The sequence below is a fragment of the Vombatus ursinus genome, unplaced genomic scaffold (assembly GCF_900497805.2).
Source record: "Vombatus ursinus unplaced genomic scaffold, bare-nosed wombat genome assembly UNPS02014779.1, whole genome shotgun sequence".
Taxonomy (NCBI): domain Eukaryota; kingdom Metazoa; phylum Chordata; class Mammalia; order Diprotodontia; family Vombatidae; genus Vombatus; species Vombatus ursinus.
The window spans coordinates 11,398,212-11,470,300 of record NW_020954557.1 but is presented as its reverse complement, the minus strand read 5'-3'; the positions used below and the strand labels follow the sequence as shown (position 1 = coordinate 11,470,300).

General features: G+C 33.7%; 1 pseudogene; it reads left to right on the top strand.

Moving 5' to 3' along the window:
* The first annotated feature begins 33,333 nt into the window (after positions 1-33,333).
* LOC114045817 lies at positions 33,334-39,484 on the top strand (annotated as a pseudogene).
* The last annotated feature ends 32,605 nt before the right edge of the window (positions 39,485-72,089 follow it).

Here is a 72,089-nt window from a genome sequence, read left to right as displayed (position 1 = left end):
TGAGAGTAGCTAAATCTTTCACAGTTGATAATCATTACAACATTGCTGTTTCTGTGTATAATAGTCACTTGTTCTGCTCACTTCATTCACATCAGTTCATATAAGTCTTAGGTTTTTCTGAAATTATCTTTCTCATCATTTTATATAACACAATAGTGTTCCATCAAAATCATGGAACCACAACTTGTTTAGCCGTTATCTAATTAACGGACATTCCCTTAATGTTCAATTGTTTGCCTCCACAAAAAAGAGCTGCTATAAATATTTTTGTAGATATAGGTCCTTTTCCTTTGCTCTCTTTGGGATACAGACCTAGCAGTGGTATTATTGCGTCAAACATTATGCACAGTTTTATAGCCCTTTGGGCCTAGTTCCAAATTGTTCTTCAGAATGATTGGATAAATTCACAACTTCACCCAAAGTGCACTTGTGCCCCAATTTTTCCACATGCTGTCCAGTGTTTGTCCTTTTCTGTCATATTAGCCAATCTGATAGGTTTGATGTGATACCTCAGAGTTGTTTTAATTTGTCTTTCTCTGGTCAATAGTGATTTAAAACATTTTTTCATGTGACTATTGATATCTTTGATTTCTTCTTCTGAAAACTGCCTGTTCATATCTTTGACCCTCTATTAGTTGAGGAATGGCTCTTATTTTTATGAATTTGACCCAGTTCCACATATAATTGAAAAATGAGGCCTTTATCAAAGAAATTTGCTGCAGATCTCCCCCCCCTTTCCTGTTTTCCTTCTAATTTTGGTTGCCCTGTTGTATTTTTTTCTACCCTTCCATTTGGTACATATCTACTTAATATTGATATTCTGTTTTGTCTGAGATTATGATTGTTACCCCCACCTTTTTTTTTTTGGCCTAAGCTTAAGAATGATAGATTTTGTTCTAGCCCTTTATTTTAACTCAAAGTGTGCCTTTCTGTTTCAAGTATGTTTCTTACAAACAACATATTGTTGGATTCTGGTTTCTAATCCCTTTTGAAAACCATTTCCATTTTATAGGTGAGTTCATCCCATTGATATTTACAGTTGTGATTTCTACTGTGTATTTCCCTGTATCCTATTTTCTTCTTTTTATCCTCTTCATCTCTCTTTTTACCCCATTTCTTCTCAAATATTTATTTGCTTCTGGCCATTGTCTCCCTTTATCTACCCTCCCTTTTATCACCCCCTTTTTTCTCTCTTATATCCTTCACCTCCTACTTCCCTGTTGGGGTAAGATAAATTTTTATACCCAATTGAAAAAATATATACACATATACATCTACATACACACATACATACATACACATATGTACGTGTATACAATATACATGTATGCACACAAATACATTTATGTGTGTATGTATATATATATGCATATGTATGTGTGCGTGTTTGTGTGTGTGTGTATCATTCTTTAAATGAATTCCAAGGAGAGTGGGGTCCAAATGCTGCCCACAACCACCACCATATTTTCCCTTTTCACTGTAAAAGTTTTTCCTTGTGCACTTCTTTTATATGAAATAAATATATGAAATAGTTTCCCCCATTCTTCTCCCTTCTCACAGTGCTTTCTCATTCCCCACCCCCTTTTGGCTTTTTTTTTTAGAACATCTCAATGTAACTGACTCATATCAGAGTCCTTTGTCAATGTAGACTACTAACTGCCCTAATAATTATAAAGTTCTTAGGAATTATATTTATCATCTTCCTGTGTAGAAAAATAAACAGCTTAACCTTATTAAGGGCTGTATGATTTCTCTTTCATGTTTAACTTTTTATACTTCTCTTGAGTCTTATGTTTGAATTTCAAAATTTTTATTCATTTCTGTTCTTTTCACTGGGAATGCTTGAAAATCCTCCTTGAAAAACCTTTAGGTTTTCATTAAATGTCTGTTTTTTCCCCCAAAGGTTATCTTGGTTATTATCCTAGCTCCTTTGTCTTCTGAAATATTGTATTCTAAGTCCTCTGATCCTTTAATGTAGACGCTGCTAAATCTTGTAGCTCTGTGATATTTGAATTGTTTCTTTCTGGCTGCTTGCAAAATTTTCTCCTTGACCTGGGAGCTCTGGAATTTAACCATAATATTCCTGGGAGTTTTCATTTTGGGATTTCTTTCAGGAGGTGATTGATAGATTCTTTCAATTTCTATTTTATCCTTTGATTCTGAAATATCATTTCCTTGATAAATTCTTGAAATATGATATCTAGGTTCTTTTTTTGATTGTGACATTCAGGTAGTTCAATAATTCTTAAACAGTCTCTCTTTGATGTACTTTCCAGGTCTGTTATTTTTCTAATGAGGTATTTCACATTTTCTCTTAGTTTTTTTTTTCCATTTTTTCCATTGTTCTATTGTTTTTTGATGTCTCATAAAGTTATTAGCATCCACTTACCCTATTCTAGTTTTTAAGGAATAATTTTCTTCAGTGAATTTTTATGCCTCTTCTATATTAGGTCAATGCTGTTTTTTAAGGTCTTATTTTCTTTTTCTCTTTTTTATTTTAGACAAATGTTAAAGCATAAATATATAATAAGAAAAGAAAAAGAAACATTATAAATTTAAATATAAATAATGAAAAAAAAACAAAGTTGTGTGCACAGCAGAATATTGGAGAGGATTCAAATTATATGGTGATAATTTTTCATTTCAAGAAAGTCTATATATTAAATACTGTTCATTATGTTGAAAGCTGTCCATCTTTTTTTGCTTCCTTATAGACTTTCTTTTGTTCTCTACTGTACACTTTTTACTTTGTTCTTCCCCCCCCACCATCCCAAAGCTACAGTTGAGCATTGGATATATTTTATATAGGTAATGATCCATATATACACTTCTACATACATACACATTCATACATACATGTATATATATGTACACACACATATGCTTTCCCTAAGAGATTCTACTCCTAATCTGTTTTTATGCTTATGCATATCTCTTTATTTTTCCTATCTCTCCTAACTCCTCTACTTTACTTCTACCTGCTTCCTTACCCTTCTATTACTTAGTACCCCCACTCCAGCAATTCCTCCCTTATCCTCCCATTCTCCTAAATCTAAACCCCTTTATGTATCCCCCTTTTAACCTATTCTCACACCCTCTCCTCCCTCATTTATTTTCTCCCGCTTCCCTCTCCCCTTAGAGTTTTATTTCTTTCTAAATTTAGAAAACTTTTATACTCTTCTAAATTTATATGTATTTTTCCCTCTTAAACCCATTCCTGGTGAGAGTAGGTTTCCAGAACTAACAGCCCCCCTGCCCCATCCAATTATTGGTTCTTCCTCTTGCACCTCATGTGTAAAAGATAATTACTTTTTTAACTGTACTTGCAGTCATATCATACTCAGATATACCACAATCTTTCTTATAAGTTACCTAATTACTAGTAACAATCTTAGACATAGATTTTTACATTTTTATATATAAAAGGTATACATTCTATACTTATTTAGTCCCTTGTAGTTGGTCATTGGTATGTACCTTATATTTCTCTTGAACATTTGAATAATGATTGCAAATCTATAATCAGATTTTTAAAAAAGTTTTTATTAATGTCTTTTTTAATATTACCAGAATTTTGTCCAGTATTTTTCCTCTTTCCCTCTAAGAGAGATATATATTAAGGTTTTTTTAAAAAAGGAAAAATCAGCATAATTGGTCACATCAAAATTTCTAAATTAATCTTATTATTTTTTAAAGTTCTGTAAATATCCCTTTGCTAATTTGACTGGTATATCATTATAATTAAAAGGTAACTTTGGTGATTATTTTTTTAAACATATTGGCATGGCTCAACCATGAGAATTGAATATTCCCTCAGCTAAGATGTTCTTTATTTCTTTAAGTAGAACTTTGTTATTGGATCTCTTCAAGTACATTGGTAAATCACTCCTCAAATATTTTGTATATTTTGTAGCTATTTTGAAAGTAATTTTCTTTTCTTTGATCATCCCTTCACTTGGTGGTTGTTACTATATGTAACATATTATTGATACTCAATTTAGAGCAGAGATTTTCAGCCTGCTTAGAACCTCTTATCAAACACAAAAAGTAAGATAATAGTACACATATTAGTAAAATGTTTTAGATGATTTGGAAGATCTGCTCTTCCTTGTTCACTTAGTCACCAATGCCTGTGACTTTATAAGTTTGCATGTATTTCTTGTCAATCAGCTTAGCTGACATCACAGAATAGCCATGTAATGTAGTCACTACATTTTGCCACCTGCACTCACACTCACCAAGATGCCATCATTTTTCTAATTATACCTGTGATGATTCATTCCAATAAACATTTATTGAGCATTTAAAATATATCTTGGATTTTGTTATCATTATAATAAAAGTGCTCCATATTTGAAGTTTTATTCTGTAGACTGCAGCTTTATTGAAATTATTGTCACAATTATTTTCTGTGCTGATTCCCCAGGGTTTTCTAAGAAAATCCCCATGACATTAGCCAACAGGAAAAAATTTATCTACTCTTTAGCTGCGTTTACACCTTAATTTTTTTCTCTTGTCTTATTGTTGTTCATGCATGTCCAAAATTATATAACATATTTGTAGTAGGAGAGGGCATCTTTACTTTGCTCCTATATTTATTGTGAAAGGTTCTAATCTGTATCCCCATTATATGTGATGTGTACTTTAGTTTTTGATACTTTAAAGATATTAAAAAAGGTTCCTCCATTTCTATATTTTCTAAGGTTTTTTGTTTGTTTGTTTGTTTGATTAGTACAAATGAGGGTTGTACTTTTTTAAAGGCTTTTTTCTGTATCTATTGAGATAATCATGTAACAATGGATGTTTATTACATTTTTAATATTAATTTATGTTGATTATTTTCTAATGTTGAACCATTTTTGCATCACTGGTATAAATCCAACTTGGTCATGATGAATGATTTCTTGGATTAATCACTAGTATCTGAAAAGATTTTAAGATTTTTAAATAGAAATATATCAATATACCGGTCTGTAGTTCTCCTTCTGTATTTTGTCTTTCTCTGGTTTATGTGATAAAGCTTTATTTGTCTCAAACAAAGAAATGTAGCAGGATAACTTCTTTATAATTTTGAGAATGATTTATATAGTATGGGTACTTTTTTTTCTTTCAAAGTTTGATAGAACTCTTTTTGGAATCCATTAAGAAAAGAACTTTGACCCCTATTCCCATTGGTAGTTCCTTTGCAATGACTTTTACAATTTTCTGGGTAATTTAAGATCTCTATTAGTCTTCTGTTGGGTATTTTGTATATTTTACATAGTTAAATATATTCTTTTGTTTCTCTTATATTCTCAGTTTTGGTAGCATGTAACCACGTATAATAGATAAATGGTAATTATATTTTCTGGCTTTGAAGTGATTTTGCCTCATTTGATTGCTATTTTAATAATATGATTTTTGGCCCTCTTCTTTTTATTCAAATTGGCTAAAGGTTTATCATTATCATTCATTTAAAAGAATCAGCTTTTAGTATTATAATTTCTATTTTTTGGGTTTCCAGTTTATCTAATTCTCCTCATTTTAAATATTTTTTTCATACTTATTTGTTTTTATATTTCAAAAATTCTTATATGATTAATCACTACTCTCTTTTTCTATTTTGTTAGTTTTTTAAATTTTTAGTGATATAATTTTTCTCCTGGGAACTGTTTTAGCTGTACCCTAGAAAGTTGGACATATAGTTTCATCAAAATAATTTTATTTCATGGTATTATTAATTCTTTCTAAGCTTTACTCTTTGACTTATTATTTGGGCTGACGTCTTTTCCTTTTTCTCCCCAAACTATTTATAATTTTATTGCACCAGGCTAGGTAAGGAATGTGTTTAATATTTCTGCTTTTTTGCATTTTTGGCAATAATTTGTGCCCTAATATATGATCACTTTTTAAAAAGTTCCATGTGAAATTCAGAAATGCATATTTTCTTTATAACTCCCATTTAAAAGATTCTATGACAAGTGTTTTAACTCAAATTTCTTTAGCAATTTGGTCAATTCTTATTTTTTATTTGATTTATCCTTCTATTTGGCTTCTCCAAAACTAAGAGAGGAACATTGAAACTTCCACTATTGTATTATTGTTTATATCTACTTATAATTCAGACAATTTTTCCTTTAAGAATTTAGATATTAAGGTACTTGGAGCATATCAATTTAATATCAAAATGTGTTTGTTTCTTTACTTATCTCTTTTTATGTTATGAATTTTCATATTTGCTTTGTCTGATAGGATGCTTTTTTTTTTTGCTTTATCTAATGCACAGCAAATTTTGTTCTAGGCCCTCATTTTATTATATGTATGTCTCTAATTTGCTATATCTTTACCTAGTTTTATAGTTTCTTAACTTATTAGTTCCTTTTACTCTCTTACTATTATCTAGTTATCTAATATTTTCTCTCTTTGATTTCTCATATTTTAAGTAGTCAGGTAAAATCCTCCATCCTCTCTTACCTTTCAATTTGTTTTGTGGTATTGGAGGAGTGAAGGAGAGGCAGAATTGAGTTCTTTTGCAAGCCTGTGCTTTGGCTTGTGTAGTAGAGTGTGGCGGATAGTGGGAAAGGTGGTGCTGAGTGAACGTTGTAGAGGATTGGGATTAACCTTCTCTGCTGATATTTCATTGGGTTTTTATTTTATTAGGGATCTTACTATCCTGGACAGTAGACACAGCTGGACTTGCTTTATCTCTTTTTCATTCCTATTTGGTCATGTGTCCCACTAAGTGCTTTCTTTTTAAACTCTAATTATAACTGTTGTATTGCAGTCTATTTTCTCATTTAAAATTATTTTCAAATTTTTAAACCTGATATTGGTTTTAATTTCCCAGAGTATTTGAGTTTAAAGATAGAGAAATTATGTTGAATTATATATATCCTTCATTTATAGCAATTTTTAAAAATTAAGAAATGAGAGTCCAGGGTAATATCAAATGTGTGTGTGTGTGTGTGTGTATTCAACAGAATAAGAGCTCTCTACAATGCATATTAGCTGACCAAAAATGGAAAAATATCTTTGGTAGTCAAGTTGGTCTAGGTCAGGGTGGGGAACCTATGTCTTCAAGGCCACATGTGGCCCTCTAGGTTCTCAAGTGCAACCTTTTGACTGAATCCAAACTTCACAGAACAAATCCCCTTAATAAAAGGATTTGTTCTCTAAAACTTGGACTCAGTCAAAGGGTTACACTTGAGGACCTAGAGGGCCCACATGTGGCCTCAAGGCTGCAGGCTCCCCACCCCTGGTCTAGGCCCTCATAGATAGTGAACCTCAAATGATTTTAGTGTTTCCTAGCCCATTACAAAAAAATTGTTTAATTAAATTTTTAAAAATCCTAGTTTTACATAAGATGCTAAGCTAGACTTTGGGAATAAAAGACAATAGCTTAATAGTTCCAGCTTTCACAAAACTTATATTCTACCTTGGCATTCATGTGGTGAATACTACAATGTAGACACTCGGTGAAGTAAATAAAAAGCATATGCAGAATAATTTCAAGAAGGAAAGAGCAGTAGCAATTTTGGCATAAACCTTTGACAGGCATGGAGGCTAATATTTGAAGGCTAGCAGCTACATCTTCCCTTTAACATTTGTCAGGTCATGCATGTGTTATTTCATTTGTATTGACACCTGGACTATGATTTGAAGGAAACTAGGGATTCAAAGATCAGTGATGATAAGAGAGAAAGCTCAGGGAACTGAGCAGACTGGAGCATTCACTTGTGTGTCATTCATAGCATAGACAGACATGGCTCTCTATCCTTATTGAACATATTCCTTATGTTCTGCTAATTGATTCTTCATTGCTACCTTTTTGTTGCTAAAAATGGTATAAAGAAGGTTAGAAGGATTGTAACAAGTTCGCTCATGCATACTTCTGGTCTTCTCCTTTATATAATAAAGTAATCACAAATGGGTTAACCACTTTAAAAGCTTGGTTTTATCCTATCCTATTGTAAGCTTGTTTCCCAAAGGCTCCAGGGTTTGTCAGTTGATAATGTCATGGCTTCATTGAGTCAATTTGCAGAAGTTATTGAAAGTAGAGTTTTTATTTTTTTTCATAAAAATATATCTTGAATTCCCTTTATCAAAGCAGTAACAATGTCAAGGATAAAACCACCTTGAATTTAATATAAACAATGAAGATCAGAAACTATACATTCAGAGTTATTTAAATGCAAATACAACTAAACAACAGCAAAAAATAAGTTATCCATGACAAATATCTCTAGTCTCTGAGGAGGGATCTTTTTGTTGCCACCATAATCTATCAAAAACCAAGAATGAAAAGTTTTTTTAATTGGTTTATGATAAACTTCTTATTATTCTAAAAGATCTCCCTGAGAGAAGACCACAGTGATTTTCTTTAAGTACAAATCTGACTATGATGTCTCTCTCCTCAATAAACTTAAGAAACTATGACTTCTAAGTGTAAAATATAAACTCCTTTTGGTGTTGAAAGTCTTTATAATCTGTTCCTAATCTATCTTTTCAACTTCACTGTGCCTTATTTTTCTTCTTATTTTTTTTTTTTTTTGGCTAGGCAACGGGGTTAAGTGACTTGCCCAGGGTCACACATCTAGTAAGTGTTATGTGTCTGAGGTCGGATTTGAACACAGGTCCTCCTGAATGCAGGGCCGGTGCTCTATCCACTGCACCACTTAGCTGCCCCTTATTTTTCTTCCTATACTTTCTGAGTCAACCTACTGGGATCTTTTCCCTGTTCATCACATACAACCATCCATATCCTAATTCCATGCATTACACTGGTCATTTCCTAGCCTGAAATGTAATGCCTCCTTATCTGCTCAGAGATCCTTTGTTTCTTCCAAAAAGCGCCACCTTCCACATTGTCTCCCCTAATTCCTAGAGCTGCTGGTGTCCCTCCTCACACAAATACTTTGATTTTGTATATATTATTTATACATTTTTGGTGATATATAGTGGTTCCTTCAATAAAATGTAAGTTCCTTGAAGGGAGCATTCTCTTTGTCTTTGTAGCCATAGTGCCTATCATAGTATGTGACACTTAACAGATGCTTGAAAAATGTTTGTTAGTTGATTATTAAAAATATCTAGAAAGATCATTGAGTCATCATTCTAGCAAACAATTGCTTAGATGGAAATGTGGTATTGATATGCTCTTAAATTTATTCCCCCCCCCCCGACTCCAGTTGTCTCAGAAATGGAGGTAATAGCTCTTTGGAGAGACACCAAGTTGGTCCCAGGCATTTGTCTTGCCTCAAAATAATGATCTGGGCCATTAAGTTAGCAAACCTTGCTGCTAATCTTTAAGCTATAGAAGTAGTTAATCAGATATGGTAAGGAAACTTTATTTTTTACATAGTATGTTCTTTGAGGAACACTCTAGGATTCCACAGTAAGTAATTCTAATGGAAGGCTGCCAGAATCCTCTAAATATCTGGTCCAAGTGTTTGAAGAATACAAATTAGGAGATTAACTCCTGCCTGGCATTTTCAGCATAGAGGAAAGGTAAAGGGTATAGGAATGAAAACCCTGAGGATTTAGAATTATAGACCAAGTCTGCAAAGAAGGCACAGCTTCTGAAGTTATAACCAAATGGATTATTGGAGTTCTCTTTAGCATTTACTCATAGTGATAGGAAAAAAAAATATGATACCATTTTCCTCTTGGTCATGTTAAGAGAATATGATGATCTTCCAGCATTGTAACTCCTTCCCCCAACACAGATCACAACCTAGATGTGATTTAGTATGATGGTGGATACCAAAGTACTATTTCCTCAGTGAGCTGTGACATGACTCCAATGGGTATTTTTTTTTCCCATTCAGGTCCACAGATTTCCTGAAATCTATCCTCTTGACCTCAGGTTGAGAGTACCTGATTTAGGAGATAAGAATTAAGAGTTCTCCAGGGACCATAAAGATGAAATAACTTGTCCAGACATACATGATTAGCTATGTGGGATTTGAACCCAAATTGTCCTGACACCAAGCCCAGCACTCTAACCACTATGGCTAGATGCCTTTATACTTTCCTGGTATAAGGAATAATTTAGTTTATTATATAGTAATTTGTACAATTCAATATGCATACAAGCTTTACTATTAGCAATATCAGTCCAGACTATGTCCTTTAAAGAAGCATTTCTTATTTTTTTTTCATTTTGTTCATTATTCAATGAGAGAGAGAAAGGCCTTCACATTCTTTAAGTATCTCTCAAGGTAGAAATTATTACAAATTGCAAAAAAAAATTTTAAATGTTAACTTGAATAAATAGTAGTAATGTCAAATAGACTCTTCACCAACAGAAAATTCTAATTGGATATTTGAAGGGTATTCAAAGGTTTAGGTTAACCTAGAAAAAAAAGGAAACTAGAAAAATATGACCACATAAAAGGGACCCATCTTATAGAGAGTCACTATAGAGAGAAGGCACATGTGTCCTTGCTCCATGGCCTACCTAGTCTGACAAAGAATTCACTATATAATTAGAAAAAAATCTCATCTTTTTCTATTATATTCTGAATACTTGTCTTCCAAACTGTTAGGACTTTTCTGGATTTTATAAACTGCTCACTAAAACTGTAGGATCAATTTTTGGCTGAAACAAGGCATTTGCAAAAAGAAAAATAATGAGAATAGACTTACATTAAGTCATCTTTTAAAAATCTGGTTCAAGTTATATGATACATTTCAAATTATGGATGTATTTTGCTCTTCTTCAAAGCAGTCAGCCTCTCAATTAGTAAGGACCATGATCTCTGAGTCTTTATTGCATAAAACCAAAATGCTAAATCAATGGCTTTATTTTTAATGCCAAACTGAGATCTGCATTCATATAATAAGAGAGCAGTGGAGATGAGATATGACAGAATTCATTAATGTGCCAAGGATGTGGCCAACTTGTCTACAACTAGTTAAAAGGCAAATACACAGATTGATCATTTTTCTTTCCAGGACTGTACGTCACAATACACATGGCCTGTTACCTAAAACCTTCTGTCTAATGTATAATAGATTGGTGGAGCTTCAAAAACAGCCCTCCCTTTCTACAGTCCTACCAGACAAGAGGCAACCTAAAGATTCATTGAGTTTAAAATAGGAACTATTTCCACCATGATCTGGGCAACACTAGGTCATTCATTCCAAATTTTTTCTTTCATATCTTCAACTTACTTGGAATCAATGATATTTTAAAAGATTTTTAGAGTGTGTAGAGGCTGGTATATTAAAAACTATAAATGAATTGGAAGAAAATGATTCTTTTTTTTACCTTATAAGAAATATCCCCACCACTCAGGATTCTCCAAAAATATTTTTTAAAAGGATAATAACAATTAGTGTTCCCAAGAAGTATCTTCTTCATTACTTTTTAAATATACCCACATTCATTTGTTTGATAACCAAAGCCTTCCTCAATTTGATCCCAATACACTCTTCTAGAATTATTTCTCATGACTTCTATCCATGTGCAATATCCTTTACACAAAATAGATCAATAACTGTTCACTAAATATTGCCTTCAGCTTTCTTTACCCTTATCAACACCAACAAGTATTTATTAAGCATTTATAATGCACTGGGAATTCTGCTAAGCTCTGGGGATATGAAGAAAGGCAAAAATCAGACCCTGCTCTCCAAGAATCCACATTCTAAAGGGGGAGATTGCAAAAATAGATGTATTATAAATAGGTATTGATGTGATAAGAAAGGGTTACTAGCAGTGGAAGGAAGTGGGGGTATATCCCTTGTAGAACATGGGATTTAAGTTGAGTTTTAAAGGAAGCCAGGGAAGCCAGGAGGCAAAAGTGAGAATGAAGAGGGAAAGCTAGAGATGGAGTGTGCTGTGGGAAGAAGAGAAAGAAGTCCAGTGTCTATGGACTCAAATTGTCCTCTTGGCCTGAAATTCTCAGGGGCAATGAAGGAAGATAAGAATTTTGATCTGCAGAGGAAGGGATAAATTCCAGGCATGGGTGAAACTTGTACAAGTCCACTGTGGAAAGAGTCGAAACATCAAGCTTGGGCAACAGCTGGTTGTCTAATTTGCCTAGAAAGTAGAATCCATAAAAGAGAGAATTATACAATGAAGCTAGAGGTATAATGGAACCAGATTGGGGAGGGGCTTAAATGCCTTTTATTTTTATGGTTTGCTTATTTTGTCACTTAGGGAAGTAATGACTTTTTGAATTGACTCACTTTTTGAAATGCTTACCTCACAACAATGTTGTGAAATAAGTAGCTCAAGTATAATTATCCCCATTATAGAGATAAAGAAACTAAGGTTCAAATCAAAACCAAGATGAAAATTCGGGTCTTCTGACTATATCACAGTTTTTTTTTTTTTCCCCCATCATACCTTATTATCTCTTCAACAGTCATTAAGCATCCCTTCTCTTCAGGCTCTTTACCTACAAAATGGGATCAGTCTTGCCTACTCCAAAGTTTGATTTTTAAAAATGAAATGAAGAAAGGTGTACTCTGTAAGCTAATTTCTATGCGAGGTAAGTTTTTATTTTCTTTTAGAATCCTCTTACAATCTGTAATTTCAAAACTTAATTCAAAAGCCTTTTCCTATTTGAGGCCACTCCTAATCCCCAGCTGATAGTATCACTATAGTTCCCCTCCATTATCTTGCCTTCATTTTATCTTTTTTCCTACATTCTTATATAAGGGCAGGAGTCAATTGAGGCAATCAATCCAATTATCCCATACCACTTAAAGTAAGTATCAAGATGCTGTCCCCTAATAACTTAACTATTGAAAAAGATTTCTTAGATAAATCAAACATAGACTTTGGACTAAATGTGGAAAAAAATCTTTGATCAGTATAGGTGTCCTTGAAAGCCACTGGGTGAATTAGAGAGGTAGTGCACAAAGGAGTATGTTTGGACTGGTTTAGGAAATGCCGCATTAGTGGGCCACAGAACAATATACTTATTCTCAATTCAGAGATTTGAGAGGGCAGAGTGGAAAGATGTGGAAAGGAAGATTCAAGACTCTAGAAGAAAGTCAGCAGTAAAACTCCATGGTATTTATTGGGGATATCTTGAACATTCCAGCAAAAAGATTCCCGGGAGCTGAGTTACACCTTCATTACAAGTGCTCTAAGTGTGAATCTCTTTATCTCTGGAATCTGTATGTACCTATGGAGAACTATGACAGACTTGTAGTGGTGGTGGCATTTTGTATTACATATGTGACTATAATAAATACCCATTTCCAAAAGCTAATTAATCTGACTGGCTAATTGATAGTGACCAATAATGGGAGGAGAAGACCATTGGGGTCCTACTCTTTTATTTTTAAGTAATTTATTTTGATTTATCAACCATCACTTCCATAAGCTTTTGAGTTTTAAATTTTTCTCCCCCTCCCTCCCCACCTCCCACTCCAAGACGACGTGCAATCTGATGTAGACTATACATATACATTCCTATTAAACACATTTTCACATTAGTGATGTTGTAAGGAAGAATTAGAACCAATAGGAGGAACAACCATAAAGAGGAAATAAAACACAACAGAAGAAAAAAATAGAAAATAGTATGCTATGATCTGCATTCAAATTACATAGTTCTTTCTTTGGATGTGGATAGTGTTTTCCATCATGAGGTCTTTGGAGATGTCTTAGATCCTTGTATTGCTGCGAAGGGCTAAGTATATCAATATTAGTCATAGGGTCCTACTCTTAATGGCTAACCCTGTAGCCCTGAGGGGAACATAGAAATTGTGTTCTATAGAAGTAGCATGACAATGATGTTGAAATATTAATTCTAGAGTATGTGATGCACTTATATGTAGAAATGTTGTCTTCCCCAAGAGAATATAATCTCCCTGAAAACAAGCATATTTCATTTGTCTTCATGTCCTCAGGGCCCAGCACATACCACATTACACAGTGGGTAATTGATACAGATAGATTCATTATAAGCCATAGGCTAGCACTTTGAAGGGTTTGTGTAGAACTTTGATAATCTCAGTGTTTTTTTAGACATGTTTTTAGTTTAAATTTTAATATCTTTTATTTTCCATCAAACTCATTTAAAAAACATATCCCTCCCTCCCAAAGAGCCATTAAAACTTATTAATACATCAATCAAGTCCAACATTATATTTATGATCTCCATCCATACATTCCCCACCTCTGCAAAGGAGAGAATAAGAGGTATCATATCTTCTCTTTGAGGTTAAGCTTGGTCATGTTAATTTCATGGTAATTAGTTTCAGTTTTGTTATTGTTCTTTGCATCTATATTGTTGTATTCATTGCATATATTGATTCCCTGGTTCTACTTGATTCACTTGGTATCACATCAAATAAATCTATACTTCCTTACATTTTTCACATTCACCATTTATAATGCAGTAATATTCCACTACATTCATGTCACATAATTTGCTTGGCAATTTCCCAGTTGATGGGTTTCTACTTTGTTTCCAATTCTTTGCTACTTCACATGTTTATGTATTATAAATAAATATTTTGGTATATATTTGGGTGACTAGAAATATTTTATAGAAAATCAAGTGAATGAAGCATTAAACAATTGGTAGGCCTATATTATATGGTTGATTGATGATAATTCCACATTCTTGACCAAATTATTTAACTTCCCTTGCCTACATTTATATGTTACTTCCTTGTTGTCAGAATTTAACAGCCTAATCATGGACATAAAGAAATTAGACAAGTCTGAAGCTTTTTTTGAGTACTAGGATTTGAAATATTAAAATGATTGTTTAGATAAATGCTGCATTCCTTATCCATTACTTCAAGTGCACATAACTTTTAAAAAAGGAAACCATCTCTGCATCCAATGGCCTTATATTCTATAATATGTATACATGGATAGATATGGAGATAGAGGGAAAAATGAGAGAGAGAGAGAGAGAGAGAGAGACAGACAGAGAGAGAGAAAGAGAGAGAGAGAGAGAGAACAGATACAAGGTAACCAATATATTAGTTAATAGGGGGACCAAAAAAGAAAAGTCAACTGCAGAAGGTGGTGTTGGAACCAAGGTTTGAATGTAACCAGGGATTCCAAAAGGCTGAGGTGAGTAGGGAGAGTATTCCAGGCATGGAGGATAGCCAGAGTAAAAGGACAGACATGAAAATAGAGCACTGAGTGTGAAGAATAGTAATAGGCCAATATGAATGGATTGTAGAGTGCATGAAAAGAAGTAATGTTCAAGAAGACTAGAAAGGTAGAAAGAGGGTGGCTTGTGAAGAGCATGAAATATTAAACAGTGGAGTTTATTTGATCCTATATTTAATGGAAAACAAGGGATTTGAGAGTAAACTTGCTTTAAAAAATAGTGGATGCCAAATGGTGACTAAGGACATTCACTTCTAGAGAATTGCAGAGAATACTGATAGGACATTTATCTTCACAAGTTTTCAAGTAACCAGCTTTGTCTTTTCATATATGCGGTATTAGCTCTGGGAGGTTATGATTTATCCATTGCTTGGGCCTACTGTCAGAGGAGTCAAATCCCTAATGCCAAATTTATTTCCTGAGATATTCCCAATCTGTGTGTGCATGTGATGCATATGTTTGTGTGTGTGCGTGTGTGTGTGTGTGTGTGTGTGTGTGAAAGATCCCTTTGGGGTGCAGTGATGCCAATGGACTCCTCTCAAAATCATGTTTTTAAGTAAATGAAGAAAATGTTAAATGTCAGAGGTTTGTGAAAATAAAGACACACACACACATATGTATATATCTCTCTATATATATATTTCCCATTCAAGTTCATGGACCCTCTAAAATTTATGGACCATAGATCAAGATCCCCTGATCTATACTAAGCTATCTCTTGGGAAAGACATTTAACATCTCAATCTTCAGTATCTTAATTCCTAAAATAGCATGATAATTTCCATCCCTTCTACTTTAAAGGGCTACCTTTAGGATCTAATGCTGCTGTTCCATAAAGACTACATTTGAAGGAGGAAAAGTCTGCATGCCATCCATGCCTTAGGAGCTAACTATTTTCAAGTTTGGTGTGGGTAGGGCAAGGGAGGAGTAAGAAGGAGAAAATGGAAGAAAGACAAAAGAAAGACAATTGCCCTTGTCCCCATTAAGCTGAAGCTTGAGGTTGAAACAATATATATTTATACTTTTCTATGTTTCTTATTATTATGACCCAATAAACTTACTCTGTTCCTTTTCAACCATGTGAATTGAATCTTAACAGACTGAATGGAAAAACTTCTCTTTCTCCTGAGGTCACTGATTTATCTGACAGCTTTTGAACTTTTAGTCTTGGACTCAGGTATTGATTGACAAGTCTCTGACCTACCCCCTTCAGGTACTGTACACAACTTCCCTCTTGACCCCTCCTAGTAGAGTTGCCCTTGCCCTGGACCTGACCACACCTCTTTACTAGGTCAGGTGTAATAGGACAAATAAAGGCCTTTATTCCAGGGTTTGGATATTTTGCTGAGACTGAACTATGATCATTTTTGCAACAATGCAAAATACGTTGGTCAAAGAAAAATTATTTCAATGATCATTTTGTCATTATTAATTTTTAAAACTTTATAGAACCAGTTTTATTATTGACTCCAAAGTAAATATTAATGTTAATTAACTTTTTGGAATGCTATTAAAGAAATATATTAAAGAAATGCAAAATTAGAAAGGAAGGATTGAAAAACTAACTACAAATACTTGAAAAAGAAAGGCTTCTAGTATACAATAATTGAGGGGAAAAGACCATTTTATTCTTTCTAAATCAAAATTTAGTATGAATGAAAGAGAAATAGAAAAAATACCCCTAAAGAAATGCAACCTAGGTTTAGTAAAGCATCCTGTCACTTCTGTATTCAAAATGTGATGAGAAATTAATAATGAAAATGATGTTATAAACTTTTCCAGTTCTGTTTTCAGAAATCTGGAGATTATTTTTATGCACAGTTAAAATAAGCACTGGTTTGGGATCTCTGGAAGGAGAAAAATTAGGCATGAGTCCCTAATGAAAATCAGGTAATAGAATTCATCTGAAATTTAATCTATTCTGCTTCTTCTCCCTATTTTATGTTTGGTTTGCATGAAAATCTGTATATTTCTGCACTGGGCCTATGTGGAGAGGCATAAAGCAAAATCAATGACATAGGATCATAGAATTATAGATTTAAAGTTATAGATTTAGAACTCTTTCATTTTACAGATGAGTGAACTGAGGCTGAGAGAAGCTAAATTACCTCCCCTGGCTCACACAGCTGTAATTGAGGCAGGATTCAAACTCAGGTCTTGTCTCCAAGTTCAACATTTTATTCACTCCACCACATGACTATCCCTAATATCTCTTCCATTTTCTTAGTCCTGTGATCCTATGAGTCAGTGGACCTGATCCTCTACAGCCCATCCACCTAGCTCCATAAATGTAAGGGGTCATAAAAGTACTTGCATCTCATACCTACATAATAGTCCAGTGTTGTGCATAAAATGCAGCAGAATGGATAGATCAATAATGGTAGCCATGTTTGGTTCTGTGATACTGTCTATGGGCCAAGAGTATTTTTTGTGAGTGGACATCTGTGATCTCTTACCCTAATAAGTTATAAAAGGAAGTTTTACAAGAAGATAAGAGCACACATAGTAGAATAGGGCAGAGTTCATGCATATTCAAATATATGGCAGCTGAAGATAACTTTTCTGGTTCTAATTATTCTTGAAAATTACAAACCTAAAAAAAAAGGGAAAGAAAATTTCAAAATTTGTCTTTTGAAATCATTTAGGTTTACTGTTAAGCAGTACCATATGTCACTGCGTAGAGTCATCAGAAAAGAAGAGTAGAAAAACCATGTCATGGAAAAGAGCAACTCACCATGTACAGCTAATAGAAGGGTTGAATAGTCCCACTGGCAGAGCCAGTTCCATTTGCAAAAGAAAAATTATGAAGACAGACAAAATTTTTCTCTTTCTGTATTTCTTGTTGCAAAATAAGGCATATTTGGGTCAGTTTAAACACTCTTGGGCATGCACCTACACCCACATCCACCTATCCTCTCTTTCCTCCTTCCCATTTTCCTCACAATTAAAATACCATTCAATTCTGAGTGCCACGCAAAAAAGAGAAAATTGTACCAGTTTTGAGATTGGGCAAACCCAGTACAAAAACCATCCAGTGGGCATCTTCTAAAGGACAAGCAACCCATTTCCCAATATACCAACACCAATAACAATATTTCTTTTTAATTTTATACACTAATACTAATATTATAAAGAGTTTTCAAAACAAAACACTTAATCTCTTTTCCTTTCAAAACATCTGCCACTTTAGGCTTTTATAAATTATTGTGCAGACAAAAAAAATGCCAAAATCATGTTTTAATGCATATTGGTTCAGGGACCTTATTTATTCCTAATACCTGTGGCTCATGATATGTGAAAAAGAGAAGGGTTGTCTGAGGGATTTTGTTATCTTGTTCTTTTTCAAGTCGTATAAAATTTTGAAAAGTTTTAAAGAGAATTTTAAAAGAGGATAGCAGAGACTAAGTGGTCTGATTGTTTTCTGATTGGGACCACTTACCACACAAAAATTCAACAAGTATGTGACTCATTAAATAACAATTGGAAAATAGTAGTTGAGACCTTTCTTATGGAGTATAATGTGCAGTATTATCATTGTTGTTATTATTAGCTTCTCATTCTCATCTTTTTTGATGAGTATTAAATAGAAATTGTCCTGGGACAAGTTGTTATTCTGTATATCTATCTTTCTATATAATCTATCCATCTATCTATATACATATACATTTGTTTGTTGTTGAGTCACTTCAGTCATGTCTGACTCTTTGTGACCCCATCTGGGGTTTTATTGGCAAAGATACTGGAATGGTTTGGCATTTTCTTCTTCAGATCATTTTACAAATGAGAAAACTGAGGCAAACAGGGTTAAGTGACTTGCCAGGGTCACACAGCTAGTAAGTGTCTAAGGCCAGATTTGAACTCAAGTCTTCCAGGCTCCAGGCTCAATGCTCTATCCACTGGGCAACCTCGCTACCTTTTCTGTCTGTCTCTCTCTCTCTCTGTATGTATGTATGTATATTTAACATATATATGCACACATACATACATACACACACATACATATATATACACACAAATATATAAATATATTATGTATTTATATACATAAATATAATATGTATAATTTCTGTCCAGATCTATGATTTCATTAACCTAGGGAACTTTCTGTTGTGGAAACTTCCTTCACTGTTTCAGATCAGTAACATATCCCTCAGATTTTATGAGAGTTGCCGGAGTCACAAAATATTTACCATTCACATAGCTAGTATACTTCAAAGGCAGAATTTGATGAAGGTTTTCCTGATTCCAAGATCAGCCTTTTCTCTGCTGGATCTCTCATCCAGAAAGACTGGATATCTTTCTCCCTCTTAGCTTTTCTTCTCTCCCTTTCCCATCATGAATAATGATGGATATCAAAACAATCATAGGGTCTTATAAGAATATATATTTTTCATTGGCAACTACATCTTCTAATTATCTTTTAATTACTTTGTAACCCTAACAAATAATTTTACTTTGAATAAAAAAAACATTAAAAAGCCCAATACTGGTAAAGATTTTAAGAAAGCAGCAAATTACTTTAAATGAGTTTAAGGTTGCAGACCCAGAGAAAATATAAATGAGAGGAGCAGAAAAAAACAAAAAAAAACCAAAACCAAAAACTTGTGAAGAATATAGTGGAATTACTGTCAGTAAGATTTCAAAATGGTAAACTGGAGAGATGCCAGAAGACTGAAGATGATTTGGAGAAAAAAAAACATAAATACCATCAAATGTAGACTGATTAATCCATGGGAAAATTCTAGAATGAATTATTAAAGAGATGTTTGTGAAACTTGGCTAGATTCTACTTGAAGTATTAAGTTCAAATTTGATCATCTCATTTTAATAAGACCATCTACACGGTAAAAATACATCAAAAGGACGCTAAGGAGGATGACATGAGGGGTATACAAGTTATGTCCTTTGGGGACATAAATAAATAAGGATAGAAACTTAGAAGAAGTTTATGAAGAGATCAATTGTCTTCATCAGATATCTGAAGCATTTGAAATGCAGTCACAGAATTAGAGGTTATGTTTATTATGAATAGCACCAGAGGAGAGAATTAGAACCTATTGCTCAAATTAATAGGAATACAGACATTGATTTCAATATAAGGAAGCATTTCCTAATAATAGGAGTTATTCTAAAATGGAATGGCTTATTTCAAAAGGTAGGTAATCAATAAGTACTTATCAAATGCCCACTCTGTTCCAGGCACTGTGCTAAGCACTTGGGGGATACAAAGAAAGGCAAAAAACAGTCTGTGCTCTCAGGGAACTTAGTCTTTTAGGGGAGACAATGTGAAAACAATCATATTCAAACTAGCTATATTCAGAATAAATTTGAGATAATCAACAGAGGCAGGACACTAGAATTACGGGAGTTTGGAAAACGTTTCTGGTTGGTGGGATTGTTGCAGGGACTATAGGGAAGCCAGGGATGCCAAGACATGGAAATGAGCAGAAAGAGAATTTCAAGGATGGGGAGGCAGCCAGTGAAAATGCCAAAATTTGGAAGATGGAGTGTCCTGTTCGAAGAATAGCAAAGATGTCAGTGTCACTAGATTGCAGAGGATATGAAGGTGAAGAAGGTGTAAGAAGACTGAAAAGATGTATGTGGGGAGATTATGAAAATCTTTGAATATCACAGAATTTTCTATTTGATGTTGGAGATGATAGGGGGTTATTGAGTTTATCAAAGTGAAGGACATGTTAGCTCCTTAATACAAGAACTGTTCCAACAGAGTCTGAAAAAACAAGTTTGAAATAGCAGAAGACATTCATGCACTGGGTCAGATTAAACAGCCTTTCTAGTCTTTTCTAACATTCACATTCTATGATCATAAACAAGGGCCATTGATTGTTATTTTTCTTATTAAATAGAAGTAAATGTATTGATAATGTAAACAGAAAGAGCATTAAAATAAAGTTGAATGCTATGTAAGGAAGAGATATGGACATATATCACCATCCTTTCTTTGAAAGGATATGAGACTATGGGTGAAAAATGTTACACAACCTTTTAGAAATGGTTGCTATGTAAATTGGCTTAGTTCAACTGTGTTTCTTTGCTTTAAGAGAAGGCTCCTGGAGTGGTAGGGTGTGAGGGAAAGAAAGTCTAGAAATGACTTTTATGTAAAACTAAAAGATATCAATAAAATTTTCATTTAAAAAACAAACATTCTGTGAACTAAAAGTCCAAGTGGCTTAAATTCTTAGACTATTCTGTAACTTTGACAAATTTAAAACATATTTCTAGTAAGAAAATGAGAAAATAAATACATTAATCAAGAAACTAGGAATTACCAACATACAGAAATTGTACCTGAGTATATTAATAAGGAGAGTTTATTAGTCAAATCATAACATTTTCTAGTTAGCTTACTTTTTCCTATATAAATCAATGTTCTGGATTACCCAAAAAAACAATGAAGAGATGCATCGTGGGTCTAAGTATATTTTCAATGGTACTTATGTATAAGTTGTGTAAGGGGTATCAACGAGGAAATGTATGACAGGAAAGGAGACAGAGTAGTCATGAGGTGAAAGCAAGGGGTCACAGAAAAAGAACCAGAATGTTCTACATCCAACCTAAAGTGGCCTAAGAAAAGACTTTCAATATGGCAGAATAATCTGCAAATGATTTATAGGCATACATAGAGAGGAATGAAATAGGATAAAAAAGTAGAACTGGGTTCCAAGCTGTACCAATTAGACCCGGAAAAAAATACTTGCTAACTTCACAGATTTCAGCAATATAATAAAGTGGAAAAATGAACTTAGTCTCAGGCCTCCATCTCCCACTAATCAGTTTTGTGACTTGGGGAAAGTTCTCTCCCTTGTCAGCTTCTTCATATAAAATGATCTAGATAATCTCTCTAAGGTCCCTCCCAGCTCTAACATTCTGATTAAGGATGATTTAATTAAGCTTTTCATTGTTCCATGCCTTATGAAAGGCATTCCTGGAAGTCATAGCCATACAGTGCCATTATGGTTTTCCTTCTTCCTTTGTTATTGGAGCTGGGAGCTTGAGAAAAAGAACAAGGCAAGTTGGCAGGGGAAATACCATCTGAGAACACATGTGCCAGTAAATATCTAATGCCATGAAATAACCATTCTTTATTTCACCGAAAGCATCTCTATGCCTCGAGATATAATATCAATATAATGAAGGTTCTTCTAAAAATTTTGGCTCTTGAACTTCTTATTATCTTCCCTAAATTTTACTATGAGGTATCATCAATTATATAAATCATAACTTAAGTCCCTACTAATGCAACACATTATATTCATAGACTGAGAAAGAGCCACTAATCAAATTTGTTGTTTTTGCTGTTGAGCTGTTTCAGTTGTGTCCAACTCTTTGTGACCCCATTTGGTGTTTTCTTGACAAAGATACTGGAGTGGCTTGCCATTGCCTTCCCAGTTCATTTTGTAGATAAGAAAACTGACACAAATAGGGTTAAGTGACTTGTCCTGGGTCACACAAGTAGTAAGTGTCCTAGGGCAGATCTGAACTCAGGTCTTCCTGACTCCAGGCCCAGCACTCTATTCACTGTGCCACCTAGCTGCCATTAATCAAATAGCAAAGTGCTTAGTTAAGATAGGATATTCAAGATAAATTATACAAGGAAATAAATAGGGAATAGATTCTAACCACCTCCCCATGAAAATTTATGTAATTAGTAGTGGGAAAAAATGCAATTTAGTCTTAGTACTGAGATTTCTGCAGTCCCCTGGAGATGATTTTTTTTTTTGGCTTCAGCTCTGTTCTTCTACCATATGGAGTTAATCTCCTAGGTTTGCATTCATCATAATCTCTAGAGCTTTAGCACAGTCTAGGCTTTAGCACTTCCACCTCCTGCTCAGTAAACATTAACCCACATTGTGACATATTAACTATATTCCACATGTAGTTCAGCTTTATATTCATATTATGTTAGGACTATAACAGGATATTTCGAACCCTGCACTTAGTCACCTTTTCATGTGGCTTTCCAGTTATTTCCATGTGACCCTTCCAAAATCTTGCATCCTGTCCCAAGTTTTAAGGGATCCTGATGTTCTGATCCTTTCTCTAATGAATGCTGATTCCATTGCTTCTGCATTAGGCGGACTTGAAGCTGTACTGGAAAAATAAAGTGTGGATAAATATCTGTACTCATATTAAATCAAGAAGAGGAAAATGTTTTTATTATAACTGCTATAAATTTCTCTGTGATAAATACACCTGATACCTAATCAAAGTGAATAATAAAACACACATTGTGAATCTCTAAGTAAATATTTTTATATCTGCTTCATCTCATGCTATTCCTTTCAAAATACTTGGTGTCCAATCTAAACTAAAAATATACAAAAAGTGGTCATCTAGGCTTTGCTGTGAAGATCTCAAATGAGAGGAAAACCATTACATCTCAAAACAGCCCATTCTGATTTTTGGATAGCTTTAATTGTGGGGGAGCTTACCTTCACTCTAAGCCTAAATTTACGTTGTTGCAACTTACGCACACTGTTCCTTGTCCTGTCCTCTGAGGCAAAACAGAAGTCTAATATCCCCTTGCCACATGACAGCCCTTAAAATACTTAATACAGTTATCAAGTCCCCTCTAAATCACTCCTGTCCTGTCCTGTCCTCTCCTGTCCTCTCCAGTCCTCTCCTTTCCTGTCCTATCCTGTCCTGTCCTTTCCTGTTCTGTCCTCTCCTCCTCTTTTCTCTTCTCATCATTTTTGTCTCAAATATCCAATCAATTGCTAAACTTTATTGTTTCCACTGCCACAATATTTCTTGCTTCTAACTCCTTCTCTTTAAGAACACTGACACCAATTCAGTTCAGGCCCTCATCATAAAACAACTTAGACTACCACAATGACCTTCTAATTGGTCTTCCTGTGTGAAATCTTCCCCTATTCTATAAACAACTGCCAAAATATCTTTTTTTTTAAAGCAGATCTGATCACATCATTCGGCAATACTATGTACTCTAGTGCTTCACTATTTACTCTAGGATAAAATATAAAATTCAAAGTCCTTCACAATCTGTCCCCAACTCATATTTCTAACTTCATTATACACAATCTCTTTTCTTATACTTTATCATCCTTCCAGACAGGTCAACTCTCTACTCCTTGCATGTATCACTATGTCCCTTTGCCTTTGAACAGATGTCCCCATGTTTGGAATGCACTCTTTTTCATCTCACTTTTTTTTTTATTTTTAAGAATCCTTATCTTACTTCAAAATGCTTCTCAAGCCTTACCTTTTACATACAGACTTTATGGATCCCTCAAATGCTCAGCTCCCTCTCTTCCTAACTTTATATTTAATTACTTTACATTTCTTTTGCATTTGTATATATTCTATATGGACTTTATATACATACACATACACATGTACATATCTACATTTATTTATATATGGAATTGTATGTATGTATATAAGTGTGAGTGCACATGTTATTAGAATGTAAGCTCCTTGAGATAGGAATTGTTATAATCTTTGTATTTGTAACTCCAGCACATAATACAGTACCTAGGACATAGCAAGTGTTTAATAAGTACTTCTTGACTAATCAGTTGGGCTAAATATCCCAAGTTCCTTCTTCTAATTCTCATATGGCTTTTTATCTCCATTTTTTGAGGCAATTGGGGTTAAATGACTTGCCCAGGGTCACACAGCTAGTAAATGTCAAGTGTTTGGTCAGAGGCCAGATTTGAACTCAGGTCCTCCTAACTTCAGGGTGGGCGCTCTATCTACTGTGCCACCTAGCTACCCCTGCATGTTTTTTTAATAGATAATTTTCAGCTAATGTCTATCTTTAAAATATGGTATACCAGCTAAAGGTAACTTTATGCTAATCTGATAACTCATTTCCAGACTTGAAATCTGTCTATAGAACTAAAAGGAATGATTATTCATCATAATAGCTTCATGTTTGTTTAAAATAAGTGAATTCACTATTTTTCATTGGAGAAATGTGCTACTAAATTGTTAATCTGTCTATGTTTTTAAGAGGAGGAGAAATTTAATGCATCAATCCCAACATAATTTCTCTAATACAGACATAGTCTTAAATTAACTGTCTATTTTCTTTTCAGAGTTAAAACAAATCTGCACTGCTTCTATACTTTTGAGCTTTGGGTAGGGTTGAATTCTTAATTAAAGAAGAGATACAAGTCATTTCAGAAATAAAATAGATATTGTAATAGAAACTGTAAGGCTTTTGCATGAACAAAATTAATGTATCTATCAAAAGGGAAGTGGATGACTGGGAAAAAAATCCTTGTACTAAATATCTCTGATAATAGTTTAATAGCCCAGATAGATATACAGCTAATATATGTATGTAAAACCAAAAGACATCTCCCAATGGAGATCTAATTAAAGGATGTGAACAAATTGTTCTCTAAAGAATAATTGCAGACTTTATAATGATATGAAATAATATCTCAAATCACTAATAAGAATAATGCAAATTAAATCAAGTCTGAAGTTCTATTTCACACCCAGCAAATTGGCAAAGATGGAAAAAGATGGAAATAGTCAATCTTGGAGATGTTGTGGAAAAAACAATATGTTAATGCATTGTTAGCTGAACTGTGTATTGGTACAATCATTCTGGGAAGCAATTTTGAATTATATAAATAAAGTGAATAAAATGTCCAAACCCTTCGACCCACAGATTCCTGTGGTAGTAATGTACCCTAAAGGAGTCATTGATTATACCTTTATATCAATGTCTACTTTATATGTGCCAATATTTTTAAAATAGCACTTTTACTGGTGACCAAATACTAGAAACATAGTAGATGCTCATTAATTAGGGAATGGCAAAACAAATTGATATACATGAATGCAATGAAATATTATTGTGCTGTAAGAAACAACAAAAAAAAACAACCATGATAAGTAAGAAGAAAAAATGGAAAGACCATCTATAGAAAAAAAAACTGATGCAAAGTGAAATAAATGAAGGCAGGAAAATGTCACTCAATAATTCAAAAGAATCAGAAAATGATAGAAACTGAACATTGCAAAACTATAACAACTAAATTTTGTCCCAAAAATAAGAGATTTGAGAAGATACTTCCCCTGCTCCTCTTTAGAAGCTGGTGGTCCACAGGTATGGAACTTTTCATGTAACATAGTACTTTTTCAGTGTGTTGGTCAATTTTACAGGGTTTTTTTTAAATCTTCCTCTCTTTAAAAAAAATCACCATTGTAAAGGAAAGGGGTAGGGAGAGGGATGCGGGGCAAAAATCAAAGAGAAATAAACACAAAATATATCAATTAAGTTTATTTTTAAGAAGTTCTGAACCTTTTAATAGTTTCCCATTTTCACATTCGACCCATTTTCATATTCAGTACATAACTCTTTTAGTATTCAACAGAAGTCAAGTAAAAATATTTAATAAATACCTATAATATACAAGACCCTGAGCCAAATGATAGGTTATTTTGTTAACGGTGCTTTTAAAAAATTACAACTACTTCACTGTGCCTTCTGACTTACTGAGGCAATGTCCTTGCTGACTAAAACAGGCAATTGGGGTTTAGTTTGCTGAATTTCCAAAGTAGCTTCACCGGCTGTCTTCCTCTTTCCTTTCAGCAAGTAGAAAACTGCTCTGCACAAAAGGAGCAAAGATGCTTTTGTGGACACTTGGTGCCTTTGACAAAAACTTCATCATCCCATTTTGGGGAAAGGAGCAAACTCTAAGCATCACACCCCAGACTTGACAACAGCTGTGTACAGCGACACAAACACACAGACACACAGACACACACACAGACACACACATGCACAGACACACACCTTCTAGTCACAGCTCTGGCTTCTGTTCATTTTGTGATTATTATTATAAGTCAAAAGTCTATAACAATAAAAATGACATGAACGGGAACAGCAATATTCATAATACGTGCCAAACACTGTCTACTGCTCCATTAAATGTGTATTTATCTGAGTACAGAGGGTGAGAAACCTAGGGAATAGTCAACTCAATCAAAGGACAATAAGGAGAGAATCATCCTAGCCTGGCAACTTATTCTAGTGAATAAGGTCACAAGCTACCAAGAACAGAAATAAAAATACTGGTTTACTAACTTGAAAAAATCTCCAAATTATATCTTGTCAGCAGCTGAAATAACTGAGGAAAGACAAAAGAACAACTGTGACTACAAAGGGACAGTATCATCTTGGCCACTGGTGATGGGGAGCACAAGTCTGTATTCCCTTTTTGCTAGATGAAGTGACATAATAGGCCATAAAGAGCAAAGTCGTTATTATGACTTGCCCGAAAATGTTGTTACCTATGCAGGGAAAGTAAACAAACAAGCAGGAAAAAGGCGATATTACAAAGCAAAGACAGGTAGCCATTTGGAAGGGACAGTTAGAAAAAAAACCTGCAACCTATAAACTTTACCAGTAACATACATTGACTGGAGAGAGACAGTCAAAACAAAACCAAGGTTTAACAGATTTGACTAAGAATGCCCAAATTACTCAACCAGAGATACATAACCAAGGAGTTACATTGAACTTGAGAAGCTCTAGGAGTAGACAAAATCTTGGACTGGAAAGTGGAAGAAATACAAGGATAAAAGCAAGCTCACTCCCCAGCAATGCTGGACAAAGGGAGATTGGCATCAGGCTACCATGCACTGGGGACAAACAGCAAGTGTCTCATCAAAGGTTGACATATGGCTGTCAGACTAAGAAATCTAGCTCCTTTACCAATAGCTATTTGATGATAAATACAGTAAAACCTCATTAACTTAGTCTCCTCTCATTTGGAAATATAATTATTCAGAAAAAAAGCTCAGCTAAAATCTTTATCCTTGCTTAGCAAACCTCTTTCCCCCCTCACCTCCCCCTATAATATCACCTTTGTGGAATATAAGCATAGATGCCAAGGAGTGTTCTTTATTTCCTTCTTTATTATATCAATACCTAGCAGAGTCTTGCACATAGTAGGTACTGAATGCCTATTGAATTAAATAAAATCAAGAGGTAATACAAATAAAAAAATGTTTAAACTGTTAAAATAAAGTGCTTTCCTTGATTCTCCAAGACTCAGGACAAACAGTCGCCTACACAATAAAAATAGTGTTAGATGCATATAACTCTGATCTATGTCTTTAAAAAGAGCTTTGCTATGCAACACTTTTTCAGCCCACTTTGAGTTGTATGTATTTTAAAATAACAAAACAGGGTTTCTTTTCAAATATGATATTTCCATTAGATCAGATTAGCCTTATTTCCAATTAAGTTGAATGAGAAAGGTTCTTTCTGTAATATATGCCAAGAACAGCGTCTTTGCAATAAGTGCTATATTAATAAAATGATTCTGGTATTTCGTGACCAAAACACCTGGGTGTCATATAAGCAAAGAAGGCAAAACTGTGAAAACATATTGATAACTACCTCAATGATTTCTAATCAAGTATTATTTCTGCCATTGTTTTTTTTAAGTATGAATATTCTAACTAGCCTTTTGACTAATCTGGATCTTACAAATGCGTACAGTTAAACAGATATTATCGTTACTCTTCCCATAGAACTGAGAATCTTTGTGTATGTGGCAGGGAAGGGGTTCTTAGGCACCTTTAAGGTTAAAGAATTATGTAAGGACTACGTGGTGATTTCTAGTAATTATAGGTAATTAATTTTTTTCAAAGTCCCTAAAAACCATGGCCTAAGATTTTAACCAAATTGGTAGTGTATGCATTTACTTATCACCCAGTAGGCATGGCAGAACTCCATCTTATTATGTTTAAAAGTATAATCTCAAATTTGTACGTCATATGGATGGAATATATCCAGCAATAAATATGCAGTTTAGTGGAACCTTTGCAATGCTGTAGAATAATTTGGACAGCTGGTGTTATTGGTTGATCTACAAGGTTTTTGGTGTTCTTATCAATCTGCTCTTTTACACTTAATTTAAATTTAGTATAAATATTCACTGTCAAAAATTAAATTGAGGGAGAATGCTTTAACATTTCCTTCCAGAATATAAATTAGAATATTAGCTGATGTACCATAGAGAGGTGAGTTTCAGTTGTTCTAATGTCAACATAGAGTGCAAAAGAAGTGGCAGTTGAATTATTTTTTCTAGGTTTTAGGGGGCAGTCCTAGAATAGAAAAAAAAAGAGAATCTACTTCTTGCTGTTAGCCATGTAACACACATGCCTTTTTTTAAAAAATAGAATATTCATACTTTAAAAAATAAGCATGGTAATATAATTATGTCATATTTGTATAGTAAGACTTTTCACTTTTCAAAGAACTTTCATTAACATAATCCTATATTCATCCCTGAATATTAGAAATAATCAAATAACCTAAGCTAGTCTGATTCTCCACTTATAGAAGAGAGAGTGGACAGTAATTCATAAACTTATAGAGGATAGAATGATAAAATATCTCTAGCCCTCCTTCTCCCCACCTAACTCCCCAATTCCCATGTGTTTAGCCACAAGACCTCTAATTAGCAACTCTGTGCCAAAGTATGACTCCCATTGAAAACCCTTAGTATGGCAAAGTCCAGGATGGGGTTGGCAGTGCCTATGACCCCATCTCAGCTGTCTTGAACTGCTTTACCCAAGCCTGGCAGCTAGTCTAACTACTTTTAAAGTGGCCACTATAACTAGAGTAGGAAACAGGAGGTGGGCAAAATCCTCTCCCCCAGAAGTGAGGCCCCCAGTACTTGAAGGAAAAAATCAAGTAGAAGAAATATCATACTTATTACATATTGCCAAATTGCTATAATGATGTTTTTCCATTCTCCTTCCAAGCCCTCTATGTATACAAAAGAAATTCCAATGCCAAAAAAGTTACTTAGAGGTGTGATAATACCTTGGAACATGTGAAGCCAACATTGTAATATGCCCATCTAATGGTACATATATTTCAGGAGAAACTTTAGGGTCTATAATGTATAGAGTTAATACTCAGGCATCAAATTTTTTTTGGAATGGAGAAAGAAGAAATGAAAATAGAGATGGTGCATTTTGTTTTTGTTTTTGTCAATGAGTATTGTAATTAAGAAAATCAACATTCTCTCCCTTTACTTCATTCAGCAATGCCTTCACTCACAAGTTTAGTGAGAGATCAGGCTGTAAGGTAAGAAAAGAAGAGAGGTGTTGGGGACTTCTCCCCACATAATCCATGTGGCCCAGATAAACAGGCCTTGACCCTTGGCCTCTGCCTTTGTCCTTTTCCACTTTAGATGAAGGGACTGACACTTGTGAGTTCAAAAGGTCAGTATTATGCTTTACCATTCCAGCATCCCAGAAGATGCCTTCCAGGGCCAGGGCAACATTGAAGTCTTGAGGAATAGGATTAACCTTACGGACTGAGCTTTGGGACCCCAGCCCAGTGATTGCTGAAACTTAGACTTATCTAGGAATCAGGGAGCATCTGGATGTAATCTTACTGTGACCATTGCTATGTAGGAACTGAGATACGTATTGGGCCTTATTTCCCCAGATACCAGTGTAGTTTAGGGGAGAATATTTATGGACTTGGCATATTTAACATTTGTGTACTTGTTCTTGCTATATCTTTGAAGCAAATTTCCCATTGTGAAAACTTATTTAAAAAAAAAGAATAAAATCTTCATTGAGACTACCAGTTAGTAAATGGAGACAATAAAAGATGAGATTGAGGGAATAGAATATTTAATTAATTCACCAATCCAACAAAAAGAAATATGGCATATATTTTCTTAACTATACTTATCAAACTCCATTCCTGCCTCATGGGGGACTTAATGCCTTATCCTAGTTAATAATTTAATGTTTTTAAAATACTCTAGTGTTGCTGGTGGAAAGCCATTATACTATGTACAATAGCAAAAATGTAATCTCATTCTCTTAGAGTGTTCAATTGTGCACATTTCTTTCATCTAATACTTTGAAGAGTTCCATATTTTACAAGAGAAGAAAAAATACAAATAAGTGCCAGTATCATTTTGAGGAAAGATAGATCTTTTATATTTTTATCAAATATAGATAAAGCATAAAGCCTATTCATGAAATGGACAATGGAGACTTGGATAGATCTTAAAAGAATCAGCAGTAGTAGTAATAGCTACTTACAATTATAGAACATTTTTAACATTTCTAGTGTCCTCCTCACACCAGCCCTGTGATGTGAGTAGCATGGGTGTTATTATCCTTATTTTATAGATGAGGAAACTGAGGCTATAAGTGGTTAATAAATTTGCCTATAATGATACAGCTAGTTGTGATTCCAATCTATGTCTCCTGATTCTAAATCTAGCATGCTTTCCATTATACTATCCAGTCTCTTAAAAGAAATTATACTAAGCTATTGGGTAAACAATGTAACTTGTGGCCCAGAGTCAGAGTTCTGAGCTCTTGTGAGTTGGGTTCAATATTGAGGAGAAAACTATAAAGCAAATTCAGATGTTTCCAAGGTTTCCCTTGGTAGGGGCAGAGTGAGTAATATAATTACAGTTATTTTAATAATATGATAATTATAATAATAATGCATAGACACTAGACTTGTTATATAAGGAGTTCCCAGATGAAAGAAGTTCCTTTACCAATGTAGATCAGCACCTTCTGGGCAACTTAGAGTCTTAGAGAGCTGTCTCTGGATATTGAGGTTAAGTGACAAATATTATGTAGAGAGGTAAGGATATCCTGAAACTGACCTTTAGGTAGTCCCCATCACATTATTTCTCTGCTACTACTGAATTAAAACAAGGTATGGTTCTCATAATCTCTAGGTGAAGGTGGTGGTGGTGAGGGAATAAGCATTTATCAAGCACTTGCACTGCGTCAAACATATTCCTTAGTGCTTTGTAAATATTATCTCACCCTCACAATAGCACCTGAGAGGCAGGTGCTATTATAATCCTCATTTTACAGGTGAAGTAATAGAGGCAAACAGAGGTTAAATGACTTGTCCAAGGTCATATAGCTAAAAAGGGTCTGAGGTCAGATTTGAACTCATATCTTCCTGACTCCTGAAAGTGTGCTCCATTTACTATGTCATCTAGTTGCCTAAAAAATTAAGAACATAAAAAGAACTCATCTCCATGACCAATTAGCTACCACACTCATGGCACCAACCAGTGACATACCCTGCTTTATGCAAGGTTATCCCCAAATGCTGAAGTTAGACCATTTTCAGCTCCCTTCCTTTCTTGCTGAAATGTAAATGATGAGAGGTTTTTTCCCTGATGTTTTGATAAATGTATTTCAATATCACTGGTTTCCTTTGTCATTCTGAGTATTTTCTTTTATTCCTTTAAAAATGTTATTTTGAGAAGGGGTCCATAGCTTTCAACAGATTAGCAAAGGAGTCCATGACACAGGGAAGATTAAGAACTCTGCTCTTGGGTATGTAACTGTCACTGTTTATCTGCATCCCTCCAGAATAAGCTCAGCTCTGCTGGAAAGCTCCCTGGGTGTGTTGTAGTTCACAGCTACCCCCACCATCTATCAATGCAGTGCCACAATAGTCCAAGGATTCACAGTTTCTCATTATGGGGGCTTGTCTAGAAACCACTAGCACTTCCACTATTGGCTTCTTACTTACAATTATTTTATTGACCAATAAAACCAGAAGGAAGCACTAGACTAACTCCCATCAGCTCATTTCACCAGGAAACTCTTGTGCCTACTACAATAATAATACCGAAGATGGATTTATATTGCAACAACTTTAGAGGAATATGTAATAATTTGGTATAATTAAAGAAGTAACAAAAATTCAGGAAAGATGAATTTTAATAGGAATATGAGAACTAGTTCAATAATTGCCAGAAACAATAATATAGGGGGCAGCTAGGTGGCACAGTGGATAGAGCAGCAGCCCTGGAGTCAGGAGGACCTGAGTTCAAAAGTGGCCTCAGACACTTAACACTCACTAGCTGTGTGACTATGGTCAAGTCACTTACCCCCAATTGCCACACACACACACACACACACACACACACACACACACACATATACAATAATGTGAGTCTTTAACATAAAAGGTAATCAATATAAAGATAAGAAAATTTCATTATGATTTTTCTTAATGACCATATCAACTATCTAAACCTAATTGTACATTTATAGATTTTTTATCATAAGTAGTTTGTTTTTCTCTTCTGTCATCCCTTTTTAATTCATTATAGTTGATGGATAAAGGTAAATATCATGAAAGCAGCTGTGATATAATAACAAAGGCACTGAATTTGTACACATAGAACCTAGTTCCATATGCCAATAGTTCCCTTGCTCATTGTGTGACCATGGGTAAGTCACTTGATCTCTCTTGGCATCTTTTTCTTCATCTATAAAATGGAATTGGTGGGGAGGAAGAGCATGAACTCAACAATCTTTAAGGTTCCTTCTAGTGCCATGAGATATGGTGCTATTTTTTTGTCAGAAGTATCCCAGATGGGATCATGGAGATGACCAGCCTTCAGATAGCCAGAAGTTGCAGAGAGAACATTCAGTAGGATCATAGATATTTAGCTCTGGAAGGGACCTTAGAAATCCTTGAGTCCAGCCCCTTCATTTTATAGATGAGGAAACAAAGGCCGAGAGATTCAGTGACTATCCCACGGTCACGCTGCTTGTAAGTGTTAGGAAGCTAGGCATGATTTTCCTGATCAAAAGTTCAGTTCCCTATGCATTATGCCATCCTCACACAAATTAGGGGACAAGGAGAACAAAATAATGGAAATGAAGAAAATCTGGGATGTGTTTGTGAAAGAAAGAATATTTCAAATTAACTATTATTTAAAGAAGGGAAGAACATGATGTAAGTATGGAAAGGTGGGTTGGATATGCACTTTGAAGGACTTCCAATGCTAAGATGATGATGGGAATGTTGAGATAATGTGTCAGGTTTTTTTGCAACCAGATTTCAACCAGTGTGATTTGGCTTCATGGGCTGTAGATGAATGGAAATCGATACTGTTGAGGGAGTAGGAGGGAAAGGAGAATAGAGGGTTGAGAATGAGTGCTATCAAAGAGCAAAGGACTCATCAATACCAGTAAAACTGGTGTGTTGTAAGTTAGCTCTAGATGCCAACAAAACTAGAGTTGTTTTTTTTTTTAAACAACATTGTGATTAGAGTTCCCAGTGGAGGCATTTGTACCAGGTCACAAAAACAGTCACAGAATTGGAAGTTGTGAGGTTTTTTGCTGTGGATGGTAGATTGATAGTTAGAGCTGTCTGGTATCCCTTGGATCACATTTTTAATATTAAATTATATGGAGGGGAGTAAATACAATTACCATCTTAATATTTTATCTATGTTATTTTGTATTTTCATTCTCTATACTTACAACTTGCAGCAATTTTGCAAAAAGAAAAGCTCTCCTTCAAAGGGAGATTTGGGCTGTTTAACATAGAAAAAATTCAATAGATTCTTCCTGAATGAAGAACATTCAACTGGGTTGCAGAGAAAAATCCATTACCCAAAACTGTGCATCAACAAACTATTGCCTTAAGTGGAGAAGTAAATGTATACAAAAATTATGCAATGTGAGTATGAGTCACTTAAAATTAATATCACTTCTGGGAAGCAATTTTTTCATATATGTATACATTATATACAATACACACATATACATATACATGTGCATAGCATTAAATTTGTTTTTAATGAGAATTCTTAAAAAAATCAGCATCAAAACATAGCTATCAAATAGAGTTCACAACCTTCTCTTAGATTTAATGAATTAGCAAAACAGTAACAAAAACAAATGAATAAAAACACCAGTCTATTTAACAACTGTTTTTTGTATTGGTTTGGCTTGGTTGGAGTTTTTTGGTACAACATGGTAAATAATCAACCAAAACAATTGAGTCATGCTGTAGCTGCTGGATAAAATTGGAGTGTGGTACCTTATAATCTAATTATTTCTTAATTTATTACTTGCAAGCTTGAAGCTTCAAATCTGACAATGGAAGATATACTCAATTGTCTGTTATTTCAAAGACATAATATGAAGTGCTCATCATAATTCAGTTAAAATTCTGCAACAGTAACTATGCTGGTCTCCTAGTCTGACTAATTGTAATTAACCTTATAAAAATGAGATTTGTACAGTATGTGGAAAATTAAGGATATAAACAACCATTAAAAAAAACCTAATGATATTAAAAGAATTGTGGACAACTGCTTCAATATATAATCTCCACATAGTATAATATATTTTAAATATTGTTGTGAATACTAAAAAATATAAATAGCATTACACTTTGTATTTTTGTTAATATCCTGAAATAAGTCCTATTTGCTAATGCAAGAATTTTAGACTGCCTTTTGCAATTGGCATTTGCAAATGGTACAGATTTAGAGAGCTACCTAGGTACATAGGCAGAACATGAGCAAAAGTGACTTGGAGTAAGTGTAATATTGATGGAGCATTTTTCTTCAATAACACCTACAAGTTCCAAATCGTATAAAATTTGGGGACAAAACAGGACATAAATGCTAGAGAATAGCTCCAGTTCTGTTTTGATATACTTCTTTTTCTCCCTCTTTCTCTTTCACTATTAGGTTTTTCCCACCCTTTTTTCCCAACCTTTGCATTTTTCCAACTGTTCACTTTTTATCTCCAGTAGGAATCAGTATTAAGAAAAATGAATGGGAAAGAGAGGAGGCAATCCTCATAACTGATATGTTTATGAACTACCTGTATGTTCACATATGTTATCTCATTTGCTCCTTACCACATTCCTGTGAGGTAACTACTATACACATTATCATCCTCATTTTACAGATAAGGAAATCAAGGTTCAGAGAATTGTACATTTTCCATTGTCACTCAGCTAGTATCAGATGCTGGGTCATTTGTATCCAAATCTTTATGACTCTGTGTTTACCTACCGTTCCTTCCACATTAGTAGTCTGCCTTCTAGATAAAAAGGATAATTTTCTTTTCACCTCCATCTCTGGTCCAGGATCAAAGATAAATAAAGAGTATAATTGTAGTTGTAAATCACGATTCATGATCTCATCTCTGAGCTCATAGTGGTCTGGGTTTGTTCTTTGTGCCCTTTTAGTATTTATCCAATAATGGCTCAACCCCCATCTGGGTTTCTTGTCCCTTGGAATCTTAAAATTTGTATCATATCTCCATGTTTTTGATACTGTCCCAATTCTTTCTGTAAGTGGTGATGTTTATACAAAAATTAATCAAAGAAAAGGTTTATTAAAAATTGGAATATAAAAGAAAAATGATAAAATAACCTTTTATTTGAGTTCCCTCTAAGTGTCAAAATTGCTTTCCTAATCCACTGTCCTTCCTTACCAACAAACCTCTAATCAAAATTACTTACATAATATATTAATAATTTAATTATATCTAAATAAATACTTTTATCAATAATATACTTTTATACAGTTATGTATTGCAAACATTTCTAAGCCATATCCTATGACAAAGATACATTTTTAAGTACATAGCAATGTAGCACATCCCAGCTATTTCAATAACTTTTTATATGAATTTGGGGCAATTTGCTTATATATACTGTCCCCCAGATTCTTACCTGTAAAATAACTGGGAAGTAGGTTGCAAAGGATGAATTAAATTATTTCTATGAATCTTAGAAAATGTAATAGTATCTTCAAATCTTGCTGAATATTTCCATCACTTTGCTATCCTTCAGCTCTGTTGTATCTCAAAAGTTGCCCTACATTGAAGGTAGAAGGTTCTGAATGTTCAGGTGACAGCCTTACTACACAGCTGTACAATTGAGACCTAGGCTTAGCACTCAATCTTCACTTCTCTCCCCCTCCCCAATCTATTCTTCTTAGAGAAAAATCTGCTAGGATTTTATTTGGTTTCACCTAAAGAGTGAGAGAAATACCCAGAGAAACCCAGAGCAAAACAAGGAACCAAATCAGAGGGATTAGAAGACATGGAGGTATGTAGATGCTCTTTTGAGGGAAAGAGTAGGTAATAGTTAATAACTGACCTCAAAGTCAAAAACTTCTAGGTTCATATCTTACCTCTGATACTGTCAGGCTGTGTAACCCTACCTAACTCGGCAACTGTACTGCATTTGTAAGGGGAAGTTTTTTTAGCTTGTTTTCTTCTTTCTCCTGTTTGCTCCCTATATTATTAGTACTGAGGCTATGTGTTATTTTAAACAGATCTCAGACATGGTACGTTTGCAAAAAAAAAATCATTTTTATTTTTAGAAATCAAAAAGCTGCCTGTTTCTGAATGATCAATTTAAATTATATTTTTTTTAAAAAAAGCATCCTTTGTTCACACTTCCCTATATCCAAAGCAACATTGTAGTATAAAAACTCAACCAAACCAAATTTGTGATGTAATCAGATTTTTAATGGAGCACCTTCCCCTCAAAGTATAGGAATTTGTGTAAGGTATTAGCTATTGTCTTCTTTCCCTCTTAGCCCTTGTGTCCAGACTCTCATACCGCAAGTCAGAGATTGTGTGTGAGCTTAAATGAAGGTGGTATGTCTCATGGGATCTTGTCCAGAGCTGGATTTTATAATTGCAAAAAATATTTATTGTAAAATGTATTGTGCTGATGTTTCTATGTAAGAAAAAGAAATTAAAGGTAGAAAATAACTTTCATGCTTATTTAATGCCTATCTTGCATATGCTTATGAGTATTTGAGAATGTTGTATTTGTGCTTGTCTGTGTGTATTTCAAAAGCTTGCCCCTAGCCTGAGTGTACTTATTCACAATGATATCTTTTATTTCTATGCCTCTAAAGAAATGTGACTCACCATTCAGTATCTCAAGGATAGTTTAATATATTGATCTTTTTTCTTTCAGACTCTCTCCCAGATGCACAATGAGTGACCTAGTAATAAATATATTTTGATGTCAAATTTGTTTCCATAGCAACATATTAAGATGTCATTCTTAGAGATGTTGTGGTATACAAATGTGAAGAGTTGAAGGCTACTTAAAATATGACAATTGTAAATGGATAGGGAAAATTGAAAACATGTGAAGTGATTTAAATATATTATTAAAAGTTGATCTTTGATAAAAGTGACTTTTTTAAACCTTGTATCATGTGTTATAACAGTATGTCAATGAGATATAGATTTAGGAGCTCACCTGGTAAAATGGAAATGGAAGCATTCATTTTATTACATTGGTAGTCATTATTGAATTAAATTTTTGTTGCTTTCTTCTCTCCATAATTCCCAGTTTGTTGGGATATGTATGTGTATCATAGATAGATGGATGTATAAATATATATATATAGTATATATATAATATAGTATATATACATATATATGTATATATGTATGTATATGTATGTGGGCATGTGTATATATGTATACGTGTGTGTGTGTGTGTGTATATATATATGTGTGTGTGTGTGTGTGTGTATATATGTGTGTGTGTGTGTGTGTATATATATATATATATATATATATATCCTAGTAACAATAAAAAGACTGTGTGTGCTGTGTGTGTGAGAATGTGTGTGCCTTGAACATAATAAGAAAATATTGTGGTAGATCTGGATGATAAGTATGCACATATAGATTTCCCCACTACACTTATCTGGAGCAAAGCTGGTTGTCCTACTATGGAGGCTCAGACTATACTGATCACAAATGATACTGTCTTCAGCAAGCTGACACAGACCCTTTCCTACTTGCACCCAGAAAAAGAAGCTGAAGAAAAAGTTCAAAAGAAAACTGGATCAGAATAAACAGACTGATATAAACATTTTTGAAGAAATTATTGATTATGTACTATCAACAACTAAGGTTCCAAGGGAAAAAAAAGAATGGGAGTGATATCATGAATGGGAGGGAAATCAGGACCAAGACTGAGAATAGTAGAGAGAAAGTGAATAGGACCAGGAGTGGGATCAAGAAAAAGAGTGGGAAGAGGAAATGAAGAGAAGAAGAGACAGCTATTTTGATAAGCCTAAAGAGGATGACTAGCCCAGTGACATTGGCAAAGGTTCTGGATCTGCCAAGGAGTTGATAAAGTCCATCAATGAAAAGTTTTCTGGTTCTGCTTGTTGAGAGGGTAGCAAATCGCTGAAGAAACCAAAAGAGGAGGCTGTGAGATTTCTTTGGCATGTCCAACAGTTATGCAGAGTGTTATCCAGCCACAATGGATAGCATAGCTGTGGACATCAATGAGATAGTGGATTATAGCAAAATGAACCAGGGTAACAAGAAGGGACCATTGGGTCCATGGGATTTTGATACCCAGGAAGAGTATACCAATATATGAACAACAAAGAGACTTTGCCTAAAGCTGTATTCCAGTATGGCAACAAGATGTCAGAAGGTCAGAAAACCAGACCCTTCAAAGAAACAAATGACAAGGCAGAGCCTAATTGACAGTGGGAAAAGATAAGTGCAATTATTGAGAAAAGAAAGAAAATGGAGGCTGATGAGGTTGAAGTCAAAAGATGAAAATATTAGTGCAGCACTCTGATTCCTGGAAGATTACTCATTTGGACACTTCTCAACTTCCTTTCTTTCCTCTTGCACTTTCTTTAGAGAAGTTGCAGTGTTCTTGCATATGTATGTAAGAAATTGCATTGTTTTGACTATTCATACATGCATACCCATAAAGCAGAAGCACGGTAGAATTTGTGGGGGAAATCAATAAAGGAAAAGACAAAAGAGATATTATTGTGTGACCATCTAGAAAGAAGGGTGGAATAGATGAAAAGCTCAAGAAAGAGATCACATACCTGATACGGAAACATGGTATAGTTGTGACAGGAATTTCAACTACCAGGACATCATTGTCACCATCATTATCATCATCATCATCATCATCATCATCATCTTCATCATCACCTTCACTACCAGTATTAGTCAATTTGAGAGATAGAAAGGAACTATGCTGACATCTAGTCAACTCATGCACAAAAGGAATGCATACTATAACATATCCCCAAAGCTGTTGTTAAACCTGTACTTGAAAACCTCCAAGAGGGTTCCCACTCCACTCCTCACTCCACTTTTGGGCAGCTCTAATTATTAGGGAAGTTGTCTTGTTTTGATATGCCATTAAAACTAAATTTGTTTTTTTGCAACCTCTACCTGTTCCTCCTGGCACAACCCTTTGTATAAAAAGTCTGATTTCTCTTCCACATGACAGCTCTTAAATTACTTGAAGACAGCTGTCATGTATCTCTTGAATTCTTTTTGCTCTAGTCTAACTACGTCCTTTTACCAGTCATGTCATGGATTCAAGTATCTTCACCATCCTGGTTTCTTTCCTCTGTAAGCTTTCCAATTTGTCAATGTCCTTAAACTGCAGTGCCCAGATTAGAGAGTTGAGTACAGTGGACTATCACCTTCCTATTCGTGGAAGCTAGTGCCATCTTAAAGGAGCCCAAGAGTATATTAGCTTATTTGACTACCACATTGCTAACTAACTTATGCTGAGTTTATGGTTCACTAAAATTCTCCAGTCTTTTCAACAGGACAACTATATTCTAACCATTAATCTTCCATCTTATATTTGTGAAAAAGAAATTTTGCACCCAAGTGTAAAACTTCACATTTTCCTCTTTGAATTTCATCTTATTAGATTCAGCCCAATGCTTTAGACTATTGAGATCCTTTCAGATCCTAAAATTCAAATTGTTTCTGTTAGCTAGCCTTCTCACTCTGTGTCATATGGAAATTTGGTGGGCATACCATCTATGTCTTTATAAAAGTTGTTGAATAAAAATTTTAAATGGCATAGATCCAAACAGAGATAACTGTAATACATCACTGGAGACCAGCCACATTGACTTAGAACCATAATAATTATATTTTGTGTCTAGTCACATTACCAGTTGAATCAATTGATGGAATCATCATCTAACCAATATGTTTTGATTATATATATTTCCCACAAGAATAGTATGAGGTATTTTATCAAAAGCTTTGATAAAATCTAGGTAAACTATATCTAAAGCATTCCAATTATTATTTACTAGTTTAATACTAACATTTATATAATGCTTTAAGGTTTGCAAGGTGTTTTATATATGTTAACTCATTTGATAATAGATAATATTTAGCTGGAGTTATGTCTCTGTCTCTGTGTTTCTTGGTCTCTCTCTCCCTCTATTTCTTTTACCCTTTCTCCCTCCCTCTTACTGCCAAGAGCATAGTGTCTTATTTTTTTTTAACAGATGTAATATGTTTTATTTTTTTTCCAAAAGGTGGAACTGCTCTTCAAGACCTGGTACTGATCAAGGAGGAAGATGTGATGATGAAATGGAAATTATGTGAACCCTGCAAGGAAAGGATCATCCATATTTGAATTAATAATGGAGAAGAAGAAATCAGGTATAATATGACACACCCCTCAAAGTTCAGGGAAAGGATAGTTGGGAACTTAGGGGCTAAAATTCTAGAAGACATCAGTTAAATAAAGATGGGAAGTTCTCAAGGATGAAATTCTAATGACAATTTTAATGAGGTAGATAAAAAGGGAGATGTCTAAAAAGACCAATGGGTATTCTCAGAGAACTCAGACCAAAGAGTGTTTTTGAAAAGGCATTTATAAAAGACACAAAGGGTTTTTTTTAATGTCATGGACTCATTTTACAATCTAATGAAACCTATATACATCATACCAGAATAATTTAAAAAATTGTAATTGAAGGAAGTGCTAGATTTTAATAGGAGGTTAGTGAAAACAAACATGCAATTTTTCACATCCAAATTCACAGACTCCTTAAGGATCCATGGACCCCACATCAAGAACCTCTGAGACAAGCAAGGATGGACAATAGAAGATAAACACAAAAGAATAACAATCCTGTTAGAAGTGCTCAGTATAAACTGAAACTAGTGACAAACATTACACAAAACAAATGAGTTCTTCATTTCTGTGAAGAGCAAGAGATCAAATAGATCTTGAGATCACAGTGCAAATAGAACAGGATAGAACTATGACAATGGATTCAATTCAAGAAAGATTTATAAAGTATCTACTATATGCAAGATACTGTAATGTGTTAGGTATATAGAATATTTAATTAATATCCACTTTCAAGTAACTTAGAGTTCATCAAAAGAGGGAGAAGATGCAACATGTACACAAATAGGAAAAATGCAAGGAAAACTGATGAGAAGACACTGTCAACGAGGACGATCAATGAAGACTTTGAGGAAAATGTGCTACCTCAGTTCAGCCCCAAAGGATGAGGAAGATTCTGAGTGACAGAGGGAGGAGGGAATACATTTCAAACATAAGGAAAGGCTCTTATGGATGCATGGGGACAAGAAATAGATAGTCTAGGTAAAATCCAGAGATCATGAAGGGTGGAAAAATGAATTAAAAATCCCTGGAAATATAGATGGGAGTTAGATTGTGGAATATCTTTACTGTCATCCTATAGAATCAGTATTTTATCACATTAGTCTCTAAAAATTTTCAAGAATTGGGCTGATGTGATAAGAGGGGTCTTAGTAATACTAAATTTGGCTGTTGTGTGGAGAACAGATTAGAGAAGGGGGAGACTAGAAACAAGGAGTGCAATTTGAAGGCTAACAAAGTAGCCCTGGTGAGTTATGGTAACTGTGTGAGTGGAAAGAATTAACAAGATGAAAACTAAATGGATATTGAGAATGAGAAAGATAACTCATAGGTTATGAGAGAATTTGAGGATAACTATATTGAATCAGGGCATGCAGATGGCACAGAGGATAGAACACTGGACTTGGAACTAGGAAGACCAATCTTCATGAGTTCAAATTGGCCTCAGATCTCACTAGATGTGATACCCCATTTGTCTCAGTTTTCTCATCTGTAAAATGGACTGGAGAAGGAAATGGCAAAGCACTCCAGTATCTTTGTCAAGAAAATCCCAAATGAGGTCATGAAAAGTCAGATACAACTGAAATGACTGAACAACAACAACATATTTAATCTGTTCCAGTATGGTCAGTAAAGTTAGAGGTTGAAAATGAGTGGGGCAGAATAGAATCGAAGGCCTAAGGAAAATAAAACAAAAACAAAAATTGAAAACATCCATTGTGTGGAATCTATTAGTAAGCCAAAAAGATGAATAAAAAGATATTTTATCAGTAGTAAGGACTCTGTTCAATTTGTGTAACGTATATACAGAAATGCACCCAATAATGAAAGTTTTGTGACATTTTCCAGCATCAGTCAGTAGCCAAGGAGCAGATTCATGAAGAGTACATCACAGAACTTATCCAAAATAGGAAATCAGGTACACTGAGAATAATAAAAATCAAAGGGCAAAAAGAGTTCTAGAGTATTAGTAAGTGCATCTAATTTTTTTCTTTTTTTCTATTTTTCCCACTTAATAGTATTTTATTTTTCTCCAATTACACATAAAGATAGTTTTTGACATTCATTTTTATAAGATTTTTAATTTTAAATTTTTATCCCTTCCCTCCCTCCTCCTCCCCTCCCCAAGACAGCAAGCAATCTGATACAGGTTGTACATGTGCAGTCATGTTAAACAAATTTCCACAATAGTTATGTTGTGAAGGAAGAATCAGAACAAAAGGGGAAAACCACAAGAAAGAAAAAAACAAAAACAAAACAAAAACCAAAAAACTGAAAATAGTATTCTTCAATCTGCATTCAGACTCCATAGTTCTTTATTTAGATATGGATAGCATTTTCCAACATGAGTCTTCAGAATTGTCTTGGATCATAAAATTGCTGAGAAGAGCTGTCTATTATAGAGTAAGGGCATCTTGTGTAGTCCATCCTGGTCATAGAGTCAAGTAAAACCAAAAAAGGTTTGATGATCTGGGAGGGTCCGAAGCTAGAAATGAAGGAAAAGAATGGGTTTGTTAAGTGTTTACTGTGTGAGAGAGAGGTGGAAGTTAAGGACAACCTACAAAAATTAATTATTAACTTTTGTGTGTAATGATTATTCCATATCCAATGAGTAGACACTTGGAGGAAATTAACTGTATCCATATAGACATTTTTTACTACATAAGAAACTAGGAAACAAAGTTATAATAACTAAAAAGAAGGGTCACTTGAACATTCTCCTCTTGAGAAGGGAAAAAAAAGGTGGAAGAAGATTGATTCATTTGGCTACATCATATGCATCATAGTGTCATGGTATCTTATCATTGCACCTTTTGGGATACTACTTATGCTTACTACCATAAAGATGATTGAAATTTATGAACTAATATTTTGAAAGGTTTATGAAGTAATGAAATTCTATGAAAAACTTGACAAGGTTCTGAAAATGAAGTCAGCATATGCATTGATGCTGAATGACTACAATGTAAAAGTGAATACAGGAAAAGATGATAAAAACCACAGTTTAGCATCAAAATTAAAGGAAACTAAAGATTTATAAATTAGTAAGAAACTGTCAGCCTATGCTTCTAAAATATTTCCATTAAAAATCAGAATATGATAATCATGGTGATCACTAAATAACAAGAAAATAACTATATTAATATTCAGACTGATTAGTAATAGCTAGTTACAGATTTAGTGATCATCTTAGAATCAGCCATTTTTTTTGTCAGATCAACTGTTTGGAGCAAAAGTCAGAGCGAAAAAAAAAAACAAAAGAAAGAATAAAGATGAGAAACTTTAACAAATGATAAAGTTGATTCCAAATCAAACATGTTATAGAAACTTGTAATTTTTTAAAATAGAAAATGGGAAAAACACTGATTTTGATCACTACTATTCTTATTTATTTATTTTTTAAATTTATGGAATAAAACAAGTGTTTCCATAACATCTTGTAATAAGAAAAGATGATTGCACATAAAGCTGCGAACCTATTATATACAACTATTATATACAACTTCTTATTCCTTTTAAATGTATAATAAAGTTATCATGTAAATTTCTCCCTCCCTCTGCCCTAGAGATGACTACCATTAGACACAGATAGGGATGTGTGTGTGTGTGTATGAGTGTATGTGTGTATGTGTCTATGTAAAATCATTATATATATATATATATATGTGTGTATATATATATATATATATATATATCTTCTGGATTCAGAGAGTGTCTTTCTTTGTATGTCCTTTATAGTTAATTTGGGTATTTATAATAGTCAAAATGGCTTATTTGCTCAAAGTCAGTTTTAAATCAATATTGCTGTTACTATATATAATGTTCTCTTAATTCTGCTCATTTTGCTCTTCATTATTTTGTGCAAATATTTCCATGTTTTTCTAATATCATTGATCTTATTATTTTCTTATAATACAGTGGTATTCCATCATAATCATAAACCATGACTTGTTCGGCCATTCCCCAATTGATGGACATCCCTGCAATTTCCAGTTCTTTGTTACCACAAAAAGAGCTATGAACATTTTAAAACACGTAGATTCTTTTCCTTTTTCCCTAATCATCTTTGGAAATAGATATAGTAGTGGTATGGCTGGGTCAAAGGATGTAGCAAGGATGGAGAAACTGTGGCTTCAAGACCACATGTGGCCCTCTAGCTCCTCAAGTGTGGCAATTTGACTGAATCCAAACTTCATAGGGCAAATCCCCTTAATAAGAAGATATGTTCTGTAAAACTTGGACTCAGTTGAAAGGCTGCACCTAAGGACCTAGAAGGTCACATATGTCCTCAAGGATGCAGGTTCCCCACCCCTGAAAAGACAGTTTAATAACTCTTTGGGTATAATTCCAGGTTGCTCTCCAAAATGGTTAGATCAGTTCACAATTGCTCCAACAATGAATTAGTGTCCCAATTGTTCCACATCCCCTCCAATATGTGTTGCTTTTATTATTCTTTTTTTTAGTTAAGATATATAAACAAACAACTCACTTCCACATAGTATCTTCCTATAAAAAACAGTTAAGTAAAATCACTTAAAGTTATTATGATTAACAAATACATGTTACTTTCTATATTTGTAGTATAATATTTATTAATTTTTTGAGGTTCTCATTTTCTCTTTTTTCCTCATTTGGTAGTATTTTATTTTTTTCCCAATTACACTTAAAGATAGTTTCCAACATTCATTTTTGTAAAATTTTGAGTTCTCAATTTTTCTCCCTCCCTTTTCTCTCCCCTCTCCCCTCTCCAAGATAGCAAGCAATATGATATAGGTTATACATGTACAATCATGTAAAACATATTTCCACGTTGTTGAAAGAAGAATCAGAACAAAAGGGAAAAACACGTGAAAGAAAAAAAACAACAAAAAAGCAAAAATAGCATGCTTCAATCTGCATTCAGATTCCATAGTTATTTTTCTGGATGTGGTTAGCATTTTCCTTCATGAGTCTTGGAATTGTCTTGGATTGTTGTATTGCTGAGAAGAGCTAAGTCTATCATAGTCAATCATCACAAATGTTGCTGTTGCTGTGTACAATGTTCTCCTGGTTCTGTCTACTTCACTCAACATCAGTTCATGTAAGTCTTTCCAGGTTTTTCTGAAATCCACCTGCTCATCATTTCTTATAGGACAATAGTATTCCATTACATTCATGTACCACAATTTGTTCAGTCACTCCCTAATTGATGGATATCCCCTCAATTTCCAATTCTTTGCTACCACTAAAAGAGCTGATATAAATACTTTTGTACATGTGGGTCCTTTCCCCTTTTTTATGATCTCTTTGGGATATATACCTAGCTGTGGTAGTATAATATGCATTAACATAAACAATGTATACTTCAATAAAATTTGTAACTAATAGTGCCTATTGCGTTTGGCTTGAGTTTTATTGTCTTTTGGAATTGTCTTGATTTAAATATCTATGGTCATGTTGATTATTGTATTCCTTCAACTTTCTTCATTCTGTATCAGTTCATGCAATTCCCTACATGTTTATTAATATTCTTTATATTTGTGATTGCTTAGCATGTAATCATATACCATTAAACTCAATAGCCATTTTCCAATTGTTGGGCAAATAATTTGTTTCCATCTTTGGGCTAATATTACTGTTTTAAATATTGTGGTAAATGGGATTCTTTTCTTTCAACCATTAACTTTCTTTGATGTAAATTTTTGAGTCAAATGATATAAAAATTTAGTAACTTATTGTGTATCTTTTCAGCTTATTTTGCAAAATGGTTGGACAAATTCATAAGCCCATCAGCAATTGGTTAATGCTTCCATTATATTTTCCTTTAATAACTTCAATAAACTAGAACTATGCCATTTGAGGCACACCACATATACACACATACACTAAATGGATAATGTTTTGTCTATGATACCTTTAAGCTTAATGTACTTTTTCTGTCTTTACAGTATGTTTATCATTACCTTATCTGAAAGAAGGAATGCAACTCCTGTTTTTTTGTCTTTTTGTTTTTGGATTTGTCTGAAGTACAATACTTTGTATTTGAAGACTTCATTTTGAATCTTTCTGTGTCATTAAGTTTTAAGTCTATTTCTTATAAACAATAATGGTTGAATTCTGTCTTCTATAACATTTTAGAACTCTTCTATTTTATGGTTAAGTTCAGTCCACTAAGATTCAATATTAAAACTCTTGTTTATTTTCCCTCTGTCAAGTTGTTTAAATGCATCTTTTTTTTAAAAAATAAGTAATAGGTACCCAGAGTTTTCTTTCTTTAATCACTAAATTCCAAAGCTCTTCCTTACACAGAGCTCTTCCCTTCCTTGAACAGTGCACACATACAGACATTTACAAACAAATATATGTATTATATGTGTGTACATAATGCCTTTACATTCACACAGATGTGTAAATTATCCCTAAGTGCCTGCAATGTGCTTCACTTGGAACAAGCTAATTCCTACTTCTGACAAAATGAGAAAGTGAAAATTTCCTATGAAACATTGCTCTCTCTTTGACCATCTCAAAAGCAATGTGAAATGCACCATATGAGATAACAATAATCAAAGTAGAAGAAAGAAAAGAAATATCCAACAGGTAATTTTCACAGAAAATGGAGGGAAATTGCAAAAGGCAACACTATTAGCTGAGTGCTCTGCCCACCACCAACCAAAATCAAATACCTGGGTTGTAGGTTTTTCTTGGTATAACTCTAGTAGCACCTAAAGTCAAAAAAAGCAATTAACTATAACTACATTCTGGACAAACAATCATCAAAAGCCTTCAACACTCAGCCCTCATTTAGCTGTGTCCCTCTTCACTTGAATTAGAGCCTTCCACTTTTCAACAGGGGAAATAAGGATAAGGGGAAGTTAAGGATGGGGGAAGGAGATTAACAAAGAGAATGAAGTAATTAGAAAGCAATTAAAATCTCTCATATAGTGAAGAAATACTCAAGGATAAGAACATCTTAGCATAAAACTTCAAAAAAGAAAAAAATATATGTGATAAGATAATTAAAGCACCAAAAAAAAAAAGTGAACTGAATGACCTTAAGAAATCTGGGAGTGATTTGAATACCTTCCCCCTCAAAAAAAAAAAAACTGAAGGAAGGAATAAGGGATGTAATAACATACCTTAGATAGACAGAAATAAAAACAACCTGAATAATATATTTCAAGGTATCATCAAAGAAAATTGTCCAGAAGCATTAGAACCAGATAGTAAAACACAAATTGATTGAATTCTTAAATCATCACCACAGAGAAAATTGAGATATAATATATCCAAAAATGTTCTTGCCAAAGACCTAGAGTTCCCTGTTCAAATATTTTTTATTAATTACAAACATCTAGGGAGCAACAGATTAAATTTAAAAGAATACATTAAAAAGTCACAGTCATACCAGATTATATATTAATAGAGGAAAGGAAAGAAAATATTTGAATATATGATAGGAAAAGTCAGAGAAAAATGGCATACCAGAGAATAACATCCTGAAGAGGTGAGCTTTGTCCTACAGGAGGAGGGTGGGGGTGGACTTTAATAGTTTTGATGATTTCTAAGGTTTCTTGTTGAGGAGATGAGTAGGCATTTCAAATAGCAAACAGAATATAAAAGTATCTTATGAAAGATAAAACAGATTAAATAATACAAAGGTGCTAAGTGAAAAATGAGTACTTACATATTAAGGAGGGAAATTGGAAGAAAGACTAAGTTCTACCATTTCTGAATAACAGCAAAGTAGAACAGAGAAGATTCAGGATTAATTGTTCATAAAACAAAGTAAATATAAAAGTACTCTATAGAAAGAGAAGGAAAGAAGAGGGAAGAACTTAACTACTTCACAAAATTAAACTATTGTTGCATAAGATTATTTAAACATAGAAATGAGGCATGGGTGGGGGGAGAGAATTGGGTAAGTGGTGAATCTGAAGAACCTCACTCTTTTTTTTTTTTGGATCCAGCAAAGAAAGCAGTAAATATGTGTGTGTGTGTCTGTCTGTCTATCTATATATCTATCTATTTATCTATCTATCTACCTATCTATCTATCCACATATATGTATGTATATATATATATGTGTGTGTGTATATGTGTATGTATATATGTATGTATGTGTGTGTATTATATATGTGTGTGTGTATATATATAGAGAGAGAGAGAGAGAGAGAGAGGGAAAGCAAATTAAACAAGGGACTAGGCTAGCTCAGGTAATAAAAGGAGGGATTTTTCAAAAGAAAGAGTAAAATCAGTCAAGGGATAACCTCAAGTAAAATAAGCTTTGGCTCTAGAGGGATGGTTATGAAAGTGATGAAAGAGGGGAAGGAAAGAAAAACACACACACACAAACACACACACACACACACAATATCTACTGATTTGGTTTTAAGTTCCAGAAAGAGAGGGAAGATATCTACCTATACATATATGTATGTATATATGTGTATGTATATATATATATGTATGTATGTATGTATGTGTGTGTGTGTGTGTATAGAGAGAGAGAGAGAGAGAAAGAGAAAGAGAGAGCAAATTAAACAAGGGACTAGGCTAGCTCAGGTATTTTATTACCATAGATAATAAAATTACACACACATACATATATGTATATATAGTCTAAGTATTATAGAACAGGTATCTGAATTATAGGAATATCTAAACAGTCAAAAATATGTGGAGGACTTTATCTTGCCTCTTCCAGACTTAGACAAATCAAACAGAAAAATAAACAAGAAAGAAATGAAAGATCTGAACAAAATATTTTTAAAAAGTAGATATCATAGATCTCTAATGATCAGTGAATGGGAAATTTAAGGGATGTTTAATTTTCAGTATTTCAAAACATCATTGGAAAAATTAACCATTTATAAGGGCATAAGCAAGTCATAAATAAATGCAGTAAGACTCATAGCTATTAAAATATAAGCATTAAAGGAATTATTAAAAAAAAGGATTCTGACATTAATGAAGACTAACACTAATAGCAAATTGCTTAGCTAACAGTGTGACATTTTGTCATTTTTTTGCCATATTCTGTGGAGATTATATGTAGGCATTTCCTCTCTTTGTCCTCTTTTGCTTATCATTATCTTACTTGGTTTATTTATTACTGGTTTTTTTTTGAGATAGTCATTCAGAGAGCTATGTTTTGTGTGAAATTTTCACTTCATGAAATCTTAAATCAGAGGGTCATAAATATATATATATAATATACTATATATAATTTTGTTTAAATATACCAAATTGTTCTAAATTAACATATTAAAATTATATTTTAAAATCAGTATTTGTGGAATGAAGGTAAAATAGTCTTTAGGGGAATAATTTATCTCTAAACACATTACAAAAGAAAGAACAACCCAACAAACTGAGAGTGCAACTATAAAAACAAACTAAATTTTTTAAATCCCCAAACAAGCACTATAGTAGAACTCTTGAAACTCAAAGAAGATATAAAGAAAATAGAAAACAAAAAATTTTGAGATGATAAGAAGTTAAAATGTAATAAAATAGAGAAATCATTAGGTAATCTAATATGTAAAAATGATGGAGAATAAATCAAATTAGTGAAATCAACTAAGAGGGAGAAAATAAACAAAAATGCCAAAAACTATTATCACCAATTATATGCCTCTCCTAGGCCTGTTTCCTTACTGGCAAAATGAAGATTTTGAATTAATAACCTCTGAGTATTTTCTATCTCTATGACTATATTCTCACGGATTAGATGTCCTCTAAAGTTTTATTCAGCTTTACATCTGTGGTCCATTTTCTTATGTTTTGGTGTATTTTCCTTTTCTTAAATACCTTGAGAAATAGGAACTGACAACTAATTCATCCCTAGTTTCTTTAAAGGCTCATCTCAGTTACCATCTGCTATTTGAAGCTTTTCCTGATCTCCCTGCTTTTCTCTCCTTCCTATAATTATGTTGTATTTATTATTTGTGTAAATATTGTATCTCTCCAACATGTTGTAAAATCCTTGAAGGCAAGGATACACGCACACACACACACAAACACACACACACACACACACAAATATTTAGCCCTTGAAATATTTCAAGGGCTAAAATGTAGAAGAGGGCTAAGTATTGTTCTTCTTGGCTTCATTCATATTAATTTTGCCCTGTAGGGAAACAAAATAAAAGAACTGTATTTAAAATCTAAGGAAATGGGCTCAAATAATTTCTATACTGTGGGAACCAGATTAGTCACTTCTCTATAAGCCTAAATTTTCTCATTTGTAAAATCAAAGTTTTGAACTAGATGAGCTTTAAGGTTCCTTCCAGTTCTAAATCCCATGATCTCTGTGATTTTATGATCAAGCTGCTAGTAGGTAGAGACTGTTATAAAGGCAACGGCATAAGATAGGCATTAAGGATAAACAAATAGAAAAAATCATAATCATAACTAGCATTTATATAGTGCTTTATACATATTATCTCATTTAATCTTCACAATAACACTGTAAGGTATATGCTGTTATTCACATTTATAAATAAGGAAACTAAGGCCCAATGAGGTTAATTGACTTGCCCAGCATCATGCCTCTGAAGTAAAGATTTGAACTCAGGTCTTCCTGACTCCATTACAGTGCTCTATCCATTTTTCCACTTAACATGATGGTGGAGAAGGAAGTAAATATTAGGGGTACTAAGAAAATATTACTGCTCCAGTAATGTTGATAAAGCAACTGAATAAAGGTTATATATCTAGAGTTTATATTAGCTCCTTAAAATCATTTATAATTTCCCTGGTCCCAAGAAATAATAATGCTAACAGTCATTCAGTAATCAGGCTTGGTTTGGTAAATTAAGATGTTTGTCTATTATATAAGCTACAGCAGGCTTAAAAGGACTTTGTTACAAGTAAATAAAATGATTGTACAGCTTCTAGGAAATATTTAGCAATCAGAACAATTATTATGTTGTTTTCCCCAAATTTTAGTAAAATACAAACACATAACGCATATGTATAATGGATACCAGGGTAGGAATAAAGCTGTTGATATGTCATTCCTCAATTTCCTTATGTAATTGGTCTTGGATGATTTTTATGATGTTTAGTGATGCCCACTTTCACTGTCCTTTAAGTCACCTGAAATTTTGATTCTTCTGGAATTATGGTGTTCTATGATTAGTGACTATCAAATACATTGGAATACTAGTGTTTAAAAAGAAAGGATGGGCTGTTTTAAAAGGAACAACTCGTAATAATTGAACACAATTCATAGTTTCCTAAATGGGATCCAGCCCAACTGCCTTCTTATAATCAATGTAGAAACCTCGCTAATCATATATTGGCAATACACCTCTAACATGAAAGTACTAACGAAGTAAATCAGTGTTTCCCCCTTAACAGTAGGATATAGTCTGAGAAAGTTGTAATCTCAGTTTCATCTACTTTATTGAGATATCTTTATTGTGCTAACTTTATTGAGATAAGCTGAATTCTTTTGGGTGATCATAAATCTGAGAAGGTTCAGTAGTGTTTCAGGACTCAATTTAATTGGCACAGTGTCATCCACAACCAGGAATTTCTAAAGAATCTTACATCTCCAGAGAAACTCTTTTCTATTTTGGTTTTGAGGGAAACATGGGGAACACCAAAATTCATCACTAAAAAAAGTAATTGATTATTTTGGTAAAAACAAAAATGGTAACTGATAAAGCAACAATTTCAGATGGGTGTTTGTAATTAAACCATCAACTGGTTAATCAAAGTTCAAAATTAACATCAAATTATAAGGATAAATATGAGAAGACTGTGTAAAACTATAGCTGCTTCAGTGCAAACAGTTTAATCAGTTTCATCTTCAACATTGGATAAAGCTAAGACTTTGACACTGATTAACAATATTTCTAAGAGAAGTTTAGCCAGTGTCAATTTCTCCATCACGAGGAGGCCAAAAGACACCAGAATGTTGGCCAAAAGACTCTTGATCTCTTTGTAACATTAAAGAAATAACTTCAAAACTGTGAAACATAGCAAATGATTGGATGTAAGCTACACTAAGGACATTTGTAGTATTTTGATACTAACAATATTGGGGATTAGTTGTGAATACCCTTTTAACTCCCACCCCACAATAAATTATTTTGCACAGCTGTTGAAACAATTCAGTTCTTTGAAAAGATAAATTTATTATCTTAAATTTATCTACTGGAGAGCAATACCACAAGTCTGAATCTCTGGAAAGAACATTGACGCTAGTATGAGAAGGTAAAGATTTAAATACCATCTCTAAAATTTACAACCTGTTTCATCTTGGGCAAATTGAGTAACTCTTTTAATGTCCCTGGATCTCAGTTTTATCATCTGTAAAATGAAGGGGCAGTACTATATTAAATTACTTTTGAGGGTCTTTCTAATCCTAGATTTATCATTCTACAATCTATAATCATATTGCCCTAAAAGTCTATAACACTTTAAGTACACTCATGTTGTCCACATTTTTATGAGAAGATACTATTAGGTATTAAAGTACTGACATAGTCAATTCCAAAAATATTTATTGAGCATCTGTGATGAGATGCAGTGGTGGTGCTGAAGGAGATGTGTGTTTGAATTCTGCCTCTGATGCTTCCAAGCTGTGTGATGGGTCATTTCCTGTAATCACTCGAGAGTTTCCACATCCATAAAAAGGGGATAGCAAGGCTCACAGGATTGTTGTGGGGAGATCACTTTTTTAACTTTTAAGTGTCAAATAATTGTGATTTGATATTATGTGCAAGGCATTGATTTGGTCCTATTTTTATGTAGCCAAGAGTCAGGTAGGTTCAGCATTTATTAACCAGGGTCATCAAATTACATTGTCCTTGCTGCTTTGATAAATTAGTTTAGGCTAGTTTCACATTGAGCACATTCACTTTCACATGGTTTCATTTTGCATATATCATAAATCATAGTAGTGATTTGAATTATACATCTAGGCTTTTCCTACGGGTGTAATTAAAAAATTAAAAAAAAAAACAAAAAATCTGAACTTGGAAAAGGTCTCCAAGAGTTAGTATTTCTCTGCCCTGAATGGTTGGGCCAAAAATAAACTTTGAAAGACCAAGCATGATTAATGATTATAATCTGTCAGCAACTTAAACCTCCTACAGTTCCTGGTGCTAGGGACTCACAACCAGGTCAGAGATGAGTGTTAGGCAAAACAGAGAGCCTTCTAGGGTGTAACATTAAAAGGGAAAAAAAGAGATACATCTTTAAAAAAATAAATGCACCTATATTTAATATAAACATATCTCCCTATGACATGTACTGGAGAAATTGATTTTCTGATAATTCAAGTTCATGCATATTACAATGAAATCTGAAAGAATCTAACAAATATTATCACAAAAAGATGTAATTTACTGATAAAAGGAATTGGAAGGGTACAAATTTCAAACATCATGGGGAATTCCTAAATGTTTTGACCTATTTCCTACTTAGAATTTACAGACATTATCTATTAAAAAGGTATTATATAGTTCCTAATAGGTATAACTAGGTGGCTCAATGAAAAAAGTGTCAAGCTTGGAGTCAGGAAGACCTAAGTTCATATCTAGCCTCAAAAACTTACTAGCTATGCCACCTTGGGTAAGTCATTTAATTTCTGCCTCAGTTCCCATATCTGTAAAATGAAGACAATGATAGCGACCATCTCCCATGGTCATTAAAAGAATAAAATGAAATAATGATTGTGATGTGATTAGCACAGAGCCTGGCACATGGTAAGTACATTATAAATATTACCTATTTATTATTGTTATAATTATTAATGGTCACATATATGCTGAGCATTTGGTAAACAATCAAATAAGTAACAATTTTAGTATCATTGCCCTGTCATTTCAGCATCCTAGAGTTTATAAAAACTTAAAATTGTGAAAAGTTACAGCCAGAAAGGATCTAATGAGGTCATTTATAAAGCTTATTTTAAATCATAAGGCATTATTTAATGTGAAACATTTCAATTCCAGTTCCTCAGTATATAGTCAAGAAAAAATGAAAACCAGGGAAGGGAAGCAAGTTGGCCATGATGTTATAACTCATTAGTAGCAGAAATGAAACTAGAAACTACATTTTCTGACTTTTAGATCATCAACCATTAAGCTATCACAACTTCCAATTCAATAATTTAATTCAATTCAACAAATCTTTACTAAATATCTTCTATGTGTGAGTCACTTAGAAATAAAATTAAAATTAATTATGTTTGTAACAAATGTCCAGTGACCTTTTAAAATTTCACCAGAAACAATTAAACAGAAATGTGGTATGTTCAGTAAAGTAAATATTTATTAAATCAATCAAAAACATTTATTAAATACCTACTATATGATGGGCTTTGTGCTAAGCACTGGAATTAATAAATGCCCACTAAGATCACTTATTACTGCCTTAAATGCTGTCTTCCAAAAAGAAGGATAGACTTTTTCATTGCCATAAGTATCAAAATCACATGTAGAAAATCATATGTTAACAGTAGAGATAACTTTGATTAATGATGACCTGCTGATCCATCATTTATATCTCACAAGGCATAGAACAGAAAGATGTATGCTTGCCAAATGTGTTTGCTACTGTCATAAAGGATGCCAATTCAGAATCCAAATTGAAGAGGAATTCCCCGTAGAAGATGAGGTCCTCCAGATGCTTCTATTTATAGATATTATTGTGCCAATTGCATCAAGAAACATTACAGATTTATAATCATTCAGAAGAGTTTGGCATTACTATCCACACAAGAAGAAATGATGTTTGACTAGTCTGTGGTATACAATGGGCTGGACAATCCATAATGCTCAAACTACTGACTGAAAAGACACATCTGTTTAACATCAATATTATTCTGTTGAAATTGTATGGGTGGACATCACTAACTACTATAGTAGTCAGTCAACAAACTTTTATTAAGTGCCTACTATGTACCAGACAATGTTCTAAACACTAAGGAATATGCTGATGATCACCCAAAGATCAATGAAGAGGCACACACTGTGAGTAAGTTGTCACATATTATGAAGAAGGAATTACAGAAGAGAAAACATAAAAAGGTTGTCATTGGGAAAATCTTCTTGCTTGCTTGGGGGTAGGGAGGTAAGGTAGGACCTGGATCTGTGATGTCATTTGTATAAGGAACTTCTGGTACAGAACACTCAACAACTGCTCAGCAATTTATAATCTTAGAGGATTGTCTGAGGCATTGAGACTTTAAGTGACTTGACCTGTGTCACATTGAACCCAACTGTCCCTGAATCTAAAGATGATTTTCTATCCTTTATGATATTCTGTTTTCCTAGAAAAATCTGTGAACAGAATAAAAATTAGGCCAATCATTGAGCAAGGCTTAGGTATAACCAACTACTAGTGCCTGCTGGTATTTATTCAATATCTACAGAACACAAGGACATTGAAGACTGACTACAGAACATGAACAAGTCACGTAGTATGGGCAACCATGTATTGATTGAGTTCTGTGTCATTGAAGAGAATGCCCATATCAATGAGATCACAGATCCATTCAAATATTAACATGTATGTGTCTTGCTCAATAAGGAAGAATAATTTTCCCAGCACCCAAATAAGTCCCAGTCTAGAAGGCATATCATTTCAACCTGTTGTACATTATTTAGGACAATATTGTAATTATGAAAGAACTGATACACTCTCTAGCCATTTGAGACTAGGAAAGATGTTTCAGTAGTGCACTAACTTAAGTATTTAGGAATGGTTTAGGTTCTGTTTCATGGCTGTTTTGTCACCACATAAAACCCCTTGCACTCTCACTGGAGAAGGTTAACCTGTCAGATTCCTCTAAATTAAATAAATGTTTTAATAACAATCACTCAGGGAGTGAATAGATGGAATCTCTCCCCTAATCCAGTGGAACTTTTAAGTTTCATCCAAAAGTCTGTCACACAAGCATCCACATTGGAGGCAATTTCCCTACTAAACATTTGAAAAGTGAAGGGTTGAGTCATTCCTGCTGGGATATGTGATTCAGCAATGGTTTAAGGGAAGCTGAGTGGTCAACCACCATGCTTACTCCCATTAAGCTTTTGAGCAGACAGTTAGATTTATTATGTAAGATCGCCTTGAGACATTGGACAAATCATAAATAACACTGAATACACGCTTAACAAAAAGATTTAGCAACACAATTTAGCAATAAATTTCAATCTCTTTTTAGCTAACCATAGCATGAACATGAGGGAATGATATTGTTTTATACCTTTGGCTTCTTAAGAATGTACTTTCATTTTTTACTACATCACAGCCTTGCTGTGAGGAATTGATTTATGGATCTTAGTTGCTGAGGAGCTGGAAAGATAGTTGTGGGTATGGAACTTATTGGAACTTCCTTTTCACTGAAACAAGTATCTCTACTGTACCTTCATCTACAGTGACAATGCACAAGTTCTAATTTTGCAGAGCTGTCACTGTCTGTGGAGCAATGAAAATAAATGGCATGACTAGGTCTAAGGCAGAGGGGAAGAGTCCACTGAAAAATAAAGAGCATGACACAAAAATCATTCACTAAGGTGGCTGATCAGATTTTTTTAAATGAGGCTAGATTTTTTTTTGCACTTAATAGCATTTCATTTTTTCCAATTTCATGTAAAGATAGTTTTCCACACTCATTTTTGTAAAATTTTGAGTTCCAAGTATTTCTTTCTTCCTCCCTTCCTTCCCCTCACCCCAAGAAAGCAAGCAATTTGATATAGGTTATACATGTACAATCATGTTAAACGTATTACCACATTAATCATGTTATGAAAGAAGATTCAGAACAAAAGGGAAAAACCATGGGAAAGAAAAAAAAAACAAAAAAAGTGAAAATACTATGCTTCGATCTGCATTTAGACTCCATAGTTCTTTTTCTGCATGTGGATAGCATTTTTCATCACAAGTCTTTTGGAATTGTCTTGGATCATTGTATTGCTTAGAAAAGCTAAGTCTATCATACTTGATCATTGCACGATGTTGCTGTTACTGTGTACAATGTTCTCCTGATTCTGCTCACTTCACTCAGCATCGGACCACACAAGTCTTTGCAGGTTTTTTTCCTGAAATCTGCCTGCTCATGATTTTTTATAGCACAATAGTATTCCATTACATTCATTTACCACAACTTGTTCAGCCACTCCCTAGGTGATGGGTATCCCCTCAGTTTCCAATTCTTGGCCACCACAAAAAGAACTGCTATAAATATTTTTGTACATGTGAGTACTTTCCCCCTTTTTTTATCTCTTTTGGATACAGACCTAGTAGTGGTGTTGCTGGATCAAAGGGGATGCACAGTTTGATTACCCTTTGGGAATAGTTCCAAATTACTCTTCAGAATGTTTGGATCAGTTTACAAGTCCTCCAACAATGCGCTAGTGTTCCAATTTTTCTACATTTTCTCCAATACTTATCCTTTTCTGCCATATAACCAATCTGATAGGGGTGGTACACAATTGTTTTAATTTTCATTTCTCTAATCAATACTAATTTAGAGCATTTTTCATATGACTATAGATAGCTCTAATTTCTGCATCTGAAAACTTCCTGTTCATATCTTTTAACCATTTATCAACTGGAGAATAATTTGTATTCATATAAATTTGACTCAATTCTCTATGTATTTTAGAAATGAGGCCTTTATCAGATACATTGGCTATAAAATTGTCTCCCATCTTCCTTCTTTCCTTCTAATCTTGATTTCTTGGTTGCATTGTGTTTTTTTTTTGTTAGCTTGTGTGTGTGTGTGTGTGTGTGTGTGTGTAAAACCTTTTCATTTAATATAATCAAAAGTATCTATTTTGTATTTCATAATGTTCTCTGCCTCTTGTTTGGTCATAAAAATATTCCCTTTTCCATAGATCTGACAAGTAAACTGTTTCTTACTCACCTAATTTGCTGATTGTATCACCCTTTATGTCTACACTATATACCCATTTTGACCTTATCTTGGTATGTGGTGTAAGATGTTGACTTTGCCTAGTTTCTGACATACTGTTTTCCAGCAATTGTTTTTGTGTTTGTTTGTTTGTTTTTGTTTTTGTTTTGTTTTGTTTTTGTCAAATAGTGAATTTTTTTTCCCCAGAAGCTGGAATCTGAGTTTATCAAATAGTAGATTACTATTGTCACTGACCACAGTGTCTTGTGTACCTAACCTATTCCACTGATTCACCACTCTATTTCTTTGCCAGTACTGAATAATTTTGATGATTGCTGCTTTATAATATTGTTTTAGATCATGTATGGCTAGGCCACCTTTCTTTGCATTTTTTTCATGAATTCCCTTGATATCCTTGACCTTTTGTTCTTTCAGATGAATTTTGTAATTTTTTCTAGCTATCTAAAATAATTTTTGATAGTTTGATTGATATGGGACTGAATAAGTAAATTAATTTAGGTAAGATTGTTATTTTTATTATATTAGCTCAGCCTACCCATGAGTAATTGATACTTTTCCAATTGTTTAGATCTGACTTTAATTGTGTGAAAAGTGTTTTGTAATTTTGTTCATGTAGTTCATGGGTTGTTTTGGCAGGTAGACTCCCAAATATTTTATATTGTCTACAGTTATTTTAAATAGAATTTCTTTCTATGTCTTGCTGTTGGGCTTTGTTGGTAACATATGGAAATGATAATGATTTATATGGCTAAAGTTGTTAATTATTTCAAGTAAGTTTTATTTTTAGTTGATTCTCTAGGATTCTCTGAGTATACCATCATATCTACAAAGAGTTTCCTCACTGCCTATTCTAATTCTTTCAATTTATTTTTCTTCTTTTATTGCTAAAGTGAACATTTCTAGTACAATAATAAAAGTGGTGATAATGGGCATCCTTGTTTTTTCCTTGATCTTATGGGAATGCTTCTAGCTTCTTCCCATTACATATAGTGCTTGCTGATGGTTTTAGACAGATACTGTTTGTCATTATAAGGAAAACTCCATTAATTCCTGTGTTCTCTAGTGTTTTTTTTCATAGGAATGGTTACTGTATTTTGTCAAAAGTTTTTTCTGCATCTATTGAGATAATCATATAATTTCTGTTAATTTTTTTATTGATATGGTCAATTATGCTGATAGTTTTCCTAATATAGAACCAGCCCTTCATTCCTAGTACAAATTCTACCTGGTCATAGTGCATTATCTTGTTAAAAAATTACTATAATCTCTTTTATAATATTTTACTTACAATTTTTGCATCAATATTCATTAGGGGAAATGTTCTATAATTTTCTTTCTCTGTTTTGGCTCTACCTGGTTTAGGTATCAGCACCATATTTGTGTCATAAAAGAAATTTGGTAGGACTCCTTCACCTATTATTCCAAATAGCTTATATAGTATTGGAATTAATTGGTCTTTAAATGTTTGGTAAGATTCATTTGTAAATTCATCTGGCCCGAGATTTTTTCCTGAGGAATTTGTTGATGGCTTTTCCAATTTCTTTTTCCAAAGGGGTTTATTAAAGTATTTTATTTCCTCTTTTGTTAAACTGAGCAATTTATATTTTTGTAAATATTCATCCATTTCACTTAGATTGTCAAATTTATTGTCACACAGTTGGGCAAAATGGCTCCTAATTATTGCTTTAATTTCCTCTTCATTGGTGGTGAATTCACCCTTTTCATTTTTGATATAGGTAATTTGATTTTCTTTCTTTTTTTATTTAATCAAATTAACCAGTTATTTATCTGTTTTATTGTTTTTTCCTTCCATAAACCAGATCTTAGTTTCATTTATTAGTTCAATAGTTTTCTTACTTTCAATTTTATCAATCTCTCTTTTGATTTTCATGCTTTCTGAATTGAATTCAAATTAAAAAAAAAACAACTGACCAATGTCTATGGAAGAAGAATGGACTTTCTTATTATTACTTTCCTTTCATAATCTCTTTATTTTTGTTTTGTTTGTGTTTTTTTTGTTTGGTTGGGTTTTTTTTTTTGTTTTGGGTTTTTTTTTTTTTTTTGGCTAGGCAATGGGGCTGAGTGACTTGCTCAAAGTCACACAGCTAGTGTTAAGTATCTGAGGCTGGATTTGAACTCAAGCCTCCTGACTCCAGGGCCAGTGCTCTATCCACTGTGCCACCTAGCTACCCTTCATAGTCTCTTTATTATTGGATCATTTATCTGGTCCAAAATGAAAGCTAAAGCTTTATGTCATTCATGGCATTTTTTAGGAGACAATTCTAATGGACATGAAAGCAGTGAAGTCTTTAGGACCCAGTAAAAATAGGAATGTTTTCTTGGATCAGACTTAGTGTAACTAGGCAATTTTTTTTATATTATGAGTGAAAGACATTCTGGCGTACCAGAAAGTACACTTTTCTTTGTGTCAGAAAATAAGAATTCAAATCCCATGTACTAGCGGTCTGGGTGGCCATGAGACAAGCCACATACCTCTCTGACTTTCAGCTGCCTCATCCATAAAATAAGGACAATAATCTGTGGGGAATCTTAGTCTAAGTTGATGTGGCATAATAGGTAAAATGTTGGGTTCAAATCCTGGCTTGGATATTAATCAAATTAGGGCTATGGGTAAATCATATAATATCACTGAAGCTCAGACAACTTCTTAAGACTTTTCTGTTCAGTTACAGATGGGTCGTGAATGCAGGACAAAATTCATACATCAACAAAATCTCAGGTCCATCACCTATAATACAGTACTACTTACTGTAAGCAAAGAGCTTTGTAAACTATAAAGCATATAGATGGGGGCTATTATTATCTTGTTTTTATTGTTGTGCATGAATCTGACATTACTAGTATGATGAAAGAAAGATTTCTTATTTTAAAGTTTCCCTTTCAAGTTGGGGTCAATTTAAGCAGCTAGGTGGTACAGCGCATAGAGTGCCAGGCCTTGGCCCGAGAAGACATCTTTTTTAATTAAATCTGGCATCGGACACTTACTAGCTATGTCACTCTGGGTAAGTCACTTAACAATATTTGCCTCAGTTTCTTAATCTGGACAAATCCATGGGGTCATGAAGAGTCTCACACAACTGAACAACAATGAAGAAATAAGAAGGAAAGGAAAGAATATTCCAAGAAGATAAACGTGAAAAAAGTTACAGAAGTGGGAGTAAGGAAGCTATGGGGGGGTGGAGAGAGGGAAATATGCTTTCTGTTTAATGGTTTACAGGGAGAATAATAAGCTTAGTGACAAGACTAGTGTAGAGCACAGTGCCTGGCATATTGCAGTTGTTTAGTCAATTAGTCATGTCCCATTCTTTGTGACCCCATTTAGGGTTTTTTTTTTGCTTAGAGTAGGTGCTGACTATTTGTTAAATGTAATTTAAGCAAATTAATGATAGGCAAGATGTGACTACATTGCCTAGAATGGATTTATGTTCCCATGGTTGTAAGTTGGATGGTAGAAAGTCTCTAGAAAAAGAGGAAGGCTATAATAGTTCTAGAGTGTTGTCAGGTAAAAAGGACATAGAATTATAGGATGACAGGGCTGGAAGGACCCTTATGGATAGGAATATAGATCCAAAGCAAAACAAATGTCAGAGGCCATGTAGTTCAACCCTTAATTTTACAAGAAAGGAAACTAAGGTCCTGGTAGTTTAAGTGACTTGCCCAAAGTGAGACAGGCAATAAGTATAAGAGGCAGGATTTAAATTCAGATTAATGACAACAGGGTCAGCAATCCTTCCACTAGCCGTGAAACCTCCTTTAGGTAACTCTAATTTTCCAAATGAGGAATAAATGAAAGAAAGAATGATTGAAAGGGAATTTATTAAGTATATGTTATATGCCAAACATTCTGCTAAGGTCTGGGAATAAAAATAGGGAAAACAAAAAACAAACAAATAAACAAAGAAAAAAACAAAACAAAACAAGAAAGTTCCTGTTCTAAAGGAGCTCACAGTTCTATCTAGGGAGCCAATATATACATAAAATTCAACAGTAAAGCAGTTGGCAAGGCCCAGAAGTCCTAAGGCAGAAGGGTAGTTGTTAAGGACTGCTGGTCCTCCATCACTCTAGCTCATTCAACTGGCTTGACCAACCATGTCAATCTTCTCAGCTCTGGTCAGGAGAAGTTCAAAAAAAAAGGCAAAAGGGAAGGGCACCCCCACTGACAATTCTTCCCACTTGACAACTCTGGGTAGCATGGGGTTAATAGGAGAATGGAGAAAAGATACTTCACCTAAAGAGGTATTCACACAGTTAGTGACAGAGTCAGGATTAAAATCTCTTATCTTTCTTTGTGATCTCATCAGTTCCTATGGTTCTAGTTGTCATTTTTTTTGCAGATGAATTTCAAATTGATCAAACCAGTCCAAATCATAGAATTATAGAGTTGAAAGAGGCCTCAACAATCATCGAGATCAATCTCCACTTGAAAAGAATGCTAACTGTAATATAACTGACAAGTGGTATTCTAGTCTTTGCTTAAATACTGTCAATGAGGGGGAATGAACGAAAACAGATATTTATTACAGCTAGCATTTATGTAGTGCTTTAAGGTTCACAAAGTGAACTGGATTTCACTTTGTTGTAGCAACAACCCTGTAAGTTAGTTGCTTAGAGTCACATGGCCAGTAACTGTCTGAAGTAGGCTATGAACTCAGATATTCCAGGTTCCAATCCAAGGCCAATATTCTACACACTGTAAAAGTCAATTCCTGCCTTTGTGGAGCTTACATTCTAATATGGAAAGACAACATATAAAGAGAAGTTTTGACAAGGGAAAGGTGTTTTGGCCTGGAAAGTCAGAGGGCTGTTGAGTAGAACCATAGGGAAATCCATTGATATAATCTTTATGGAAGCAATTCTAGTTGATTTAATTACAGTTACAAAAGCAAGAGATAAAATTGGGGAATGCATGAAAGAAGGTGATATAGCCAGAGTGAATGACAACTTCTAATTACATTCCTATCAAAGTATTGCCACAAAGGATCCTTTTGGGCTCTCTTTCTGTAACAGTCATAATGCTTCCCCTTTGTTACCCAAGGCTGCCATTTCATATAGAAACTTTTTGTTTTCTGATGTCAAGTTTGAATTTGCCTTTTTGTAACTATTCATTGCTCCTGATTTTGCCTTTTGGACAGAGCTCTAAAATTCTGTGATCTTATTATCTGTAAAAATTGAAGAGTTTAGGTTAAGGTCCCATCCAGCTCTAAATGCCTACACTTGTTCCATAGCATTGTATTGCTTTGTAGTAATTACAAATTAACTATTATTGATTGAACTGACTACTTTCAGGCAGATTTGGGGGAGATGAGAAAGCTGGCTAATTTTACTTATTTCACTACCAAATAACAATGATCTTACAGGGGGCAGATTGCCTGGGCAATGCTTGGGAATTCTTTCCCCTCGATTTTTGCTATTCTTTCTCCTCCCAATCCCAATCCCAATTTCCTTCTATTTTGGTTTCAGCTGATTATATTGTTCTTTTATTTAATTTTCCCTTGCATTTCCCATCCACTTAGAACAGGATCCCACATTAAATGAGGCTCCAGGCTCACTTAAGGTTGCCTTTTGCAAACCAAATAAAGTAAAATCATCAGTAAATTCCAAGCTGTTTTATTATGCTTTCTACACATGTAGAAATTCCAGTAAGGCTTTAGTTATGAAAACAATTCTAAAACTGGAATTCCAGATGTAATTAATAAATGTTTTTAACCACACAGTTTATTTTAAGCGTGTTATAAGAATCGGATCTATTCAAGTTTAAAAGAGGAAAAGATCTGATGAGTAATAGTATAGAAACTAAACTAGTTGCTTGCTATGCATTCATTTCATAAGGGGAAATAAAAGCTTAAATTAGGACAAATGATGATTTGCCAGGATAAACACAAGGGAGGAAGGAAATTTTATTATTTTGCATCACCCAAAGTCCATTTATTTGTTTTTACACACCCAGAGTGCAGCACAGTTCCTGACACATAGTAGGTACTTAATAATAAATACTTGTTGATTGACTAATGACTGGCTGACTGCAAGAGCTGGAAGGCATCTTTATTATTTAATCCAACTTTTTCATTTGTCAGATGAAGAAAAAGAAGCTCAACAAGAGGAAACCATTTGCCCAAATTTGCACAGCTAGTTAGTGTGAGGTCCAAGTATCCTCTACCCTAGTCCAGTGCATGGTTTTGCTGCAGGATCAAAGAAAATAAAATGATATGTACTGTACCAACCCTAAAGCCAGCTATCCTTTCTATTTTATTGTTACTCTATCCCATTGGTTTAATTTTTGGATTCTCAGTACCTAGCTATGAAAACCATATCCTGTGAGGAATTTTGGCTCTTCAGCCTGGTATGTTTAGATTCAGGTAGAAATATTTGCCCTTTTTCAGCATTGCCATGCCCAGAAAACTGATTTGAAAAACTTGCAGAAACTGATGGAAAGTGAATTAATCAGTGCGCACACACACACACACACACACACACACACATCACACATATCAATATCTACATATATGTTTATAGGTAATCACAATGTAAATGGAGAGAGCAGCATACACACACATATTTTTAAAATTTTGAGTTTTTTATTCTCTCCCTTCCTCCTCTCACTCCTCCTTGAGAAGGCAAGCAATTTGATATAGATTATACATGTTGTTGTTGCAGTTTGGTTGTTGCCGTTGTGTCCAACTCTTTATGATTCCATTTGGGGTTTTCTTGGCGGAGATACTGGAGAGGTTTGCTGTTTCCTTCCCCAGCTCATTTTGCAGTTGGGAAACTGAGGCAACTAGGGTTAAGTACCCAGGGTCGCACAGCTAGTGAGTATCTGAAACCATATTTTAACTCAGGTCCCCCAGAGCTGGGGTAAAATTGAGGAAGTTCAGGAGAACAACATTCTTCTCTCACTTATTCAGTTCCTGGTGCCCTTGCTATGGATGAACTGTGAACTTCACCCTCTGAATGCAGCAAAATCCCAGCATTTAGAAGAGTATAAGCCAGAAAGAGATTGATTATCTCCATTGCAGTCAGAAAATTAACCCGTTCAGGCTATGTAGCCAAAAAAAGGAAGGTATAACAGTATCCCTACCTACAGGGCAAAAAAAGCAGAGCACCTCTATGTTAAGAAATTTTGAATGCCCAAAAAAATCCTCATGGGGTGCCTCTCTATGTTAGGTGATCTGGTTATACTCCAAAGGTCCTGTTATTCAAACATGCACTAATATTAAGTTGACAAACAGGAAAATAAAGGACAGGAAAAAATAGTTAAAATACTTCCTGCTCTTCTAGACTTTAAAACTTTGAAATATGCAAATAATTTAGTATTAGATATATACATATGCACATACATAATATACATGTGTACATACATAAATATACACACATTATATGTATATTACATATATATTATATATATTATATATACACATACATATATATCTATAAATATATATTAGAATGGATACCAGACATCCATCAAAACACACAAAAAAGTTAGTATATGATAACCTTATAGGAAATAAAAACTTGAGAATGAATACAGTATTTAACAAACCTTCCTGGAAAAATTGATTATCGATATAGGACAACATACCTTTAGGCTTTTATCTTATGCCACATATATCAGTCCACTCCAACTGAATGGTGAATTTTAAATTTAAAATATGGGAGAATATGAAACAATGTAGAATAAAATATGGGAGAAAATGGAATAATGTACTTACTGTAACTGTGCCTAGAATTTTTTTTCTATTAAGTAAATGGTAGTAATTTTTCATCAGGATAAATTGTCTTGATTATATAAAGTTTAAAAAAATATTTACAACAAAAATAATATAATAGAAAAAAGACTAAGAAAATATTTATGGAAAATGTAAAATAAGAAAACTTACTATTTACAATATGAGGAGTTTTTAAACTTTCCAATAACGACTTCCAATAATAAACTTTCCAATTGACAATAAATGGTCAAAGAATATCAAGTGTTTTTTTAAAATGTAAACAGAAATTATAAAAAAAAATCATTTGAAAATAGGCTCAAACTCACCAAAAATCAGAGATACAAATTAAAACAATTTTTGGTATCAGTCATATATATGTATATATATTTATATATGTATATATTTATATTTATATATATTTATATATATGTTTGTGAATATATATTTAAAAGCAACAAAATTCAGTGCTTGCAACAATGAAGGAGAAATGAGTATACTCATTCATTGCAAGTAGAATTGCAAAGTTATAGAATCTTTTTTCAAGTGTAATTTGGTAGTATACAGTAAAGGCTTCAAAAATAATCTGATCAACAATTCCATTATTGGGAATATACCATTTAAGTGATATAAACACAGTTCTATATTAAAATATTTTCATAAAAGCAGTACTATTTGATTAAAATTAAAATAAAAGCAATAAACTAATTTCTAGCAATTGGTGAATGAATAAATGAATTGTAGTACAAAAATGTAATATAAATGTAATAGAACACTGTGATGCAATTAATGTTGGCAAGTGTGACCAATATAAAAAAATCTAGAAAGATCTTTATAAAATAACACAAAGTGAAAAATAAGTAGAACCAGAGACAAAGATACACATTAAATCTGGCCACAGAAGAGGAAAAATGAATGGAAACAGGTAGAAAAAGAATCACGATGGAGTCTTAGAGGGAGTAATGGAAAAGTCACATTTTATATGAGGATACTTGTTTAAATGTAAATAGTTGAAGAGCAGGTTTCATTTATTAATGTTTAATATTAAGCTTATAACAAACCAGTAAAAACATTATAAGGAGCTACAAAAATCTAAATCAGTATTTATATTTCATGTAGCATAGTATACGTGTATGCATAGGCTTATATATATATATATATATATATATATATATATATATATATATATGCACGTATATTTCTAAATAACATGTTCCCATTAAAATCATTAGGAAATGTCAGGTTTTTTTTCAAAGAGAAATGGCAATTTAATGGTCAATATAATCCTTTCTTCCCAGTGTTTACTTACTTTTTTGTCTTTCTTTAAAATTTTCTTAGTTGGGAAGGTGATCCCATCCTAACATGGTGTAGTAGAAAGGACATTGCATTGAATTTTGGAATCACAAGACCTGGATAAGAATCCCAACTGTCATGGTGACCCGTTTCACCTTGGGTAAGTAAGTGATTTAAATCTTTCTGGAGCTCAGTTTTCTTGGACTTAAATTTTTCTTGAGGGTGTATTTGATAAGGGAGAGTTGTATTAAATGAGTTTAATTGTCCCTTTTTTGTTAGTTCTATAAAAGCTTTTATTTTTAAAAAAGCTTTTTATTATGTTCTATATCTTACATTCCAAGTATTTCTCCACCTCTCCCCCGCCTCCAAGAAGCATCGCATTTGACAAATAGTATTTTTTAGAGCATGAAAAAAATCAACACAACTGATCAATATATTGAAAACTCTGAAAACATGTGCAATGTGTAATATCTCTACAAATGAGTATTCTCTCTTCTCTCATTATTCAACTCCTGCTTGATCTTTATCATTTTTGTACACTTTTGACTTTTTTGGTGTGAGGTTGTTCTTTCCATTTACATTATTGTAATTACTGTCTATATTGTTTTCTTGGCTCTAGCACTCTTTAAAAAATATTTATTTTAAACTTAAATACAGAATAAGAAAAGAAAAAAAAGCATTGCCATATGCATAGCATAACATAATAGAGGATTCGAAATATACAGCAAAGAAGAAATAAAGAAATCCTACATAATAAATACTACACATTGAGTTCAGAGATCTCCACCTACGCTTTGCTTCTTTGTGAGTTTTCTTTTGTTTTCTGCTGTGTACTTTTTACTTTGCTATTTTCCCCATTCCTCCTCCACTCCCCCAAGAAGGTTACAATTAAGCATAGATGTTTATATATGTGTGTGTATATGTATATATATGTATATGTATATATACACACTCCATATATGTACATACATACATACATTTATGTACACCTACATATACTTAGATATCTATAACCATACTCATATATAGACATATACATTCATATACATCTACGTAAGACCATATTATACTTGTTTACCCTGTTCTCTGAGGGTAGATAACATCTTCCTTCATAAGCCCAAGTTTTTCCTTACCAACTCATCATTTTCTATAGCACAGCAATATTCCAACCTTATACTATCGAGTTATTTTAAATAGTCTAAAACAATATTGATTAATATGAATGACATGTAGTGTAGTTTCCCTATTTTTCTCTTTTGATTCAAGCAATCCTTTTGACTTTTTAGTATTATGCTTTTATTTTTTCTCAATTACATGTAAGCAAAAATTTTTAACTTTTTTTTAAAATTTTGAGCTCCAAATTCTCTCCCTCCTTGAGAAGATGAGCAATCTGATATATATATATATATATGTGTGTGTGTGTGTGTGTGTGTGTGTGTGTGTGTATATATATGTATATAAAATACACGTGCAGTCATGCAAAACAGTTCAATACAAACCATGTTGCAAAAGAAAATGCAGACCAAAACCAAACAAAAAACCAAGAATAATAAAGAAAGTGAAAAGGAGCATGCATTCAGACTCCATCAGCTCTTTCTCTGGAGGTGGGTAACATTTTTCATCATAAGTTCTTTGGAACTGTTTTGGATCATTGTGTTGCTCAGAATACATAAGTTATTCAGAGTTGTTCATCACACAATATTGTGTGTACCATGTTCTACTACTTCTGCTCATTTCATTTTACATCAGTTCATGTAAGTCTTCCCAGGTTTTGCTGAAAACATCCTGATCAGTATTTCTTATAGCACAATAGTATTTAATTACAATCATATTCCACAACTTGTTAGCCTTAGCTCAATTAATGGGCATCCTCTCAATTTCCAGTTCTTTGCCACCACAAAAAAAAGAGCCACTACAAATATTTTTGTACATATAGGTCCTTTTCTCTTTTCTTTGATCTTTTTGAGGTATAGACCTAATAGTGGTATTTCTAGATTAAAGGGTATGCACAATTTTATAACTCTTTTGTCATAGTTTCAAACTGCTCCTTAAAACGCTTGGATCAATTCACAGCTTCACCAACAGTACGTTAGTGTCCATGTTTTTCCACATCTCCTCCAACTTTTGTCATTTTTCTTTTTTGTCACAAAGGTCCTTTCCAAAATGTGGTGCTAAGACCTAGTACATTCTATTCCTTCTTGATTAATGTAACATTAATATTGCTAACTAGCTGTCTCCTAGGCTTGTCTAGGCATACTCATTCAGCTATCATGGAGTTGTCCTTAAAGGACCTTCGGAGCATGTCTAAATTGACTAATATCAATCAATCAATAAATAACATTTATTAAATACCTATTATGTGGCAGGCACTGTGCTAAGTTCTACAGTCTCTGTATCCCCTACCACATGGCTGTAAGCAGGTTCCTTTGTTTGATTGCCTATAACTTTGGTGAAACCAAGCTGGTCTTTTTATTTTTCCACAACTCTCTTTCTGAAACTCGCTTCAGTCATTAATTTGCTGCATCCAGAGGATGAAGATCATAGTTCACCCACACCATGTATGTCATGAACTGAACTGGTGAGAGGGGAAGGGCTTTCCTCTTCAAAATCCTTTTACCCTGGCTCCAAGAAATGGGTCTAAGGGTGTCTGTTTCTGTTCTGTGTTGCTTTTCCTCAGTTTCAAACTTGTTATCATTTCTGGGTCAGTTTCACTTGTTGATTGCTTGACTATTTAAGTACTAATATTTTTATATTATTGAATTCTGTCTATAATTATTGATATACTGATGCATCCTATAGCACTAAGTACTGATATTAAGTTAAATTTAGGAAATCTGCAATCACTAGATTGTTCCTTTTCCAGTAGAAATGTTTATATTGTTCTTTGATATTTAAATCAATGAAACTGCTTACCTTTTGTGAAAACAGAATGTTCTACAATTTCACATAGGGTGAGATGCCTGTACCTGAAATCCAGAAGTAGATGAAATTCTTTGCTATTTCTCTGACTGACCCCTGTCCTGATGAATGAGTTTGCAATTCCATTTAGTTTTCCCTGACATTAGCAAGAATCCTTGAGAGAATTTTGGATGCCCTTTGGAATAAGGGACCCAGCGAAAATTGTTTGAACTTTTATGGGGTCAACTATGCTAGGAAGACCCCTAGAAAATGTTTCTGTAGCTTATGTAGAAAGGGACACTTTGTACAGACCTTATTTGTATGGCTTTAATTTACTGAGGGAAACACTGGGAGAGTTGTTACTCAGGGCAGTTTTCTCAATTGAGAAAAGTGCAGCACCAAGTTGAACCCAGATCCCAAATCCCTGCAGATAGAACTCTATGTAGTTTGGAAAGTTCATTGTAGACAAAGTTTCTATTCAAGATAAAAGTTAATTTTCTTTATCTTTGCTCTTTCTTTTGTTTGTAGGTTGAGAAAAGTCCTACAAAGTTAAGCAAGGAGAGATATTTGGTAAACTTTGTAAAATGCTTCTTATTTCGTTGGCTTAGTTGGAAAACTTTATTTGGAGATAATTATGGTTTTCATCTGTATGTGTGGGATTGCATACGATAATATAACATTGGCTGTTTTGAGACTTTACTGTATGGGAATGGGGCTTATACCTTCTCAGAGACCCTAAGGAACTGTTGTGAATTTGGGATGAGGACTGGATTAAAAAAAAAAGGATCTCTTCCTATTTGCTAGGGATGGCAAATTTCAAACACTGGCAAATGTGTGACCTCAGCTTATTTGGGCATGTTCAATTCACCTAACATTAAGCCACCCTTGAGGAGTGTTTGGAGTATGTCCAGATTGTTTAACATCAACCAATCAATGAATAATTGATCAATAAGCATTTTAAAT